General features: G+C 42.0%; 3 protein-coding genes across 4 annotated transcripts; 2 read left to right on the top strand and 1 right to left on the bottom strand.

Annotated features, from left to right (window-relative positions):
- The first annotated feature begins 8,527 nt into the window (after positions 1-8,527).
- Positions 8,528-20,075, top strand: LOC131696820 (uncharacterized). Its single transcript, XM_059015608.1, has 22 exons — positions 8,528-8,634; positions 8,898-8,953; positions 9,516-9,605; positions 9,859-9,983; positions 10,337-10,480; positions 11,153-11,230; positions 11,916-12,086; positions 12,775-12,871; positions 13,329-13,552; positions 14,115-14,268; positions 14,529-14,737; positions 15,029-15,146; positions 15,415-15,590; positions 15,990-16,107; positions 16,780-16,949; positions 17,181-17,278; positions 17,444-17,583; positions 17,953-18,000; positions 18,201-18,310; positions 18,484-18,571; positions 18,983-19,081; positions 19,943-20,075. Exons 1-22 carry the CDS (start codon positions 8,612-8,614, stop codon positions 20,035-20,037), a joined length of 2,631 nt encoding a protein of 876 aa, XP_058871591.1. The 5' UTR covers positions 8,528-8,611; the 3' UTR covers positions 20,038-20,075.
- Positions 20,076-25,859: 5,784 nt separating this feature from the next.
- LOC131722020 (zinc finger protein 626-like) lies at positions 25,860-40,578 on the bottom strand. The gene is made up of 3 exons (XM_059015572.1): positions 39,966-40,578; positions 28,536-28,856; positions 25,860-27,574 (listed from the first exon to the last, which is right to left on the bottom strand). Exons 1-3 carry the CDS (start codon positions 40,234-40,236, stop codon positions 26,571-26,573), a joined length of 1,596 nt encoding a protein of 531 aa, XP_058871555.1. The 5' UTR covers positions 40,237-40,578; the 3' UTR covers positions 25,860-26,570.
- Positions 40,579-42,182: 1,604 nt separating this feature from the next.
- On the top strand, positions 42,183-54,119 carry LOC131722025 (zinc finger protein 664-like). Of its 2 annotated transcripts, none has more exons than XM_059015587.1 (3): positions 42,183-42,307; positions 49,328-49,548; positions 49,996-54,119. In XM_059015587.1, exon 3 carries the CDS (start codon positions 50,031-50,033, stop codon positions 51,357-51,359), a length of 1,329 nt encoding a protein of 442 aa, XP_058871570.1. In that variant the 5' UTR covers positions 42,183-42,307; positions 49,328-49,548; positions 49,996-50,030; the 3' UTR covers positions 51,360-54,119. The 2 variants fall into 2 exon arrangements, with proteins under 2 accessions (XP_058871570.1, XP_058871571.1); XM_059015588.1 differs by lacking the exon at positions 42,183-42,307 and adding an exon at positions 49,071-49,241.
- The last annotated feature ends 17,970 nt before the right edge of the window (positions 54,120-72,089 follow it).

Raw genomic sequence — 72,089 nt, forward strand, 5'->3', positions numbered from 1 at the left:
TTATGCTAAAGTTATTTAAAACTGGATAGGAACAGGTCGACATGTTGGGCATGTTGTCCGTGTCCTCCTTTGTAAAAACCTGTGAAAAGTAATCATTCAATATATTTGCTATTTTTTTTTTCTTCGTCTGTGATTTTGCCGTTTGTGTCTCTTAGACATTTAACCTCCTCTCTTGCTGTTATAATATTGGAAAAACGTTTTGGAATTGGTTTTAGCCCCCTTAGCAATGCTTATTTCTGTCTCTCTCTTGGCCTTTCTAACTTCCTTTTTGACTTGTTCCTGTTTGCAGTTCCAAACAGGAGGAGTGGCAAACACTGTTGCAGCAGCAAAGGTCATTCAAAATGATCTCGACAGCATTCAGAACTGGGCAGACACATGGCAAATGACATTTAATAGAGGAAAGTGGAAGGTGCTGCACGCAGGCAATACATTTCTCCCCCCTTCCTTTCTATATTGGTTAATTGTGGGCTCTAGTTTTTTATTTAACATCACTGAGTCCCTTGTCCCTGTGGATTGCAACCACAATGTAGAAACATCTAGAGAATGGATGGGAATGGTTAATAAACATCACTGCTGTTTCTCTTAAAGCGTGTTTATTTATTTCTAATACTGGACCCTGTCTTAATACTGTATCACATTCTGAATATGAATATAGCTGAATTATTAATTGTAGGTAATACTTAGAATACCAGATACACATTTACCATTAAAATGCAATCCATGTGATTTCTTTACCAGTCGTTCATTATTTTGTGTATCAGCCTCCACACAAAGCCGAGCGCAGTGCGGTATACTGTAATGATGCTCCAGTCAGTCTGCCCGGACTGCACCTGAACCATCTTAAAAACACGAAGCCTCCAATAAGCTCATTTGTAAAAGTTAGTAAAGAATGGCGCTATATAATCTAAGGAAGCTGAATGTGAACTCCTAGCTGGAGCAACGAGAGAGGGAGAGAGGGGGCGGGGCAGAGAAGGAGGCGGAGACGCTGCTAGGCAACCGGCTCCTGAACATTCCACTCCGCTGAGCAGAGACCGTTAGGATTTAAAAATGCCAAAGTTCCGAGCGCCGTTAGTATGGGCTGCCAGAAATGAGGAGAAAATAAATACAGCTTTTTATAAATGTGTACATTCAGATATCATTTAGAAATCTAGTTACAAGATTTAACAGTTAGCTAAATATTTAAATACATCTTAACTCTCTTAACTAGATTTAAGTTAGTTTAAATATTTAAATCTCTTAGCTAGATTGAACATTTAGCTAAATATTTAAATGCATCTTAAATCTCTTAGCTAGATTTAACAGTTAGCTAAATAGTTAAATAAATCTTAAATCTCTTAAGTAGATTTAACATTTGTGTGTACGTGTGTGTGCATGTGTGTCAGTACCTGTGTATGAGTGTGTCTCAGTGTGTGTGTCTCAATGTGTGTGTGTGTCTCAGTGTGTGTGTCTGTGTCACTATCTGTGTGTGTGTCACTGTCTGTGTGTGCGTCTCGGTGTGTGTGTCTTAGTGTGTGTGTCTCAGTGTGTGTGTGTTTGTCAGTACCTGTGTGTGTGTGTGGGTCACTACCTGTGTGTGTGTGTGTGTGTGTGTGTCAGTACCTGTGTGTGTGTGCGTCTCAGTACCTGTGTGTGTGACAGTACCTGTGTGTTTGTGTCTCAGTGTGTGTGTCAGTACCTGTGTGTGTCAGTGTGTGTGTGTCAGCACCTGTGTGTGTGCGTGTCAGTACCTGTGTGTGTCTCAGTACCTGTGTGTGTGTGTGTGTCAGTACCTGTGTGTGTGTTTGTGTCAGTACCTGTGTGTGTGTGTGTGTGTGTCAGTACCTGTGTGTGTGTGTGTGTGTGTGTGTGTGTTTGTGTCAGTACCTGTGTGTGTGTGTGTGTGTGTTTGTGTCAGTACCTGTGTGTGTGTGTGTGTGTGTGTGTGCGTGCGTCAGTACCTGTGTGTCTCTGGGAGATATATTTTTTGTCTCAAGTCCCCTCCCGCGCTCCGTTCATAACTGATGTAAAACTAAAACAACTCCTCAGAACTATTCATGACGAGGGACATGTTAATAAAAACATAAACCATGGCGATTGTGTTGATAAAGATATCGCAGGAATAAGTCCAGGCAGCAGAACGCCAGGGAAAGCGACGCGTTGTGTTTTAAACCTGTCAGCGAGCCCGGCTCTGAAGAACAACAAAACACAAAACAAGAGACGCACATCGAGGGCCTGTCAAATTTGAAAATTCATTTATTACATTTCTCTTCATAGAATCCTCTGTAAGGTTAACATACAACCAGTCATATACAGAACAACGGATTTTGATAATTTACTCTAGTTATTGATAAAAAAAAAAAATTGTAATATTTGTAAAACTTCCATCCTTTCCACAAGTCTCAAAACACCTGAACCGTGCCGTCTGAAGATATCCCTGTGTCTCTATCAGATGAATCTATAACAGCACAGCAGCTCAAATTAAAATGTGCATCGCTGCCCGAACCCAGAGACTGTCTATAACATGTCTGCAAACCTCAAGCCTAGAGGCCGTCCCAAACTGCACAGAACCGCGGAAATCTGAAGAGAATCTGTAATCTGCAGAGGGATCATCTGACCTGTTTAGTATTTGAATGATAAAAATGGAAATCAAGTAAACATACTATCAAACTCTTTACAGGCGAAGCACTTCCAATGTAACATATCAGGCCTTTCTGTCAGTAAAATCTTTATACGCTGTCAAACAAAAACAAGACTTCTCATTGGGTCACGTTTTCAAACCCTCAACTCCAGCCTTTATGAACTCCTACTTCTTAAAAGGAGACACAACGTCTGTCGATTTCACAAAACTAGAAGCGAGCAGCTGAGTTCATGTATTCCAGGTCACTTTAGCGGTCCGTTTGTGATAATTCCGATGACGATGTCGCTGAGGAAGATGGAGGCTCCCTGGAGGAGTGCGAATTCCCAGGAATTCACTCCTCCACAGATTCGGACCGTCTCTACTCCAGACCGACTGGTTAATTGCAATCCCAAAACACCACTTCCGAGAGACTTCCTTAAAAACAAAGTGCTTGATTACTTTCCCATAAACTGATTTCCTCGTCAATTTCAAAGATCGCAGGTTAACCAGGAACTTAATACTGTATCACATTCTGAATATGAATATAGCTGAGTTATTAATTGTAGGTAATACTTAGAATACCAGATACACATTTAGCATTCAAAAGCAATCCATGTGATTTCTTTACCAGTCGTTCATTATTTTGTGTATCAGCCTCCACACAAAGCCGAGCGCAGTGCGGTATACTGTAATGATGCTGCAGTCAGTCTGCCCGGACTGCACCTGAACCATCTTAAAAACACGAAGCCTCCAATAAGCTCATTTGTAAAAGTTAGTAAAGAATGGCGCTATATAATCTAAGGAAGCTGAATGTGAACTCCTAGCTGGAGCAACGAGAGAGGGAGAGAGGGGGCGGGGCAGAGAAGGAGGCGGAGACGCTGCTAGGCAACCGGCTCCTGAACATTCCACTCCGCTGAGCAGAGACCGTTAGGATTTAAAAATGCCAAAGTTCCGAGCGGCGTCAGGCGCTTCGTTTAATTAACACACCGTTGCTGGCATTTTAATTTTGAAGATAACCATATTTTAAATACTCAAATAGCATTGTATTAAAAAAATACTTGCTTTGATCAACTAAAAGTTATGACCAGCAATTATAAGCGAGATTTAATATAAATGCTTGACGCGCACTGACATTTAGGGACACACACACACATAATAATAATAATAATAATAATAATATTTTGCTTAAATGTATTGTTGAATGTCTACAGATCTTTTTGTTCCTTCTTTCTTATATAACATGTGTGCAGTTTAATTCTTTTGCATTAACAAAATTAAAATGGTTAACGTTTTATTTATTTATGTATTTATTTTAGCTGTCTGCTCGCATGCTCCTCAGAAGGCGCTGCTTGCTGTTCATGGCGGCGCGCTGAGCTGCCTCTCCGCACACTGCGTGTCGTTTTGAAGCGCTGTGTTTAAGATATTTTCATGTTTGAACTCCTGGCTCTCTGTTAAAATGCAGTCTGTCCTGCCATCAGTTCCCCTGCATCCTGATAAAACGGGCACAACATGGATTTTTTTTTAACATTGTCAAACTTAAGCCAGGGGAAATCTTTTATCCACTGTTGGTTGAAGTTGTATTTTACAGAACTGTGAACACGCTGCAACTAACTCGAAGCTCCCTGTTCGCTTTCAATTTCTGAAACACCTGCATTGCTCATGTCCTGTAAAGACGCCGACATATCTGAATTTTTTATTTTCCTCATCTTGGTTTGACAAACTGTCTGGAAACGAGTAGCCATCGCACTGATAAATCAGTGAGACTGGCGGGTATGGGATTTGTAGTTTTTAATGTGTGATTAACAGTGGGCAGTGGACACCAATAAACTACATTCCCAGAGTGCATTACGATTGAGCTTAGAGTTTAGATCCGACTGTGAGGTTTTTTTAGTTTAGTTTTTTGTTTTTCTTTCCAGCTGAAAAAATAAATCACCTTTATTTTTTTTTATAGTCTACCTTTAGGAATTTCTAGTCGCCTACGTGCGCCTAAATTAAAATGTATTTTCGCACAAGCATTTTGTTCGTCTCAGACGCAGAAACTGTTGAGATTTCATCTGTGCTACTGGACGACACAGAAGACTCTGCCCATCAGTCGAAACAAACACTGTTGTGTGAGTATATGCTATGATTCGTCCCGACATCCACCGAAAATCTCTGCGATCCACGTACCGGCCACCACTGTATTAAACTAACATGTTATTTGATCTGAACACAGCTCCGTGACAAGCGGTCGCTGCTGCCCTCTGCTGTTTACAAGAGGTAGTACAGGTAGTGAAAATCAGCAATGACATTACTACTGTTATTAGTATTTATTTCTTAGCAGACATTCAGGTCGACTTACAGTTGTTACAAGTTATCACAGTACAAAGTATCACATTATAAAATATCACATTACAGAATATTATAATACAGATAAGAGCAGCTATGAAAGTACCATAAAATCAATTCAAATAAGAGCAAAATAATAAAGCACACAGTAAATTATAAGAGTGAATTCGACTAAGAGCAGCTAAACCTGATAGTAACTATTTGCTGATATGAGTCCAGTAAGAACAGACAGTAAGCATGATAAATACATGAGAATGATTTCAAATAAGAGCAATTACAGAAAACGTTATTATTTATACACAGAGTACTCTCCTGGCTATCCTGTAAATATTGTTTTTGCTGTATTTTGAGAATGTATCTGAAATGTCTATTTTTGCACAGGGGTTAAGGTTATCCGAGTCATTTCAAAGGGCAGCTGAGCTGATAGATAGATAACAAACAGTTCTAGTAAATGGCCACACGATGGCAGCATTGGATAAGTAATAGCGTGAACTGCGTTCTGCCCGTCTCCATGAAGTCCAGGTTTACAGCACAGGAAGCCCCGTGACCTGACACCTCTCCATAGAAGTTCAATTATTTATTCTTAAAACCAATACTATTTTAATCCACAACAGTGACTGATAAAACAGCCTTTGTACAGCAGTTGCCCTGCGGTGTGCAGGTCAGGGAGCTGTGTGGGTGCTGGAGTGCGCTGCAGAGCAGATTTCCACTCGATCACACAAGGGAATATAAAGGATGCCGTGTTCAGAGCTGACTCTGCGATTTAGTGTGGGGATATGTTGAAACCACTGAAGCTGAAGTAAAGAAAATGTACGTGATCTCTAACTCGCTGTTTGACAAATAATTCAAAAATAAAAGCGTGTGTGATGCTTATTTCCCTGCAAGCCCTTGTCTTTAACCACGGGAGCACACAGACTCTTACGGGGGTTTGAAACCGCACATCACTTTGCGCGGATCCTTACTCATGTCTGTCCCACAGGAGTTCCCTGGCTGTATTTTATGTGGCTGTTCTTTGATCTCATGCAGTGTTACAGGAGTGTGCAGAGCTGCTAGTCTGTGATGGTTGATTCTAGTGTGTGCAAAGCTGCTAGTCTGCAATGGTTGATTCTAGTGTGTGCAGAGCTGCTAGTCTGTGATGGTTGATTCTAGTGTGTGCAGAGCTGCTAGTCTGCAATGGTTGATTCTAGTGTGTGCAGAGCTGCTAGTCTGTGATGGTTGATTCTAGTGTGTTTAGAGCTGCTAGTCTGTTATGGTTGATTCTAGTGTGTGCAGAGCTGCTAGTCTGCGATGGTTGATTCTAGTGTGTGCAGAGCTGCTAGTTGGTTCTAGTGTGTGCAGAGCTGCTAGTCTGTGATGGTTGATTCTAGTGTGTGCAGAGCTGCTAGTCTGCGATGGTTGATTCTAGTGTGTGCAGAGCTGCTAGTTGGTTCTAGTGTGTGCAGAGCTGCTAGTCTGTGATGGTGGATTCTAGTGTGTGGAGACAATCCTGTTATTGTAACTGATTTGCCAGGACACTGACTGGGCCTGGTTTATGTTCTCCACTAGATGTCACTGTTTACTCAGCTTTCTGTATTTTAACATTCAGGATTCTTGAAATGAATATAGATTAATGGATGACCACAGGCACGAAATAGCGGAGGGGTGGGAAGTAAAGTTGATCCTCTCTTATATAATTAATTATAACTCTGTTACATGATTCAACTACAGCAGTGCAAGCTGATTCTTCAGCTCTGGTTTATAGTTATGTTTCATTTTATGAAAAAAATAATCAGGAGTGTTTTGCACACTTTCTGGTGCTGGGACTGTATCAGCCTATAGCGTTAATAACTAATACTACACTGTACGTTCTCTTTATTAGCTTGTTTTTCTCTTCATGTCTCAGATGACATCTGGATTCCAAGAGTGTGTGTGTGTGCATGAATGTGTATGTGCTTACCAGATCTCTGGGCTCCAGGCACACAAGTCTTACTGCAGGTATCCTCCAGGTGGGATCTGTAGGAGTCTCCAATGACCAGGCAGCTGCAGAGACAGGAACAGGAGTCATGGCAAGCCTGCATTGGAAGCACAGCGGAATGGGCAGCACTAGAGGACTAGCAGACCCCTCACCAGTCAGTGACCACGTCCCATTGCGGGCTGGAGTCCAGTTCAAGTGGTCAGTCTGGCTGTAGGGCTGCAGGAGCTCAACCTGCAGAAACACGGGCTCCAGCAGAGACTGGGACACAGGGAACGCAGAGTAGAACTGGGAGTACCTCACATCTAGAGGAGGAAAAAAAAAGCTTTGTAGGTCACTGCCATGCTTTTGAAGCACTTGAGTTCAGGACTCGCTTCATATGAAGGACAGAGGCTCATGGGAGTTGTAGTCTAATCTGTTGGATGGGCCAATGTGTTCAGCTTTGGGAGTTTAGAATGAAGACTACAGAGCGCATCGGCGTCCACGAGAAGCGCCGCGCACAGCAGTGCGAATCTGGAAGAGAGACTTCAGCGTTAGTATAGGCAGGTCCGTGTAACGAGCGCGCTGCTGGGTATGCGCTAATCGTGTGAGGGGAAAGGAACAATTAAAATTAACCCTTTAAGGTACAGGTTATTACTATCCCCCCCCCCCCCCCCCCCCCCCCCCCCCCCCCCCCCCCCCCCCCCCGAATTATACCAAATCATTATTACAACGAAGTGCACCAATTCAAACGTACGGACAGGTTGGATGCGGGCGTTTAAGTTTGTCAGTTTTTCTCCTCTCGAGTCACTCTCCAATATTAATTGGATACCGTTTGAACAACAAACAGCGAAGAAAAAAGTTAACTATTAGTTTGGTTAAGAAAGATACTATTAGGTTTTTAAAAGACATATTAACGTTTGAATGTTATCACCGTTGGAAAAGAATAAAGTTAAGCTTCTCAAACCAAGTGCTCGACACACACAAAAAAGAAACAAAAAGGTTTCTACTTCACACACACACACACACACACACACACACACACATATAGATATTATTATTATTATTATTTATTTCTTAGCAGACGCCCTTATCCAGGGCGACTTACAATCACAAGCAAATACAAATACATGCAAGTGTTACAATACAAGTCCAATACAATATATATATATATATATATATATACAATATATATATATATATATATATATATATATATATATATATATATATATATATATATATATATATATATATAGTATCTGTCCGCCACGCTGATTGCCCGAATAACCACGACACCTCAACACCACCGACATCGTTTAACCGGACCCGACCCGACTATATATACTGGAGACGCCGGGTCTCGGCAGCGATAGCAGGTGGGATTGATCAAGCAATTCCGACCCATTGCGCGCTCTGGAGGATCAATTGAGGAAATCGACCCGCATTGCGTCATTAATTAAATTAAACTCAGAAAACAAAATACTGCTAATGATGATGATGATGATGATAACTGGGGACTCCCGATCAGCAGTTAATCACGCGTGATTAAGACCACGTGTTGACTCTTCAGTTCAATCTCAGTCGGGTGCTGTGATCGGAAGCGGTGCGATTCTGAGGGCTTTATAAACCCCGGGGCGCGCCGTGTCCCAACAAGCGAGCGAGTGAACGCAGCGGTGTCTTTCTGTTGTAGATAAGCGAGGTTTTGTTAGTGATTGGTGATCTGTGGTGGACACGGTTGGAGAAATCGTATTGAGATGGGGTTCAGGTTGCTTTTAGGGTGAGTTTAATTTTTGTAAATTAGATTTTAAGATAGATATAGATATTGTCTCACTATTCGTGGACTGTGGTTATCACATTTTCAAGTAATTCCACCAACCCCTCTATCTGTGCACATTTAAAATAATTAACAATTTAGCATAGTCCTTGGTCTGTTTTAAGTTAATTTGAACTTTAGCATTCTACTTCAGTTAACTGGCTACTGCGGATGAGTGTGCCGGATGTCTAAGAATTCACATGTATATGTGATTATTATTGTTCCAGAGTTGCCTGGTTATGCGCGGTGTTGCCGGCTGGCTTGGTCGCTCAGGGCTTGTCGGGTAAGATCAATATTCACGCTGCAGAACAATCTCCAGTCTGCAGTGTAATATATCTGTATCACTTGGGTTCATGTGGTACTTGTGTGTCTTGGGTTCACAAACCCAATTCTACACTAATGTTGGGGTATTTAATGTTATCCAGTTGGGCTAGTCCAGGACTCCCGCTAACTGGAATCTGTGTATTATGTCTATCACAGTATTATCAGATATGTTTAATAAATTGATTGACCGTCCTTGTATACAGAATAAAAGGGTAATGGTTCTCGGGGCAGATCAGATAATTGACAGTCACTCGAGATGCTTAATGAAGAGAATTAATTGAACTGGGAACTCGCCCTTGATGATTTGGCATGTAACGTTTAGACTTCCTGAACGTTGTAGTTGGTTCAAGTTATGAGTATTCTATTAATCGATTGAATTGGCAGCTTTGGTTAGGCTTATGAAACGCTGTATAGCCAACTTACAAAACGTTTTATCTATTCTATTTAATATGGTGTGTGACTTTGTATTGCCGGTGTTCTTAAATAACGGAGCGGCTCTGTGCGTTCATTTCTGACTTCAGGTAACTTTGTGACCGAGTGCCGGGATCGGTACTTCTGGATGTCAACCAATGGCAAGTTTGCCGGCGGTAACTTTCGCTTTGACGTCATCGGTAAGTTGGGTCGGTTTAAGAAACGGCAGCTGTGCGGGCATTCGGGTTTTGAGTATAGGGTAAAATGTTGGGTCTCTTTTTTTGTTAATAAAAACCTTGTGGGGTATCAGAATTAAAGTAATTTAAAGGAAACTCTCATTGGCTGGTTAAGAGTGCCACAGATAAACGGAATCTCTGAAATGATTTCAATCCCTATGGGATTTGCTCGGTACCCCCGTTGCGATGTTCTCCCTCATTTCTATCCCCCCTCCAGATAGAAGCGGGGTTTACCCGCTGAATGACAGCTACGCAGCGGCGTGCGGGTTTACGTATTCCTTCAACCTTCCCGGAGACTTGATCTTCAGAGCGTCGTTCTTGGCCTGTCACGTGGAGAGCGTGGTGAGTACGTCACTGCAGTAAAAAAAAAAAAAACCCGCTTTACACTCTCGTACACCGCAACGGGGAACTGAAAAACATGCATCTATATAATCCTGTTCCCTTTATCAATTACAATGTTCATCAAGTCTGCAATCGGCAGGTAAACATCTCGCAATGGCAACGCATTCATTTGAAGTCGGTTTGGTGCATTAAGTTCCTTTCAATTGAAAGAGGTGAACTATCTCAAATGGTCTCCAATTCCTTTTATGGGTGCAAATGTCTTGTCATCCACCCTGTTTTTGGAAGTCCTAGCCCTGTATGCTGCTTGTGAAGAAGTCTCCAGTACCAACCGGTTCTTTCTCCGTTCTCTCTAGAATGACTTCTCCTATGCGCTCCAGTACCGCTTCGTGAGACTGGACTATCTGGGCAGAGAGACGGTCTACCCCTTCTCCCTGTCCTGCAGGACGGAGAGCCCCTGGAACCCCCGTGAGATCGTCTGTGAGGATAACTACATGGAGGTGAAGGGGACCCCCGAAACTAGGGTTCACAATTGAGCAATATATCTGCTCCTATTAATAGATCAATCACACCCTAGTGATTCAGGGATGGAAATGACTCCTATTGCATAGCAGTTTCACCCATTCCAGGTTTTATGATCAGCTTGATTTTACCCACAGTGTGTAGGTAACAACCTCGGGTGTCTTAATTGTAGTAAAACCAGGATTGGATCAAACTGCTTTGCATTGGGAGTCTTATTTTGCTCCCTGGGCAGCAGTGAAGTGGTGGTTAGGGCTCTGGACTCTTGACCGGAGGGTTGTGGGTTCAATCCCTAGTGGGGGACACTGCTGCTGTACCCTTGAGCAAGGTACTTTACCTAGTTTGCTCCAGTAAAAACCCAACTGTATAAATGGGTAAGTGTATATAAAAATAATGCGATATCTTGTAACAATTGTAAGTCGCCCTGGATAAGGGTGTCTGTTAAATTATTCTAACTAATGGAGTTACACTTCAGGGGTAAACGCGATTCCTGTTGCATAGCAGTTTCACTTCCGGTCCAGGTTTTACTGTGAGCTTGATTTTAGCCACAGTGTGCCTAGGTAACAAGCTTGTCACAAAACCAGGCACGTCTGTGCCTGCTATGCATGGGGAGTCTGGCTCCAATCCCTGCTGTTCAAACCTCCTGCCCCCAGGTGTCTGTCAGGAAGAATGTCCCGGTCATCGCTCAGGAAGGACTGGAGAAGGAGGACTGGGAAGCGGCTCTCTCCATAGTGAGTGAACTTTCAACTGGGATGGGGGGTGGGGGGGGGGTACAGGGCTTCCCAGGTCCTGGAGGACCCCTTGTGTCTGTTTAATTCTGCCTGAGCACTCAATTGAACTATTGGCTTAAGACTTCTTTAATTGTTCAGCATCTAAATGGCTGGCAGTGTATTCAACTTTTATTAGTAACTTAAGCTGAGGACAATTGCAGGTTTAAGCACGATTAGATGAGTGAAGGGTGTAAGCAATTGATAAACTGGTTGGAATGGGAATCTGCAGATGCAGGGGGTCCCCAGGATGGGGTGGGGGCGGGTGTAGAGCAGGGGTGTCAAACTGTTCCTGGACGGCCACAGTGTCTTCAACCCACAGCTCTGAAGCACTTGGTTTCATTTGATTAATCGGACACATTAACATCTCTCCCGGGCCTCTTTGTATAGGTAGTGTACCTCAAATTTTTTTTTTTTTGAAATCCACTAAGACAATGCAAAAATATTAACCCTATTCAATTGGCTCAAGTAAGTTCATTGAGAGAAGCTGGAATGGGCACTGTCCCTCGAGTGGAGTTTGCCTCTGGTGTAGAGGTTTCTTTCTGTAGTGCTTGCAGTGCCTCTTGTGGACACTCTCTGAACTGCACCTCTTGCAGCTTCCCGAATGGCTCTGGGTCTCAGCTGGCTTTTCGTTTGTGTTGCTCTGCAGGCCCAGGGAGCGGTGATTTCCGTGTGGCAGGTGGTGTTCCACAAGACCGGGATGCCCCCCAAAACCATGACCGCAGCGGACGCCCGTACCGCAGGATACCTCGTCAACTCCACGTCCAGCCGCGTCATTTTCAGGTCGCCCTACGGCATGCCCATGTCCGAGGTGCTGCTGGTGAGTTCTTAAAATACTGTGATCCCAAACCAGCTTCCATTATTTAATAGCGTCCTTTTGTGTGCGAGCGTCCGAGGGCTCTCCAGAAATACAGAGGCAAAAAATGGGATATTACGAGCTTGGCATTTTAATACTGATGGATTTAAAGTTAAATCTCTTGCAATCAACTTAATTTTCTGAATTTAATTTGACTATAGCTGCCTTCTCAATTTTGCATATGACTAGGAGTAAAATCTAGCCCAATTTAATCTTGTGAACAATTTAGATCTATGCAAGTGTTTTGTATTGCAGGATGTCATAATATTAGTCTAGGAATGACTTTAGCAGACTCCTTTTTATCCAAGGTGACTGACGGGTGTTAAAATGCAAGATTCATATTTGCACTTGCTGTAAACCACACTTCAAAATACTTGTAGGATGCTACAAGTGAAGATTACAGCAAGTTGTGTTATAGTGGTGCAATAATGCATCAGCTGAGGATCCAGTAATGTGGTGCTGAGGTCAGGAGAGTCCAGAGCAGGAGGGGCGGATCGGGAGATCTACAAGCGCAGTCTGAACAGGGGGGTCTTGAGGGGGCGGTGAGGCGCGGGGCTCGTCGCGGTCTCTGCTCCGGTGAGGTGCGGGGCTCGTTGTGGGCTCTGCTCCAGTGAGGCGCAGTCTCTGCTCCAACGCGCTTCTCTATCCTCAGGTGTCGGGGATCCCTGTGGAAGTCGTCAGAGCCACTGTGTTCTACAAGCAGAGGTGGATGCTGCTATTGGTGGACACTTCAGCTGCCTGCGCTAAGAGTGAGTCACCGAGGAGCACAGCAATCCTAGGAGGGCTAATGGTCTGGAAGCATTACCTGAGCTGGGAACTGAAGTGGAACAGTCTAGTGCATTGTACACTTGACTTTGCATTGGCTGCAATAGCAACACTTTGACACCTGGTGGCACTGTTATGTGGAACTCATTCTTCCACAACCTATTAACCCATTAAGTGCCATTGTCCTCCTTTTTGAGGATGGGGTGTAACTTTTCATATTTGAACATGTGACTGACATAGCTCCATGTTAAATCTCTACCCTAACATATTAAGTCTAGTGTCAAACTGCATAAATTCTCCAAAGTTTACTAGTTCTGGTTCTAGTGTTTGGAAGTGCTTAATCTTCCATGCATTAAGACCATAAACATCTTGTCATCTGACTTTTAAAGGGGGGGGAGAATAGTATACCATGGCAAAATGCCTCCCGTTATCTCTTTCCAGACCCCTCTGTTTTCGATGGCACCTACCTGAGCTGGGTCACCCCGAGGCTCATCACCCCGCTGGTCTTGCATCCCACCAAGTTCCTGGATAAACGGATCACAATGGGGGTGGAGGGGAGGGGCCTGGATGAGGTCGCTGCTACCAGCAGGGGGTACCAGCTGCTAGTCAACCGCACTGCAGTGGAAATCCGCATTCCCTTCGGAGCTGTGGGGGGGTATCGCAAGGTAAGATAGCCAGGGACCCTCTGGTTGGGTCTGTCTGTGGAGGCTTGGTGATTTTTAGAGAAGGGCTTTTTCCTGGCTTGGCCGCTGACCCTGAGCGAGTCACTTCACCTTGTGCTCCGTCCTTCGGATGAGACGTAAAACAAACGAGGCCCTATTGGAAGTGACTCTGCAGCAGTTGTGAGGCATAGTTCACACCCCTAGTCTCGTCAAGTTGCTTTAGAGAAGCATCTTGCTAAACAATTAAAAGCCCCTTTCTCCCTGGAGAAGGGGGTGTAGTGGCAGCAGTATTGCTTGTCACTTCTCCCTGTATCTGGGGGAAATCCCTTGTTAACTACTTGGCATAAGTTATTGCATATGAGAATCTGGGGATATAGGGGGAAGTCTTGTTTCTTAACAGATGCTTTTATCCAAGGCGACTTGGACTAGGGGGTGTGAACTATGCATCAGCTGCAGAGTCGCTTGCAACAACGTCTCCCCCGAAAGACTGAGCACAAGAAGTGACTTGCTCAGGGTCACAGTCAGATGTTGTACTGATTTTGCTTATCTAACTTTTTGTCTTTAGAGTCATGTGATTGATAACAAGTACAACCAGATGTATGAGATTGACCTTTTCCTGGAGCACCAATGGGCCGATGACCTGTGGGAGGTGACCCAGCACCGCTCCTTCAAGCCAGCCTGCTCCCCCTACCTCCCTGAGACCCCTTATGTGGTCAACAGTGAGTACTCTCCACAGCCCCGCACTGTTGGTGTAACCTTGGAGCATGCAATTTGGGGGTGAACAGGGTTAGAAATTAGTGCTGCTGCACCCAGTCCTGGGGTTCAGAGCTCCCCTCAATGAAGTCTGTTATTGAAATAATCAGGAGTTTGAGCAGGGTTACAAACTCGCACTAGCCCTGCTGCTGCACCCGGTCCTGGGGTTCAGAGCTCTGTTCAGTTATGTTTCTTGCTCTTCATCTCTCTCTATCCCTGTTCTCAGACACCGTCCCGAGTGAGAAGGGCTTCACGGTGACCCTTGGTAACTTCAAGCCGGACGTCGAGCTGAAGAACTTGACCCTCAACGGGGTTCCCCTGACCCTTCCTGAGGCCCAGAACAGAGGCGTGAAGATCAGCGAGGTCCAGCATCCCAACGGCACCAAGGACTTCGTCCTGAAGGTCCCCTTCAACAACCTGCTGGTCTCTGCAGAGGTGAGGATTAACCCCACTTGAATAAGGAGGTACCAAACCATTGAACACAACCATACCATTGGAAAAAGCCTCCTGTTCACTGTGAAAGATGGCTTAACTTGTATACACGTGACCATGATGTGTCACAGGGGCAGACTCTAGAACAAACCTGCAACATGAATTATACAGGAAACCTAATTGCACATGGACTGTATCATGCACTGCCTTGGAGAATGGCCTGTCTGCAGCAGGTGACAGTCCAGGATTTGGGGGGTGGTTCTGTCTAACCTTTGACCCAATTTTCTCCTGCAGTACATTGGGGCTCTCATCAGGAGGTACACCTTGAACATCAACTACACCTTGAACATTGTCCCCCAGAATGAGCCATATTTTCACCCGGCCGCTATTGTGTGCGATGTGAAGGATGTTGGTAAGTAAACTGGGGGGGGGGGGTCTTCCTTGACTAGTTAGATCTGTAAGAGCTTTGCCAGGTTCCCCAACTTGCAACAACCCCATATCTGACATGGGCTACATTGTGGCATCGATTTTTCTGTCTTCAGCATTGTACCACCGATCTTGAATTGTATATCGCCAACTGTTTTTTTTCAGAGCCAGTTGGACACAGAATATGCCAAACTACAAAGTGGAGATTTTGTAAGCAACATTTGTTGACCGACCTACCAATCCCTTCCCTCTAGATCTTCCTGATGTCAAAAGCTTTTGTACGAACCGCAGCGTGGTCTTCGAAGTGACCCCGGGCAACATGGACTCCAGCTGGGAGCTGTGCATTGGGAGCCGCCCTCTACCCTACACCATCGCTGAGCCCAAGATCACCATCGAGTTGCCACTCTTTAGCATTGGCTACATCTATGAGGTGAGGATCTCCCAGGGGTTTAACAATGAATCCAGGGCTAACACTGTTTGGTCAACTGGTAGCCTCTATCAAGGGACTTTTATGCCCAGCCATGCTAAGAGAATTGACCGTTGGGTTGGGTAGTTTGAAATTTAGCTGCCATTAATCTTGCTACACTCTGTAGGACTCGGATTTGTTACCAATTGAAATTCTCATACCAATGCAGGCTTTCCTGGAGGTAAATCTAAGTGAAGAATCTTGGTGTTTTATAATACATTTTGAACACTACTCCTAGATGCACACCAAACTCTGAGGCAGCATGCTTGGTTTCAGATATCAAACTCCCCATGCTTGTTCTCTTAAAGTATGTTGCTCCAAGGGTACTGCCAGCCTTGACGTGTCCCTTGCTTCCTCCCTCAGGACATCTCTTTGAGGGGCCTCACCGTTCGAGTGGAGCTGAACATGAGGAACGTCAAGACCTTGCAGGTCGAGAAGCAGTTTGTGCAACGCTGCCCAATCCCAACCAGGGAGCTGCTGGGTGAGGAGGACTCCTTCACTGTGGTGGATGCCTCGCAGTGTCCTGGCCACGCTTCTCACCAGAACTAGCCACTCCAAGGATCCTATTGCCACACATTCTGAGCCCGTGGGACTTCCATTCTTTGAATGTCCTTCAGATTTTTGAAGTGGTCACCAGTTTATGGCTGATCTAGTTGCAGAGTTCAGGGTCTTGAGTTTTCATGTCTGTTAGGAATCCTAGCTCTGATTTGAGGACTGTATTTCAGTGGCCTTTTGTTTGAGCCAACTTAATTGACAAATTGAATTCACTTGTTGCTGTAAATATTTAGTTAATTGCAATCTTGATCAATGTGTTGGAATTCCTTAAGGGAACCCTGCTTTGAACTTGCATGAGTCCTAGCAAAAAAAGTTGCACTGTAGTCCATCTGGCTGCACGGAAGTTAAAAGCAGGGTTCCCTTAAGGAATTCCAACACATTGATCAAGATTGCAATTAACTAAATATTTACAGTGGCAACAAGTGAAGAGCTAGCTTGAGGTGGGGTTAGGACAAGGAGTTGAGGAGAATGACACGGCTGTAGTCCAGCTTGAAGTGTAGACCTCTGACTTGCAGGATCTGGTGATGTTATTGGGGTAGCATGGTGTTGCCTTGATTCAGTCTGGTCTCTAATTCATTCTTCTCCTCCCCCACCACAGTGTGCTTTCCTAACGGAGTGGTGACAGTGGTGGCTGTGACCATGGAGCCCATACCAGTAGTGGATCCCAGCAAGACCACCCTGCTGGACAAGACCTGCAAACCCAAAGAGTTTGACTCGACCAGGGCTCTCTTCACCTTTGGGGTGAACACCTGTGGGACCAGGAGCCAGGTGAGCTGGGGCTTCCTGCGTGGTGCTGTGGGTCAAGGCAATGGTCCTTCATACAGGTCTGGCACTGGTAGACCTGCACTGGATCATTTGGTTGTTTTTTTAGCATTGTTTTATCCAAAGCAACTGGGGAGTAGTTGACTATGCATTAACTGTCTGGTAGTCTTTAGATTTTGCTATTGGGAGGTCAGCTTTGTATTACCAGCATGCTGTTCTGGCTTCTGTGTTTTTCAGATTGTGGGTAACTACCTGATCTACGAGAACGAGGTGCTGTATACCAGAGCGCTTTTCCCACCCAATGCTCCAGTCATCACCAGAGACTCTGAATACAGGTGAGCACAGGGAGTCTCCCGGTTCACAGGAAACTGTGGTGATGTCATAGGCTGTGACATCACACAGCCCATTTGCCCTGAACCGGACTACCCAGCTGGACCATGCAATCTGTTTTACACACGACTCCAGCCCCTGATCTAAACCCGTGTGTCGTTACCTCGTAGGCTGACGATCCGCTGTCGTTACCCCCTCAACGGCACCCTGACACTGGCTGCTGAAAGGAATGCGGTCCCTGCTCCAGCCCCCTACTCTGTGCAGGGGCTTGGGTCCCTGCACGTCCGGTCTTATGACCCTATGAGCAGAGGTACAGAGTATCTAGCAAGCTGAACCAGGCTTGTCTCCTGGGACTAAAGGATATAAAATCTCTTCAACAGTTTGCTTTGATCCATTGTTTGTGCTGCGTTTAGGAACCTGCCAGCTGGTTAACTTTGCTTATGGTAAATGACTGAACACTCTGTGTAGAGAGAGATGACTTCAAGGTCTTCATTGAACATTGGCTGCATCAAAAATCACTAAATGTTCTACTTGGCATTTACTGTTTCAGCTGAGCATTTTAAATGGAACATTTTAGAGATTTGTCCATTTTGAAATGGATGTGCTTTTAATGTTGTATGGTAGCCCTCTCTGTCTTAAGCCTTTTAGCATTTTACCAAATCCTTATTTTGTTTTGCAGCCAAGAGTCCCAGAGATGTTCTGAATCTGAAGGCTCGGCTAGCCAGGGGTGAGTTGAACTCTGTCTTCACTTCCACTTGTCAAATTCTGCTCTGTAGTCTTCATTCTAAACTCCCAGAGCTGGTCACATTGGCCCACTGTCCAGATTAGACTACAACTCCCATGAGCCCCTGTCCTTGCTATGAAGGGAGTCCTGAACTCCAGTGCTTCAAAAGCACGGCAGTGACTACAATTTTTTCTCCCATCTAGATGTGAGCTACTCCCAGTTCTACTCTGCGTTCCCTGTGTCCCAGTCTCTGCTGGAGCCCGTGTTTCTGCAGGTTGAGCAGTCTAGCAAGGACTCTGCCTTCTGGAGACAGGTTAGTGCCCCCTCTCTGACTTGAACCTGGGATGATTCACTCCATGCAAAGTGCTTCAGTAGGAATGCTTTTATTAAACTTCAATAGGAAAGAGGGATTGATGCACTACTGACTTCAGCCACAGTGTGGCAGTGTTCTCCTGTTTAACGAGAGCTGCTTCTGTCCCTCCCCAGGTGTATTTCCATTGCATGGCTGTGGTTTGTGATCCCAACCTGGAGGATACCTGCAATAAGACTTGTGTGCCTGGAGCCCAGAGATCTGGTGAGCATCTGGAGATCAGTCTTGTAATACAAGCAAGCATGACCAGCTGCAGTACAGCATCGACGCTGCTGTATTGAAGCTGCTATCCATTGAGTGAAGGGAATACAAAGCCTAATCTATTTAAGATTTGAATATCCTGATGGGTCCTTCCTGTGTAATATATACAATTCTCTATTTGAGTGTTTGTAAGAGGAGATTTTTTCTTGTGCTGGTAATGCTCTCTCTGCATTGAGTGAGTTTATAATGATGCCTTTTCATGCAATATCTGTTGCAATAATTTAATCCAAACTATTAAACCTGAACATTTCATTTCAATAAAATTAATCCAAAGAAATCTGTCAAACCTCAGAGCTGACAATAGTCCTTTTATCTGTACCCTGCAGAGTTGTTTCAATTTTGTCTTTCTCTCAGCCCGTAGTGTGGATCGATACAGCCAGATCAGAGGCTACATTTCTGCTGGGCCGGTCCAATTGGTACCAGAAGGACAAGTCTTGGACCTTCAAACAGCAGGTGAGACCTTGAGAGTTCTGTTGAATATCCTGGTCATTGAATTCTAACCCTCCTCATCTGATGCTCTGGCTCTGGAGGGGATGCAAACTAAAACCTCTCAATATATAGGAGGCTTGCTGCTCCAGAGCTTAAAGAAAGGGGGTCTATTAGCAGGAGGTTCAAATCCCGGCTCAGCCACTGACTCGCTGTGTGTGACCGTGAATAAGTCACTTTACCTCCTTGTGCTCCATCCTTCGGATGAGACGCCAAACAAACAAGGTCCTATTGGAAGTGACTCTGCAGCAGTTGTGATGCAGAGTTCACATCCCTAGTCTAAGTCGCTTTGGCGAAGTGTCTGCTAATCCACTAACTTCCAGTGTTTGCAGTAATAAACCACTAGATGGTGCTAAAGGAGCACTAAGCTTTTGATGGGGTGTATGTGGTTCTTTTTTTTTTACTAGAAGCATGATCAGACTGTATCGGTAACCGGCTCAGATATGTGTCTTATTAAAATATTAGTGAAAACAGGAATAGACAACTATCCAACTGGTCTTATTTCCATTCCTGGGATGCTAAATCGTTATCCTATAGCCTGTATGAAATATCAGTTCTGATAATTGCCCTTCAGAACTGGATGCAGCAATTTGTAGCCAAAACTAATTATTTAAATTGAGGACTTTCCTCACGCCCCCCAAACAAATCATGCAAATCCATAAATTTTATTAAGATGGTGTTCAAATGTTATTTACTCTTTTATTGTTTAGGACCTCCATTCTAACTTGTAGAATTTCTTGAAGTTGCTAGGCAACGCTTACAGTAATTGGAGGTGTATTGTGGCTCCCCCGGGTCCTAGTGCTCACCCCGTCATGTTTTGAATTTCAGGTGACTCCCCCTTGGTTCCGGCACTGGGCGTGGCGTCCGCTCTCCTCGGAGTTCTGTTCGTCATTCTTGTTGCTGTCGGATTCAGGAGATGTTAAACTTGCTGTCTACCACAATAAAGATTTTTGCATCTCGATTCTTGTGTGTCCTCCCATTGCTTTCTTGTACCCTGAAGGTACACCAGGAATCCAGCGCTGCTTGCTGTTCAAACAGTCTTTTAAGATAGTGTTTGGCTTTCATTCCAATTGAGCTCTTCATTACTTGACTACACCCTTAATTGAAATTATTTGCTTGCTTAAATCCCTGCAGATTCTAAGTTATCTAGAAAAATCTTAAATCATATATATAATTATAGCTCTGAAGTCTAGTAAGCGAATTTAGTTCAGTTGCGTAATTCGGCGCTCTGTTAGAAAGAAGTGACAGATTGAGGGGTCTCCCAGGACCGGGATTTGGGGAACCCTTTTTTTGAAAGGGGTAAAAGCTGCTAGCGTCTGGTCTCAATTCAAACCGATGCGTACAGCTCTTGAGTGAATGGGTACCTGGTCAGAAACTCCACGCTATCGCTGTCAAACGTGACGCGTCCAGGTAAGGGAATGGCACGCAGAATTAAATCTCCTGCATTCTGTAAGCAAAGTGCTAAAGACTGACTTGCAGAAAGTGAATTTGCAAGGGAGGTCCGTCTCTGCGCTCCTCCTGTTCATGGTACCTGCGCTTGGTCGGGTCACGCAGTGACGTCAGTGTAGGCGTGGCTAGGTGGGTGTCCGTTCTATACGCTCGTCCCGTATACTGTATTTAAACTACCAGTTAGTGTAAAGTAGATGTTTTTGGGTATCTATGGCTAAAATGCAGTAACACAGCGTTCACAAAACTTCCTGTTTTAATAATTGGGGTTAAGTCTTGGCTTTGCATCTTCAGATATCATGGTAGAAATCTCTCTCTCTCTCTCTCTCTCTCTCTCTTTCTCTCTTTTTTATATATATATATATATATATATGAATGAAAATAGTTGATAGGTACACGGTGTTGAAGGGATTTAAAATATATTTCTACTTTTGTGTTAGAGCCGCACCTTGCCTCTCGCCTGTAAAGTTTTCTCTGTATTTGAAGGGTAATCAGGTTAGCTGGCGCATCGCGTCCACCCCTCGCCTCTCCGTGCAGTTCAAGAGGGCTGAGGCGCCGTTTCATTACAATCCAGGGACCCTGCTGCTCCGATTGTGAGGGAGCGTTTCATTACAATCCAGGGACCCCGCTGCTCCGATTGTGAGGGAGCGTTTCATTACAATCCAGGGACCCTGCTGCTCCGATTGTGAGGGAGCGTTTCATTACAATCCAGGGACCCCGCTGCTCTGATTGTGAGGGAGCGTTTCATTACAATCCAGGGACCCTGCTGCTCCGATTGTGAGGGAGCGTTTCATTACAATCCAGGGACCCCGCTGCTCTGATTGTGAGGGAGCGTTTCATTACAATCCAGGGACCCCGCTGCTCCGATTGTGAGGGCGTGTTTCATTACAATCCAGGGATCCCGCTGCTCCGATTGCGAGGGAGCGTTTCATTACAATCCAGGGACCCTGCTGCTCCGATTGTGAGGGAGCGTTTCATTACAATCCAGGGACCCCGCTGCTCCGATTGCGAGGGAGCGTTTCATTACAATCCAGGGACCCCGCTGCTCCGATTGCGAGGGAGCGTTTCATTACAATCCAGGGACCCTGCTGCTCCGATTGTGAGGGCGCGTTTCATTACAATCCAGGGACCCCCGCTGCTCCGATTGTGAGGGCGTGTTTCATTACAATCCAGGGACCCCGCTGCTCCGATTGCGAGGGAGCGTTTCATTACAATCCAGGGACCCTGCTGCTCCGATTGTGAGGGCGCGTTTCATGGCTGTTTCTTCCGCTGCAGCACCGTGGTGTGTACACGCTGTTGACATGCATCGTGTGTAGCCGTGGCAATGGGTGCACAGCCACAAAATAAATAAAAAGATATATGTATTTTGCATGACGTTTTTGACAAGTTAGCCCCTCAGTGCGCGAAAAGATGACTGTTATTTTTCTATATAGGTGAGAGTCACTGGAGAGGAGTGACGTTAGCCTATTACGTAACAAATCATAAAAGATTATTTTTTTTTTAATTCGTTAGAACCATACCCTGTGACGTCACGTGTGTCCGGGGGGGGGGGGGGGGGGGGGGGCGTGTCTGACGCCGTGGATTGACATACGGGGGCGGAGTGACGGAGCGGCGCGGTGTGTGTTTCATTGTATCTGAATTAAGAAAAACCCCAAATATCGCGGGAAGTCCGACAGCTGATGTTGGGTTAAGAAGCGAAGAACCGCAATGAGCACCGCCCATGTAAGTGATGAGATAAACGGGGCATCGATACCCTTAAAACAGATTGAAATTTAAACTGGTCTTGTACAATATATATATATACACACACACTACCGGTCAAAAGTTTTAGAAAACAAATTACGCAGTTTAATGTCTCAATGTACTCTGAAATTAAAGCATAGAACAAATAAACAATTGGAGATAAAAAAGAAATCATGGAATCGTTTTGTTTAACAAAATTTAATCTAAATTTTTGACTCGTCAAAGTAGCCACCTTTTGCAGATATAACAGCCGAACACACTCGTGGCATTCTTTCTACAATGGAAATCAAATATTGTTCGGAAAGTTCTTCCCAACACTGTTGCAGAAGTTTCCACAAATGTGTTGCACTTGTAGGTTGCTTTGCTTTCACCCTTCTGTCCAGTTCATCCCAAACCAGCTCGATGGGGTTTAAGTCTGGAGACTGTTCTGGCCATTCCATGATTTGAAGCCTACCGTCTTGTTCTTTTCTTCTAAGGTAGTTCTGACATAGCCTGGAGGTATGTTTTGGGTCATTATCTTGCTGTAGGATGAACCCCTGACCAACTAGGCATATACCAGAGGGTATTGCATGGCGCTGCAAAATGCTGTGGTAGCCGTTTTGGTTTAGGGTGCCACTCACTCTGTGCAAGTCGCCGACTCTGGATCCAGCAAAACAGCCCCAGACCATCACGCTTCCTCCTCCATGTTTGACAGTTGGTGTCACACACAGAGGAACCATCCTTTCGCCTACTCGACGGCATACAAAAACCCTGCGTGATGAACCCAAGATTTCAAATTTTGATTCATCGGTCCATAAGACCTTCTTCCAGTCTTCTGTAGTCCACTGGCGGTGTTTCATGGCCCAGGCAAGCCTCTTTTTCTTATTTTGCCATCTTAGCAATGGCTTTCTTACTGCCACTCGACCTGTCAAACTTGCAGCTCGAAGTCTTCTCTTCACAGTTGAAACTGAGACTTGCTTACTTCGACCAGTGTTAAGCTGTGCTTGAAGCTGTTGTCCTGTGAGCCGCCTATCACGCAAGCTGTTGACTCTCAGAAACTTGTCTTCTGATTCTGTTGTGGCTTTGGGTCTGCCAGACCTCTTCCTGTCAGAGTTTCCTCCAGTTTCCAAGTGCCTTTTGATGGTGTAGGAAACTGTACTCACTGACACCTTGGCTTTTTTTGCAATTTCTCTAAAGGAAAGACCTACACTTTTAAGGGTTATAATGGTCTGTCTGTCTTCCTTTGTTAATTGCCTTTTTCTCGCCATTATGAGAGCAATATACTACTTCCTGCAGTACAACACTGCCCAAATAATGCTTAAGAGGGTGTAGTAACACAGTCTGTTCCAACACTGCTTTTATACAGACAGAGGGTTTGTTAGTAATCAACAAAAGTTGGGACACCTGTAGGAATTGTTAGCATCATCTTTCAAGGCTTAATTTACTTCCATTGCTGCAGAATAGCTGTAAGTTGTTAACCCATTACTTGTTCCCTGAAAAAGGCCTTTTTGTATAACTCTGAAATGTACATTATTTTTCAATTTTTGGTAACCTAAACTTTTTTTTTTAACCTCTGGCAGTTTACCGCTTACCTTTGTACCATTTCAGGTTATTCACTGGACTTGAACTGCTTAAATTTCAATAAAAACTGGAAAAATGGGGGTGTTCTAAAACTTTTACATGTAGGCCTACACTAAGAGGTCAGACTGAACCTCACCTTGCACTGTTTGATAAATCTTTGCCTTATCTACAAAAAACAAACCCAGAGAGAGAGAGAGAGAGAGAGAGAGAGAGAGAGAGAGAGAGAGAGAGAGAGAGAGAGAGAGAGAGAGAGAGAGAGAGAGAGAGAGAGAGAGAGAGAGAGAGAGAGAGAGAGAGAGAGAGAGAGAGAGAGAGAGAGAGAGAGAAGCAAAAATCTGAAACTTCTAAAACTTAAACTCTCCAAAAAATGACAGTAGGTGAAACTTCGGGATGAATGTCAGATTATTTGGTAGGTTCGATTTGTCTTCTTAATGCAAAACACCAGCGTTAGGACAGACGCACAGACACTGCAATAGGATTTCAAATCCGTGTCCGCTGTTATGAAGTATGTCGGGTTGCGTGTAGCGGTTGAAACCAGAGTTCTCGCCGTTTGTTTCACGCGGTAACTGTCCTGGAAAAAGGGAAGAAAAAAGAAGTGTTTTTTTTTTGTTTTGTTTTTTTTAAATGAAGATGGTCAGTAAAGCAATGGGATCAGCGCGGTTTTATAAATTCTTCATCCCGGTGGCTGTGTTCGCTGTTCTACTCTACCTGGCAAGCCTCAGATTGCGTAAGTATGAACCTTTAATATTAATATTATTATTGTTATTGTTGTTATTATTTTTATTTTTATTTTCTTTAACGCGTTAACACACAAATTGGCTAAATTCTTAAGTTCTCAAAAGCTGTTCATTATTAGGAAGCTCTGTGGTCCAGTGGTTAAAAAAAAGGACTTGTAACCAGGAGGTCCCCGGTTCAAATCCCGGCTGACTCACTGTGTGTGTGTGACCCTGAGCCAGTCACTTCACCTCCTTGTGCTCCGTCTTTCGGGTGAGACGTTGTTGTACGTGTTGTAGGTAGTTCACACACCCAGATTTCTGTAAGTCGTCTTGGATAAAGGTGTCAGCTAAATAATAATAATAATATATCAAGTTGTCATTAGCACGTTTTTTTTTCTTTCCAGAAACGCAGAATTTGTGTTAGCAGATTTGGTATCCTTGACTTTATTAGGCTGTAAATCTGGTGCAGAGGTTGTGCATGCTCTCCAGATGAATGCTGCTGGCATTGCTTTGTAACAGCATTGCGTGTCTCTGCTTTCAGCCTCTTCCACAGATAGTGGTGAAGCGCACAGCACTTATGGAAATCTGTTAAAGAGAATGTAGTTCTGGGATTTTAAAATGGCATCAGAACTACATTTCCCAGTGCCTAGTGCTCCTAATGAAGCCAGCAATGACAACCATCTGGGTCAATTGCGATGAACTTGTGGATTCAGCACAGAGCTGCATACTAAGCTGTGGAGCAGCTAATCATAATCTACTTCAAACAAAAGATGGAGGCATTGTTGTTAAAAGTCCCATTTCCAAGTATTGAAAATGCCTGCTCTGTCTTCCATTCCTGATTCTGCAGTTTATAAATCCTCCATCCCTGATTCTAACTTCCATGCAGGCGTGTGAGATTGCTGTTTAAAATCTCACAACCTTGCAATCTAAAACACTACAAATAATAACGACTTGAAACTACAGATCATAAAATATCTAACGAGAGTGCATTTCCCAAAATCATAAAAAATAAAAAGTTATAACAAACTTGTAACAGCGGGGAACATTTTACAGGAAAGCGATGAACTGAAACGGGCTTCAAAGCAACATCAAGTTAAACATGTAAAAACTATTTGTATAAACCAGAGAGCTATAGAATACTTAATGACAAAATATATGCCTGATTGCACATGGATTGCTTGTATGAGCAGACAGCAGTTTAAAAAGCTGCTCCAGTCATGGTATATCTAAGAAATGCAGAAACAAGGACGTCTACGGTATTTATTACTGGATTTTTAAAATGAAATCCTTGATTGAAGACACTGAACAACATTTAAAACAGCATTTAAAACAGGCAGCAAAACATTTTTAATATAGATTTTATTTGCTTTAGTAGTCTCGTTATCAATCAACAAATTGATATTAAAAACACAGAACCTGCGTTTGTTAATAGAGTACCCGAAAGAGAGTGAGAGGGCAGTATTAAACACATCCTGAGCAGAAATCATCTCGTTAAGAAGCAATGCTATGCAGCCCATTACGTTCCTAAAAGCTCTCTGGTGCCCCCTGCTGGAAACAGTACTGCTTTACACTGCAAGCTGCCCGCATGATAACTGCAGTACACTGTGCTGTGTCTTGAGGTGCCGCAGATTCACCGTGGTATCGGGGGAAGGTTCCACAGAACCCACTGCAAGAGGCTGAGCAACGCAAGAGAAAGGAAAGAGAAACGTGCATTCATAATAACACATCTATTTAATATATTACTAATGTGAGGTAACACAATCCGAATGCTCAACAAGACGATGAATACAAGACGTACTCGTTCATATTTGAGTCTGTGAGCTTTTGATCTGAACAGATTGTGATGAGGGGTGACCCTGTTTATCAAGCAGGTTTATTCTTTTGTTTTCAGAAAATATTTCTGTATTCAGTCTGCAATTCTGAGAATGTTCTCGAGTTCTGAGAGCCTGCAACTGACTTCACTTCTTCACACACTAAGTGCAGGGAGAGGATTACACACCTGTGTGAATTGTATGGTGTCTTTTAAGGTCTCGTAACTGTCTGAATCTCTTCCCACAAACATCACAGTGATGAGGTTTCTCTCCTGTGTGAATGACTTTGTGTTTTTTAAGGTTTCCTATGTGAATGAATGTCTTCCCACACTCAGTGCAGTGATGAGGTTTCTCTCCTGTGTGAATGCTCTGGTGTCTTTTAAGGTCTCCTAACTGTATGAATCTCTTATCACAAACATCACAGTGATGAGGTTTCTCTCCTGTGTGAATGGCTTTGTGTTTTTTAAGGTTTCCTATGTGACTGAATGTCTTCCCACACTCAGTGCAGTGATGAGGTTTCTCTCCTGTGTGAATGCGCTGGTGGATTTTAAGGTCTCCTAACTGTCTGAATCTCTTCCCACAAACATCACAGTGATGAGGTTTCACTCCTGTGTGAATGGCTTTGTGTTTTTTAAGGTTTCCTATGAGACTGAATCTCTTCCCACAAACATCACAGTGATAAGGTTTCTCTCCTATGTTAATGCGCTGGTGTGAATGAAGATTTCCTAACTGTGTGAAACTCTTATCACTGGTCTGTATGTGGGAAGGTTTCTCTCCTGTGTGAATGCGCTGGTGTCTTTTAAGCAGTGATATATGATTGAAACTCTTCCCACAATCAGCCCAGGAACACGTAGTGCCTCCTGTGGGATTTCCCTTGTGAGTTTCAGGAGCGTCTAATTGACAGGAACTCCTCCCACCTTTAATAGAATGAGGTAAGGTCTTCACGTTGCCCTGGGTTTCTGAATTGTTAAAACATGCAGAATGTGCCGTCTCTGTACTCTCCACAGTAAGTGGGTGTCTGTCTTGTAAAGAAGGGATTGTAACTGAGTGAGTTCTCAATGTCTTCACATACTCTTCTTGGGGTGTCGTTTCTCTGTGTTTCTTGCACTGTGGTTCGCCTCTAGTAGAGTTTTTGCACTGGGGTGATAGAGTGGAGTCGTGTTCTCCTTCATCTACTTTAGAAGCTAAAGAAAGAAAGAGAAGAGAGACAAAGGTTATTGTACAGCATTCTTCCACATGTACTGTTCTGCAGGGCTTCATGTCATAAACATGACAATAATAACACAGCAATGCTTACTGTGAGACGCACAAGAGTGAAATGAACCGCTGAGAGCAAACATTACAGTCCCTGGGATAGTTGTAGTGAGATGAGTGTTTAAAAATGATATTGTATTTGAATAAAGTGTAAGAAATAAAATAAGACTGATGAGTCATACAATACGGGGTTCACTCTCATTGTGGCGATGCTGCTGCATACTCTCCACAGAAATGCTCTACTGAAATGTTTCTTCTGGTGACGCTAAGCAACCCGACTGGATCTGACATCACCCAGTGATGGGACATGTGATCCCTGCAGCTCCGTAAAGCTGTGGGAGCAGCACAACTGCAAACAGTCTATCAGAAATGGGGAAAGGCACAGATCTAACACAGGGGTGTCCAAAGCTGGCCCTTCCACTCCTGCTCTTTGTTCCAACCCTGTTCTGAGTTGTTTAATTGAACCAATTAAAGCTCCATCCAGGCACAGGAGCAGCACTTTATAGAAGTGAACCTGTTCAATGAGGAGTGGAATGGACTCCAGGAGCGTGATTGGACAGCGCTGATCTCACAGCATTCTAAAGAGGCGTGGCAGCGGCTGCACATCTAACGTGATTGGACAGCGCTGATCTCACAGCATTCTAAAGAGGCGTGGCAGTGGCTGCACATCTAGCGTTATTGGACAGCGCTGATCTCACAGCATTCTAAAGAGGCGTGGCAGTGGCTGCACATCTAGCAGGTGCCTCAGGAGCAAGCACAGTGATGTCCTTGTTGACATAGTGGATGGGCAGTTCCCCTTGGTTAATATATTAATCTCAAGCACACTTCTGGTGTTCAGTACCAGGTTCTGGATCAATAGGCAGCTCAATGCTGCTTGTTTTGTAGGATTACCTCCAAATCCCAGATCACATCCAGATGGAGAATCATCACACAGGTTGGATCCCAGCTTGTTGTTCTCCTCAAGTGTACAGACATTATTTTCAGTAGGAAGTTCCTCTGGGATGGAGACACATTCCTGTTCTATGAATTCCTCTTTAATAGGAACACACTCCTGTTCAGGGACGTCTTCATCTTTAACACATGGCAGCTCTGTAACCTGTATTAGACTTGCACACCACTCCTGCTCAAAGGACTCCTCTTGTGTGTAAACTGCTTCTATCTTTGGCCCTTCCTGTGCTTCAGATTCGGGGATAGCGTGGCTCTCTATGGGATCTGTGGGAAACAAAATTGTATAAAATTACAACTCTTACTTACTAGCTAGGCTCCTCTACAAAGCCAGCCCCTTGTCAGAATGACTGAATAGATTCAATTCTTTTAGTCTGTCTGCATACGCCTTTTAAACCCGGGATAATTCTGGTTGCTCTTCTTTGCACTCTTTCTAGAGCAGCAGTATCCTTTTTGTAACGCGGTGACCAGAACTGAACAGAATATTCTAGATGTGGTCTTGCTAATGCATTGTAAAGTTTTAACATTACTTCCCTTGATTTAAATTCAACACTTTTCACAATATATCCGAGCATCTTGTTGGGCAGCAGTGTGGCGTAGTGGTTAGGGCTCTGGACTCTTGACCGGAGGGTTGTGGGTTCAATCCCTATGGGACATTGGGTATGGGACACTGCTGCTGTACCCTTGAGCAAGGTACTTTACCTAAATTGCTCCAGTAAAAACCCAACTGTATAAAAGGGTAATTGTATGTAAAAATAATGTGATATCTTGTAATAATTGTAAGTCGCCCTGGATAAGGGCGTCTGCTAAGAAATAAATAATAATAATAATAATAATAATAATAATAATAGCTTCCCCACATTGTCTAGATGAAGCCAGCGGGTCTAAGAGGAGCTATTTCTCTTATTTTATTGATTTATTTTTAATTAAGAGTGTTACTTTACCCTTTTTTAACTCACAAATTAAAACACATTGTCCCTCGCAGCAGGAAACCGCACAACAGCTGAGGACAACAGAGGCAAGTCTCAGCAAAGTGTCTGAGGAATGTCTTTCTGTGAACTCATACTGTATTGTGATAATGGCTGGGATGGAAACTGTCAACACAGAATACAAGTTTCAATGTGTCAAATACAACGAGCAGACAAGGGGCTGCAGCAGGAGAGCTGCTTATTCTCAAAGCACCTTCATGGAAACAAGTGATTTACACAATTCTGACTCTTCAAAGTGCAGCAATATGTTTTTTTGTACAAACTCCACCTGTGTAATAATCATTAATAACAACATTGGAAGCTTACTTGTGCAACGCCATGTGAACTGTATATATACATTCAATCACATCCCTTCTATTCTGTTATACCCTGTATTAGTAAGTGTCTGGCTTTGAAACAATATGAGCGTTCGTTTCCTAATTCTGTTATACCCTGTATTAGTAAGTGTCTGGATTTTAAACAATATGAGCGATCGTTTCCTAATTCTGTTTACCATCAGCTGAACAATGTACTTTATTTACTTATTTTATGATTAGAATTCTAACAAACAAACTGCAGCTTCACGCTGTTTTGAGCAAATGATAGATTTTAATAATAGAATAGACACTGTTATAGTATAATATATACTGCACCACTATCCATTCTTAATACACACTGTTATAGTATAATATATACTGCACCACTATCCATTCTTAATAATACACACTGTTATAGGATAATATATACTGCACCACTATCCATTCTTAATAATACACACTGTTATAGTATAATATATACTGCATCACTATCCATTCTTAATAATACACACTGTTATAGTATAATATATACTGCACCACTATCCATTCTTAATAATACACACTGTTATAGTATAATATATACTGCACCACTATCCATTCTTAATAATACACACTGTTATAGTATAATATATACTGCACCACTATCCATTCTTAATAATACACACTGTTATAGTATAATATATACTGCACCACTATCCATTCTTAATACACGCTGTTATAGTATAATATATACTGCACCACTATCCATTCTTAATACACACTGTTATAGTATAATATATACTGCACCACTATCCATTCTTAATAATACACACTGTTATAGTATAATATATACTGTACCACTATCCATTCTTAATAATACACACTGTTATAGTATAATATATACTGCACCACTATCCATTCTTAATAATACACACTGTTATAGCATAATATATACTGCACCACTATCCATTCTTAATAATACACACTGTTATAGTATAATATATACTGCACCACTATCCATTCTTAATAATACACACTGTTATAGTATAATATATACTGCACCACTATCCATTCTTAATAATACACACTGTTATAGTATAATATATACTGCACCACTATCCATTCTTAATACACACTGTTATAGTATAATATATACTGCACCACTATCCATTCTTAATAATACACACTGTTATAGTATAATATATACTGCACCACTATCCATTCTTAATAATACACACTGTTATAGTATAATATATACTGCACCACTATCCATTCTTAATAATACACACTGTTATAGTATAATATATACTGCACCACTATCCATTCTTAATAATACACACTGTTATAGTATAATATATACTGCACCACTATCCATTCTTAATAATACACACTGTTATAGTATAATATATACTGCACCACTATCCATTCTTAATAATACACACTGTTATAGTATAATATATACTGCACCACTATCCATTCTTAATAATACACACTGTTATAGTATAATATATACTGCACCACTATCCATTCTTAATAATACACACTGTTATAGTATAATATATACTGCACCACTATCCATTCTTAATAATACACACTGTTATAGTATAATATATACTGCACCACTATCTATTCTTAATAATACACACTGTTATAGTATAATATATACTGCACCACTATCCATTTTTAATACACACTGTTATAGTATAATATATACTGCACCACTATCCATTCTTAATAATACACACTGTTATAGTATAATATATACTGCACCACTATCTATTCTTAATAATACACACTGTTATAGTATAATATATACTGCACCACTATCCATTCTTAATAATACACACTGTTATAGTATAATATATACTGCACCACTATCCATTCTTAATAATACACACTGTTATAGTATAATATATACTGCACCACTATCCATTCTTAATAATACACACTGTTATAGTATAATATATACTGCACCACTATCCATTCTTAATAATACACACTGTTATAGTATAATATATACTGCACCACTATCCATTCTTAATAATACACACTGTTATAGTATAATATATACTGCACCACTATCCATTCTTAATAATACACACTGTTATAGTATAATATATACTGCATCACTATCCATTCTTAATAATACACACTGTTATAGTATAATATATACTGCACCACTATCCATTCTTAATAATACACACTGTTATAGTATAATATATACTGCACCACTATCCATTCTTAATACACACTGTTATAGTATAATATATACTGCACCACTATCCATTCTTAATAATACACACTGTTATAGTATAATATATACTGCACCACTATCCATTCTTAATACACACTGTTATAGTATAATATATACTGCACCACTATCCATTCTTAATAATACACACTGTTATAGTATAATATATACTGCACCACTATCCATTCTTAATAATACACACTGTTATAGTATAATATATACTGCACCACTATCCATTCTTAATACACACTGTTATAGTATAATATATACTGCACCACTATCCATTCTTAATAATACACACTGTTATAGTATAATATATACTGCACCACTATCCATTCTTAATAATACACACTGTTATAGTATAATATATACTGCACCACTATCCATTCTTAATAATACACACTGTTATAGTATAATATATACTGCACCACTATCCATTCTTAATACACATTGTTATAGTATAATATATACTGCACCACTATCCATTCTTAATAATACACACTGTTATAGTATAATATATACTGCACCACTATCCATTCTTAATACACACTGTTATAGTATAATATATACTGCACCACTATCCATTCTTAATAATACACACTGTTATAGTATAATATATACTGTACCACTATCCATTCTTAACAATACACACTGTTATAGCATAATATATACTGCACCACTATCCATTTTTAATACACACTGTTATAGTATAATATATACTGCACCACTATCCATTCTTAATAATACACACTGTTATAGTATAATATATACTGCACCACTATCTATTCTTAATAATACACACTGTTATAGTATAATATATACTGCACCACTATCCATTCTTAATAATACACACTGTTATAGTATAATATATACTGCACCACTATCCATTCTTAATAATACACACTGTTATAGTATAATATATACTGCACCACTATCCATTCTTAATAATACACACTGTTATAGTATAATATATACTGCACCACTATCCATTCTTAATAATACACACTGTTATAGTATAATATATACTGCACCACTATCCATTCTTAATAATACACACTGTTATAGTATAATATATACTGCACCACTATCCATTCTTAATAATACACACTGTTATAGTATAATATATACTGCACCACTATCCATTCTTAATAATACACACTGTTATAGTATAATATATACTGCACCACTATCCATTCTTAATAATACACACTGTTATGGTATAATATATACTGCAGCACTATCCATTCTTAATAATACACACTGTTATAGTATAATATATACTGTACCACTATCCATTCTTAATACACACTGTTATAGTATAATATATACTGCACCACTATCCATTCTTAATACACACTGTTATAGTATAATATATACTGCACCAATATCCATTCTTAATAATACACACTGTTATAGTATAATATATACTGCATCACTATCCATTCTTAATAATACACACTGTTATAGTATAATATATACTGCACCACTATCCATTCTTAATAATACACACTGTTATAGTATAATATATACTGCACCACTATCCATTCTTAATACACACTGTTATAGTATAATATATACTGCACCACTATCCATTCTTAATAATACACACTGTAATAGTATAATATATACTGCACCACTATCCATTCTTAATAATACACACTGTTATAGTATAATATATACTGCACCACTATCCATTCTTAATAATACACACTGTTATAGTATAATATATACTGCACCACTATCCATTCTTAATAATACACACTGTTATAGTATAATATATACTGCACCACTATCCATTCTTAATAATACACACTGTTATAGTATAATATATACTGCACCACTATCCATTCTTAATAATACACACTGTTATAGTATAATATATACTGTACCACTATCCATTCTTAATAATACACACTGTTATAGTATAATATATACTGCACCACTATCCATTCTTAATACACACTGTTATAGTATAATATATACTGCACCACTATCCATTCTTAATAATACACACTGTTATAGTATAATATATACTGCACCACTATCCATTCTTAATACACACTGTTATAGTATAATATATACTGCACCGCTATCCATTCTTAATACACACTGTTATAGTATAATATATACTGCACTGCTATCCATTCTTAATAATACACACTGTTATAGTATAATATATACTGCACCACTATCCATTCTTAATACACACTGTTATAGTATAATATATACTGCACCACTATCCATTCTTAATAATACACACTGTTATAGTATAATATATACTGCACCACTATCCATTCTTAATAATACACACTGTTATAGTATAATATATACTGCACCACTATCCATTCTTAATACACACTGTTATAGTATAATATATACTGCACCACTATCCATTCTTAATAATACACACTGTTATAGTATAATATATACTGCACCACTATCCATTCTTAATACACACTGTTATAGTATAATATATACTGCACCACTATCCATTCTTAATAATACACACTGTTATAGTATAATATATACTGCACCACTATCCATTCTTAATACACACTGTTATAGTATAATATATACTGTACCACTATCCATTCTTAATACACACTGTTATAGTATAATATATACTGCACCACTATCCATTCTTAATACACACTGTTATAGTATAATATATACTGCACCAATATCCATTCTTAATAATACACACTGTTATAGTATAATATATACTGCACCACTATCCATTCTGAATAATACACACTGTTATAGTATAATATATACTGCATCACTATCCATTCTTAATAATACACACTGTTATAGTATAATATATACTGCACCACTATCCATTCTTAATAATACACACTGTTATAGTATAATATATACTGCACCACTATCCATTCTTAATAATACACACTGTAATAGTATAATATATACTGCACCACTATCCATTCTTAATAATACACACTGTTATAGTATAATATATACTGCACCACTATCCATTCTTAATAATACACACTGTTATAGTATAATATATACTGCACCACTATCCATTCTTAATAATACACACTGTTATAGTATAATATATACTGCACCACTATCCATTCTTAATAATACACACTGTTATAGTATAATATATACTGCACCACTATCCATTCTTAATAATACACACTGTTATAGTATAATATATACTGTACCACTATCCATTCTTAATAATACACACTGTTATAGTATAATATATACTGCACCACTATCCATTCTTAATACACACTGTTATAGTATAATATATACTGCACCACTATCCATTCTTAATAATACACACTGTTATAGTATAATATATACTGCACCACTATCCATTCTTAATAATACACACTGTAATAGTATAATATATACTGCACCACTATCCATTCTTAATAATACACACTGTTATAGTATAATATATACTGCACCACTATCCATTCTTAATAATACACACTGTTATAGTATAATATATACTGCACCACTATCCATTCTTAATAATACACACTGTTATAGTATAATATATACTGCACCACTATCCATTCTTAATAATACACACTGTTATAGTATAATATATACTGCACCACTATCCATTCTTAATAATACACACTGTTATAGTATAATATATACTGTACCACTATCCATTCTTAATAATACACACTGTTATAGTATAATATATACTGCACCACTATCCATTCTTAATACACACTGTTATAGTATAATATATACTGCACCACTATCCATTCTTAATAATACACACTGTTATAGTATAATATATACTGTACCACTATCCATTCTTAATACACACTGTTATAGTATAATATATACTGCACCGCTATCCATTCTTAATACACACTGTTATAGTATAATATATACTGCACTGCTATCCATTCTTAATAATACACACTGTTATAGTATAATATATACTGCACCACTATCCATTCTTAATACACACTGTTATAGTATAATATATACTGCACCACTATCCATTCTTAATAATACACACTGTTATAGTATAATATATACTGCACCACTATCCATTCTTAATAATACACACTGTTATAGTATAATATATACTGCACCACTATCCATTCTTAATACACACTGTTATAGTATAATATATACTGCACCACTATCCATTCTTAATAATACACACTGTTATAGTATAATATATACTGCACCACTATCCATTCTTAATACACACTGTTATAGTATAATATATACTGCACCACTATCCATTCTTAATAATACACACTGTTATAGTATAATATATACTGCACCACTATCCATTCTTAATACACACTGTTATAGTATAATATATACTGCACCACTATCCATTCTTAATAATACACACTGTTATAGTATAATATATACTGCACCACTATCCATTCTTAATAATACACACTGTTATAGTATAATATATACTGCACCACTATCCATTCTTAATAATACACACTGTTATAGTATAATATATACTGCACCACTATCCATTCTTAATACACACTGTTATAGTATAATATATACTGTACCACTATCCATTCTTAATACACACTGTTATAGTATAATATATACTGCACCACTATCCATTCTTAATACACACTGTTATAGTATAATATATACTGCACCACTATCCATTCTGAATAATACACACTGTTATAGTATAATATATACTGCACCACTATCCATTCTGAATAATACACACTGTTATAGTATAATATATACTGCACCACTATCCATTCTTAATAATACACACTGTTATAGTATAATATATACTGCACCACTATCCATTCTTAATAATACACACTGTTATAGTATAATATATACTGCACCACTATCCATTCTTAATAATACACACTGTTATAGTATAATATATACTGCACCGCTATCCATTCTTAATAATACACACTGTTATAGTATAATATATACTGCACCGCTATCCATTCTTAATAATACACACTGTTATAGTATAATATATACTGCACCGCTATCCATTCTTAATAATACACACTGTTATAGTATAATATATACTGCACCACTATCCATTCTTAATAATACACACTGTTATAGTATAATATATACTGCACCACTATCCATTCTTAATACACACTGTTATAGTATAATATATACTGCACCACTATCCATTCTTAATAATACACACTGTTATAGTATAATATATACTGCACCACTATCCATTCTTAATAATACACACTGTTATAGTATAATATATACTGCACCACTATCCATTCTTAATAATACACACTGTTATAGTATAATATATACTGTACCACTATCCATTCTTAATAATACACACTGTTATAGTATAATATATACTGCACCACTATCCATTCTTAATACACACTGTTATAGTATAATATATACTGTACCACTATCCATTCTTAATAATACACACTGTTATAGTATAATATATACTGCACCACTATCCATTCTTAATAATACACACTGTTATAGTATAATATATACTGTACCACTATCCATTCTTAATACACACTGTTATAGTATAATATATACACCACCACTATCCATTCTTAATACACACTGTTATAGTATAATATATACTGCACCACTATCCATTCTTAATAATACACACTGTTATAGTATAATATATACTGCACCACTATCCATTCTTAATACACACTGTTATAGTATAATATATACTGCACCACTATCCATTCTTAATAATACACACTGTTATAGTATAATATATACTGCACCACTATCCATTCTTAATAATACACACTGTTATAGTATAATATATACTGCACCACTATCCATTCTTAATAATACACACTGTTATAGTATAATATATACTGCACCACTATCCATTCTTAATAATACACACTGTTATAGTATAATATATACTGCACCACTATCCATTCTTAATAATACACACTGTTATAGTATAATATATACTGCACCACTATCCATTCTTAATAATACACACTGTTATAGTATAATATATACTGCACCACTATCCATTCTTAATAATACACACTGTTATAGTATAATATATACTGCACCACTATCCATTCTTAATAATCCACACTGTTATAGTATAATATATACTGCAGCACTATCCATTCTTAATAATACACACTGTTATAGTATAATATATACTGCACCACTATCCATTCTTAATAATACACACTGTTATAGTATAATATATAGTGCACCGCTATCCATTCTTAATAATACACACTGTTATAGTATAATATATACTGCATCACTATCCATTCTTAATACACACTGTTATAGTATAATATATACTGCAACACTATCCATTCTTAATAATACACACTGTTATAGTATAATATATACTGCACCACTATCCATTCTTAATAATACACACTGTTATAGTATAATATATACTGCACCACTATCCATTCTTAATAATACACACTGTTATAGTATAATATATACTGCACCACTATCCATTCTTAATACACACTGTTATAGTATAATATATACTGCACCACTATCCATTCTTAATAATACACACTGTTATAGTATAATATATAGTGCACCGCTATCCATTCTTAATAATACACACTGTTATAGTATAATATATACTGCACCACTATCCATTCTTAATACACACTGTTATAGTATAATATATACTGCATCACTATCCATTCTTAATAATACACACTGTTATAGTATAATATATACAGTTACATGAAATAAAAGCGAATCTAAAACCACGCCGACATCACCACGAGGGACATCACAGCGAGTGCACATAACAGCACTATGACATCACCATGAGGGAATTTACAGCGACAGCACATAACAGTACTATGACATCATCACGAGGGACATTACAGCGACGCAGTCAGAGTGGGCTTCACCACAGATTTTCTGATTGCAGACGACTAAAGTTTTTTTTTCACTGTTCCCATACAGCTCCATCATAACTAGACTGGTAAATACGATCAGTAAAACCTCCATTCAATAAAAGCCTGTTTCCACGAGCATTTTTTTATGTAGTTGGGCTGCATATTTTTTTCACTTGTTGCAGAATGATATTCAGCACGTGTTTTGATTATATATAATGTATATGATTACCTCTCCATAGGACATCTAGGATTAGGCTAGGACTATATAAAGAAGGACAGGACAGAATCCCATGATGCAGTTCGGCACTCAATTACAGGCGCCATTTGTGGCGCCCACTCAGCACTGAATACATTGCGATGATGCTGTGGTGCAGCCCCCGGATATAGCGGTATTATTTATAATAACAATACAAAATATCGTTAATATAAAGTGTCTGGCTCGTATTTATGCTTGATTATGTCAAGAAACATTTTGCCAGGACGAGCCTGAATAAGTTAAAAGCATTGCGAGCGCGCTATTATTTCTAGTACTGCTGTTAATCAGGGTCTGTACACTGTGTCTAATAAAAGGCTCTATTAAAAGACCCTCACAAATACATCACAGAGATATTTACATTCTCAAGCTCTGCAACATGGTCTGTGACTGTCTCAGCGGGACTCTAAACACTTTACCAGAAGGACACCGTGTAAGTCTCTCCAATTACAGACTGGTTAAGACTTACCAATATAGTAGTTTCTTAGTTTCTAGAATACCTATTTAAATATGAATTAGACTAGGTTAGATGCACTACGTTCTTATAATCTATAAAATAACACAATGCCTCAATTAGACTGCTTATAACCAATATTAGGACAGAGCTGTGCTATTAACAGCGCTTATAATAATCAAACACTTTAAAACGCGTCTGAAGAGAGATTCGACCCAAGATCTTTCCAGTAGAAGGTGATTTGAGGTGTTGGATTGACCGAGCAATACCACCCAATAAAACCCATCTTACCTTGAAATATGAAAGGCTGTTTAATGTCTGCATGTGCAGCGTTTATACACCCTCGCACGGCTTTCAGCTCGCTCTCTGATATTTCCAATCTCAGCTTCAGAGTTTCATTCTCTCTCTTCACTGCAGACATGTCCTCTTGTAATTCAGTGAATTTGCTGCAGACAGCTTCAGTAATCGCGCACACGACGCTGTCTGCAGCCGCTTTCACTGCGAGCTCGACGGTGGAGGCGAGCTCGTCTTGAAACAACGACACGGAGACACTGACGTCCATCTTCACTGGTTTAGTTTGAGACTGCTCTAGCGGAATCCTCTTTGCATTCAGAAACACCGCCTTCGGTTTGTATTTAGTAAGATATATGTGTTTTTATCGTAGCCTTCCCATTCAAATACATGCATCACACACAGACTTTGCACGCAGTAGCAACCCTTTCTATTCCAGGTACCAAGTCTGAGCACATTCTGCGGAAAACGTGTCCAGATTCAGATCCAGGTCACGCATCCACGGGTTTAAAAGTCTGCAGAGCCGCGCAGCTTCTCAAGAGGTCCTGCGCAGGAGCAGCCGCGGCGCAAAACAAGAGACGAGCGCTGGCTGATAAAGAAGTGTGTAGCAAACAGATCCAATCCTCACTGCATGTGCTACTGCCACCTAGTCAGGGGGTGTGAATCACCTTCGAATAATGTCATTAATGATCTTATAAATGATTTGTAATACAAATTAAAATGATTTGACTCTTTCTCCACACAGTTATTATACTTTTCAAATATTCCGATATTTATTCTAAAGGTTTAAACATGTAAAAAAACAATGCTAAACTGATTTATGAGTTTCTCTGACATATTATCTGGGCAGCAGTGTGGAGTAGTGGTTAGGACTCTTGATTCTTGACCAGAGGATTGTGGGTTCAATCCCAGGTGGGGACACCACTGCTGTACCCATAAACAAGGTGCTTTACCTAGATTGCTCCAGTAAAAACCCAACTGTATAAATGGGTAAGTGTATGTAAAAATAATGTGATATCTTGTAACACTTGTAAATTGCCCTGGATAAGAGTGTCTATGAAGACATTAATAATATCTGATTTCATTATTCATTCAATACATTTAGTTTATTAGCCTGCTCTGTCACTCCACTGGGTAGTTATTCATATAATAAAAAGCATTTCATTCAAAGAGCTTTAGTTTTCTAACGCCTCTCAGGTTTTTCTTGTGGAATGGGACGCTTTTTAATCACAATAAGACACCTCAGGACATCTTTTCAAAGCTTTTACGCCAGTCTTTAATTATCTCCTATTTATTTTAAAGAGGTAAACCACCTGTTCATTTTACAAAGCTAGAGCCACACAGCTGAGTAATACACTGTATTTCAAGCCCTCTTCAGCACTCTCAGTGTGTTTAGTTTTTCATGTTGTAACATTAACATGATGTCTTGTCCTTTTTTAAATCAATAGCAGTTAATTAAAGCCTGGAGGAAGCGCTTTGATAATGCGTCCCCTCGAGTCTCACAGAGCAGCGCACTCCTTGGCGTGTCTCATTGCTGGTGACTCTTCTGCTGCTGTGGACGCGGCTCTGTTGCCTGGTTTAGTTCGCAGCGCAGTCTGAGGAAGATTCTAAATCTGTGCCGCTGGACAGCAGGGAGGAATACTGTCCTGGATAAAGAATAGGAGACAACCATACAGTTTAAGAGAAACTAAATAAAAGCATGGGGTAGAAATAGCAGAGGTTACTGCCTGGAAGTTTACTCGTAAAGAATGACCTTTCTGCGACCCTGTGCTGTATTTACCAAAAACAAGTTCACACGCCCTGAACCTGCAAGACTAGCGAAGAGAAAGCTATGAAACTGCGAGCATGCCTGCGCCATTGTGGATCTGTTTGTGACAACGACGCTCAACTTGAATTAACCTGATATACTTCTAAAAACATTATCAGGGGTATCGCGTTAGTGTTTAAACATCTTGTTCTGAAGAAAAGGACGGGAAATAACAATATCTGTACAAAACACAGATTACATATCCGCGAAAAACTCTCTGCATCGACGCTGCTGCCTCCAGTCACAGCGTCCCGGTTCATAAAAGGCTGTACCAACTCCGGCATGGGGAGGGGGTTACTTGAATTAAAATTGTATTCACTGGAAAAAACTACAGCTACAAACAGCTCGTTTACGGTGTTACAATTGAAAATGATGTTTATTTTTAATTAAAAGGTCTCCGATATCACGATTCCCTTTGCGGTCCATATTAGATGAATTGTTAAACCGCGCTGATCGGTTTGTATTTTGTGATTGGTATATTCCTCGTCCTGTGGCAGACAGACCCGTTCAGACACTGAGGGAGAGCAGAGAGGAGGTGAGAGAGTCTGCATGGAGCTCTACAATGTGTTTATAAACTACAGAGCGCTGTTATATTGTATTATTTTGAAAGGTCCGGGTTGTAGTGTGGTAGGAGCGCGTTGTTTTATCCGTTCAGACACTGAGGGAGAGCAGAGAGGAGGTGAGAGAGTCTGCAGGGAGCTCTACAATGTGTTTATAAACTACAGAGCGCTGTTATATTGTATTATTTTGAAAGGTCCGGGTTGTAGTGTGGTAGGAGCGCGTTGTTTTACCCGTTCAGACACTGAGGGAGAGCAGAGAGGAGGTGAGAGAGTCTGCATGGAGCTCTACAATGTGTTTATAAACTACAGAGCGCTGTTATATTGTATTATTTTGAAAGGTCCGGGTTGTAGTGTGGTAGGAGCGCGTTGTTTTATCCGTTCAGACACTGAGGGAGAGCAGAGAGGAGGTGACAGAGTCTGCATGGAGCTCTACAATGTGTTTATAAACTACAGAGCGCTGTTATATTGTATTATTTTGAAAGGTCCGGGTTGTAGTGTGGTAGGAGCGCGTTGTTTTATCCGTTCAGACACTGAGGGAGAGCAGAGAGGAGGTGAGAGAGTCTGCAGGGAGCTCTACAATGTGTTTATAAACTACAGAGCGCTGTTATATTGTATTATTTTGAAAGGTCCGGGTTGTAGTGTGGTAGGAGCGCGTTGTTTTACCCGTTCAGACACTGAGGGAGAGCAGAGAGGAGGTGAGAGAGTCTGCATGGAGCTCTACAATGTGTTTATAAACTACAGAGCGCTGTTATATTGTATTATTTTGAAAGGTCCGGGTTGTAGTGTGGTAGGAGCGCGTTGTTTTATCCGTTCAGACACTGAGGGAGAGCAGAGAGGAGGTGACAGAGTCTGCATGGAGCTCTACAATGTGTTTATAAACTACAGAGCGCTGTTATATTGTATTATTTTGAAAGGTCCGGGTTGTAGTGTGGTAGGAGCGCGTTGTTTTATCCGTTCAGACACTGAGGGAGAGCAGAGAGGAGGTGAGAGAGTCTGCATGGAGCTCTACAATGTGTTTATAAACTACAGAGCGCTGTTATATTGTATTATTTTGAAAGGTCCGGGTTGTAGTGTGGTAGGAGCGCGTTGTTTTATCCGTTCAGACACTGAGGGAGAGCAGAGAGGAGGTGAGAGAGTCTGCATGGAGCTCTACAATGTGTTTATAAACTACAGAGCGCTGTTATATTGTATTATTTTGAAAGGTCCGGGTTGTAGTGTGGTAGGAGCGCGTTGTTTTATCCGTTCAGACACTGAGGGAGAGCAGAGAGGAGGTGAGAGAGTCTGCATGGAGCTCTACAATGTGTTTATAAACTACAGAGCGCTGTTATATTGTATTATTTTGAAAGGTCCGGGTTGTAGTGTGGTAGGAGCGCGTTGTTTTATCCGTTCAGACACTGAGGGAGAGCAGAGAGGAGGTGAGAGAGTCTGCATGGAGCTCTACAATGTGTTTATAAACTACAGAGCGCTGTTATATTGTATTATTTTGAAAGGTCCGGGTTGTAGTGTGGTAGGAGCGCGTTGTTTTATCCGTTCAGACACTGAGGGAGAGCAGAGAGGAGGTGAGAGAGTCTGCATGGAGCTCTACAATGTGTTTATAAACTACAGAGCGCTGTTATATTGTATTATTTTGAAAGGTCCGGGTTGTAGTGTGGTAGGAGCGCGTTGTTTTATCCGTTCAGACACTGAGGGAGAGCAGAGAGGAGGTGAGAGAGTCTGCATGGAGCTCTACAATGTGTTTATAAACTACAGAGCGCTGTTATATTGTATTATTTTGAAAGGTCCGGGTTGTAGTGTGGTAGGAGCGCGTTGTTTTATCCGTTCAGACACTGAGGGAGAGCAGAGAGGAGGTGAGAGAGTCTGCATGGAGCTCTACAATGTGTTTATAAACTACAGAGCGCTGTTATATTGTATTATTTTGAAAGGTCCGGGTTGTAGTGTGGTAGGAGCGCGTTGTTTTATCCGTTCAGACACTGAGGGAGAGCAGAGAGGAGGTGAGAGAGTCTGCATGGAGCTCTACAATGTGTTTATAAACTACAGAGCGCTGTTATATTGTATTATTTTGAAAGGTCCGGGTTGTAGTGTGGTAGGAGCGCGTTGTTTTATCCGTTCAGACACTGAGGGAGAGCAGAGAGGAGGTGAGAGAGTCTGCATGGAGCTCTACAATGTGTTTATAAACTACAGAGCGCTGTTATATTGTATTATTTTGAAAGGTCCGGGTTGTAGTGTGGTAGGAGCGCGTTGTTTTATCCGTTCAGACACTGAGGGAGAGCAGAGAGGAGGTGAGAGAGTCTGCATGGAGCTCTACAATGTGTTTATAAACTACAGAGCGCTGTTATATTGTATTATTTTGAAAGGTCCGGGTTGTAGTGTGGTAGGAGCGCGTTGTTTTATCCGTTCAGACACTGAGGGAGAGCAGAGAGGAGGTGAGAGAGTCTGCATGGAGCTCTACAATGTGTTTATAAACTACAGAGCGCTGTTATATTGTATTATTTTGAAAGGTCCGGGTTGTAGTGTGGTAGGAGCGCGTTGTTTTATCCGTTCAGACACTGAGGGAGAGCAGAGAGGAGGTGAGAGAGTCTGCATGGAGCTCTACAATGTGTTTATAAACTACAGAGCGCTGTTATATTGTATTATTTTGAAAGGTCCGGGTTGTAGTGTGGTAGGAGCGCGTTGTTTTATCCGTTCAGACACTGAGGGAGAGCAGAGAGGAGGTGAGAGAGTCTGCATGGAGCTCTACAATGTGTTTATAAACTACAGAGCGCTGTTATATTGTATTATTTTGAAAGGTCCGGGTTGTAGTGTGGTAGGAGCGCGTTGTTTTATCCGTTCAGACACTGAGGGAGAGCAGAGAGGAGGTGAGAGAGTCTGCATGGAGCTCTACAATGTGTTTATAAACTACAGAGCGCTGTTATATTGTATTATTTTGAAAGGTCCGGGTTGTAGTGTGGTAGGAGCGCGTTGTTTTATCCGTTCAGACACTGAGGGAGAGCAGAGAGGAGGTGAGAGAGTCTGCATGGAGCTCTACAATGTGTTTATAAACTACAGAGCGCTGTTATATTGTATTATTTTGAAAGGTCCGGGTTGTAGTGTGGTAGGAGCGCGTTGTTTTTGTGTGTGTGTGTGTGTTGTATTTGTGAAGCGGCGTGTCTGTGTCAGCGCGTTTGTTTTTATTCACATCCCCCCAGTTGCAGTCTCGTGCCGCGGCATTCACACAGTGACGTAATTATAATAAACAAAGACATTCCCGCGTTTATCAAAAACTTTTCATTCAGTTTCCACCGTGTTTCACTCACAATACAGCCACCCAAAAATATACCTCTCTATCTTTATATCACGAAGAAAAGTGATTGGCAAACTGAAGCACTTTGAACAATTAGCTGATTATTAAAATAATATGTTTTTAGTTGATTAATTATTTGCTTCATTGAGTATTTCTAGTGACTGATGAGTATCCTGTTACCGATTCTCATTGGATACAGAGCTGACGAGTATCCTGTTAGTTACTGATTCTCCTCGGATACAGAGCTGATGAGTATCCTGTTAGTTACTGATTCTCCTTGGATACAGAGCTGATGAGTATCCTGTTAGTTACTGATTCTCCTTGGATACAGAGCTGACGAGTATCCTGTTAGTTACTGATTCTCCTTGGATACAGAGCTGATGAGTATCCTGTTAGTTACTGATTCTCCTTGGATACAGAGCTGATGAGTATCCTGTTAGTTACTGATTCTCGGATACAGAGCTGATGAGTATCCTGTTAGTTACTGATTCTCCTTGGATACAGAGCTGATGGGTATCCTGTTAGTTACTGATTCTCATTGGATACAGAGCTGATGAGTATCCTGTTAGTTACTGATTCTCCTCGGATACAGAGCTGATGAGTATCCTGTTAGTTACTGATTCTCCTTGGATACAGAGCTGATGAGTATCCTGTTAGTTACTGATTCTCCTTGGATACAGAGCTGATGAGTGTCCTGTTAGTTACTGATTCTCCTCGGATACAGAGCTGATGAGTATCCTGTTAGTTACTGATTCTCCTTGGATACAGAGCTGATGAGTATCCTGTTAGTTACCGATTCTCCTTGGATACAGAGCTGATGAGTATCCTGTTAGTTACTGATTCTCCTTGGATACAGAGCTGATGAGTATCCTGTTAGTTACTGATTCTCCTTGGATACAGAGCTGATGGGTATCCTGTTAGTTACTGATTCTCCTCGGATACAGAGCTGATGAGTATCCTGTTAGTTACCGATTCTCCTTGGATACAGAGCTGATGAGTATCCTGTTAGTTACTGATTCTCCTCGGATACAGAGCTGATGAGTATCCTGTTAGTTACTGATTCTCCTTGGATACAGAGCTGATGAGTATCCTGTTAGTTACCGGTTCTCCTCGGATACAGAGCTGATGAGTATCCTGTTAGTTACTGATTCTCATTGAATACAGAGCTGATGAGTATCCTGTTAGTTACTGATTTTTCCTTGGATACAGAGCTGATGAGTATCCTGTTAGTTACTGATTTTTCCTTGGATACAGAGCTGATGAGTATCCTGTTAGTTACTGATTCTCCTTGGATACAGAGCTGATGAGTATCCTGTTAGTTACTGATTTTCCTCGGATACAGAGCTGATGAGTATCCTGTTAGTTACTGATTCTCCTCGGATACAGAGCTGATGAGTGTCCTGTTAGTTACTGATTCTCCTTGGAAACAGAGCTGATGAGTATCCTGTTAGTTACTGATTCTACTTGGAAACAGAGCTGATGAGTATCCTGTTAGTTACTGATTCTCCTTGGATACAGAGCTGATGAGTATCCTGTTAGTTACTGATTCTCCTTGGATACAGAGCTGATGAGTATCCTGTTAGTTACTGATTCTCGGATACAGAGCTGATGAGTATCCTGTTAGTTACTGATTCTCCTCGGATACAGAGCTGATGAGTATCCTGTTAGTTACTGATTCTCCTTGGATACAGAGCTGATGAGTATCCTGTTAGTTACTGATTCTCGGATACAGAGCTGATGAGTATCCTGTTAGTTACTGATTCTCCTTGGATACAGAGCTGATGAGTATCCTGTTAGTTACTGATTCTCCTTGGATACAGAGCTGATGAGTATCCTGTTAGTTACTGATTCTCCTTGGATACAGAGCTGATGAGTATCCTGTTAGTTACTGATTCTCCTTGGATACAGAGCTGACGAGTATCCTGTTACTTACTGATTCTCCTTGGATACAGAGCTGATGAGTATCCTGTTAGTTACTGATTCTCCTCGGATACAGAGCTGATGAGTATCCTGTTAGTTACCGATTCTCCTTGGATACAGAGCTGATGAGTATCCTGTTAGTTACCGGTTCTCCTCGGATACAGAGCTGATGAGTATCCTGTTACTTACTGATTCTCCTTGGATACAGAGCTGATGAGTATCCTGTTAGTTACTGATTCTCATTGGATAGAGCTGATGGGTATCCTGTTAGTTACTGATTCTCCTCGGATACAGAGCTGATGAGTATCCTGTTAGTTACCGATTCTCCTTGGATACAGAGCTGATGAGGATCCTGTTAGTTACTGATTCTCCTCGGATACAGAGCTGATGAGTATCCTGTTAGTTACTGATTCTCCTTGGATACAGAGCTGATGAGTATCCTGTTAGTTACCGGTTCTCCTCGGATACAGAGCTGATGAGTATCCTGTTAGTTACTGATTCTCCTTGGATACAGAGCTGACGAGTATCCTGTTACTTACTGATTCTCCTTGGATACAGAGCTGATGAGTATCCTATTAGTTATTGATTCTCCTCGGATACAGAGCTGATGAGTATCCTGTTAGTTACTGATTCTCATTGGATACAGAGCTGATGAGTATCCTGTTAGTTACCGGTTCTCCTTGGATACAGAGCTGACGAGTATCCTGTTACTTACTGATTCTCCTTGGATACAGAGCTGATGAGTATCCTATTAGTTATTGATTCTCCTCGGATACAGAGCTGATGAGTATCCTGTTACTTACTGATTCTCCTTGGATACAGAGCTGATGAGTATCCTGTTACTTACTGATTCTCCTTGGATACAGAGCTGATGAGTATCCTATTAGTTACCGATTCTCCTCGGATACAGAGCTCATGAGTATCCTGTTAGTTAATGATTCTCCTTGGATATGAGCTGTTTGCTTATTTTTAATTCTCTCTCCTCTCTCTCTCTCTGAAAAATAACATTATATCGACCCAGTTTAGTTTCAGTGTACCTAATGTTTTTATTTTACTGCAATTGTGCTGAGCATAATTTGAATAGAAGTCTAACTAGACTACTGCCCACCTTAACGTGTGGGTCCAGTTATGTCCAAAAACAGCCTACATAAGAATTTAAATGACAATACCCACTGATATATAATACTGTTATGTGAGTTTGTAATTTACAAAATAAAACAGAACAGCACAGAAATCTAATAGCCGTGTTATTAATGTGCAAGAATATACTGGATTGCTGGACTGCATGTGAATTAAATATAAAATCCAGAATATTTAAATGAAAAGCCACGTTTGTGTGTAAACTAATCTTTCTATCCTTCTTAATATGTTATAGAAATATAATTTTAATGAAGTGTATCTTTGTTGCCTTCACCAGTTTTATTCTGCTGTTATAAATTAAAACACAAAGGGAGACCTACATTCCAAAGTGGTTTTTAATATTGCTACGTGAAAAATGTGTTTTTATAGTAACCTCATATTTTTATTTCGATGCAGGATATCTGGTACTACACGAGGTTAGAATAAATATCAGTTTACAAGCCTTGCTTTCAGACAGTGTTGCACTTCCTTGGTCACGTGGGGATGGAATTGTCCCCTCCCCTTGAATGGCTTCTTTCACAGTAGCTTAAACTGTGTTCCTGTGATCTCATAGTGCTGTATACATCTGTGTAAGTGAACCGAAATGAATAATATATGAATTATAAAAACACCCCTGTTCTCCTTGAACTAAACTAACATTTCAACACATTTTCAGATGTGGAGTGGCTGCTAACGGCTCTCACCTGAAGAGAAGAAAGGACACATTCACTGCAACTCTCCCATCAGAGGAAAGTGGCGACTCCCTCTAGAAGAGAACAGAGAGGTTCACAGCATGTAGCTGACACCCAGGGAGGGGCTGACGTGTTGGGGGTGTGTTCTCGTGCCTGGAACTGCGAGAGGGGTTTAAATCTGCAGATCCCACTGACAATACCTGAAGTAAGTTTCTCTCTCTTTTTATTCATCTTTTAAATCCGCTTGATCCGCGTCAGGATTGTAGTTGTATGGAATGCTTTGTTTATTATTGTGAATAGATGTTTCACATGTATTAGTAACAGTAAATATGTCAAAGGTGTTGTAAGATCTTAGTTTGTGACACAAGCAAGTTTGATTTGTGGCCTGTAACAGTTGTCAATTAACAGTTTTATTCCTGATGCACCTCTAGATGTTCGTTTTAGGGCTCTGTTAACAGAACAATTCTGACCATTTCAAAGTTAGGTTCATTACATTAAATGCATTATTACATGTCACAAGCACCAATGACATTTACAAATATTTATCCTCCTCGGTTTGGAGTTGTTTGGTTGAAAGCATAAAATGCTTTCTTGATACAGAAGGTGATATAGAGAACAGATCGTAATACTTCATTTCATTTTCTGTTTTCAGGACTGCCTTATCTTGGTGAAAGCCAAGGAACAAAGATGGAGTCTGTTTACATTAAACAGGAGGATGTTCTGGAATTGGTACCTATCTGCATTAAACAGGAGATGCCTGAACTGGAGCCTGTCCACATTAAAGAAGAGACTGAACTGGAGCCTGTCCACATTAAAGAAGAGACTGAACTGGAGCCTGTCCACATTAAAGAAGAGACTGAACTGGAGCCTGTCCACATGAAACAAGAGGCTGAACTGGAGCCTGTCCACATGAAACAAGAGACTGAACTGGAGCCTGTCCACATTAAAGAAGAGACTGAACTGGAGCCTGTCCACATTAAAGAAGAGACTGAACTGGAGCCTGTCCACATTAAAGAAGAGACTGAACTGGAGCCTGTCCACATGAAACAAGAGACTGAACTGGAGCCTGTCCACATTAAAGAAGAGACTGAACTGGAGCCTGTCCACATTAAAGAAGAGACTGAACTGGAGCCTGTCCACATTAAAGAAGAGACTGAACTGGAGCCTGTCCACATTAAAGAAGAGACTGAACTGCAATCTGTTCACATTAAAGAGGAGTCTATTGACTTGTTGTTTAAGGATTCAGAAAACATGTCCAAGCCAAAGAGATCACATCAATGTAGTGAATGTGGTAAGCGCTTCAGTCAGTTAGGAGACCTAAAAAGACACCAACAAATTCACACTGGAGAAAAGCCGTATCACTGTTTTGATTGTGGGAAGAGATTCAGTCAGTTAGGAAGCCTAAAAACACACCAGCAAATTCACACTGGAGAGAAGCCATATCACTGTAGTGAATGTGGAAAGAGCTTCAGAGAGTCTGGAACACGAAACAGACACCAAAGAATTCACACAGGAGAGAAGCTGTATCACTGCGCTGACTGTGGGGAGAGTTTCAGAGAATCTGGAACACTAAACAGACATCAACGAATTCACACTGGAGAGAAGCCATATTACTGTACAGTATGTGGGAAGAGTTTCAGAGAATCAGGAAACCTAAAAACACACCAGCGAATTCACACAGGAGAGAAGCCATATCACTGCCTGCACTGTGGGGAGAGTTTCAGTGAGTCAGGAAACCTAAAAACACACCAGCGAATTCACACAGGAGAGAAGCCATATCACTGCCTGCACTGTGGGGAGAGTTTCAGTGAGTCAGGAAACCTAAAAACACACCAGCGAATTCACACTGGAGAGAAGCCATACCACTGTACTGACTGTGGGAAGAGATTCAATCAGTTAGGAAACTTAAAAGCACACCAGCGAATTCACACTGGAGAGAAGCCGTATCACTGTACAAATTGTGACGAGATATTTGCTTTCTCCAGTCAAGTGAAAAAGCATCAATGCCAGTTTTGAAAATACAGATGAAAGTCAGTGCGTTTACATGGCCAGTAATATTCCACGAGTACTGGGAATATGAAGAGGAATCTTCCACCTCTGCGTATTTGGAATATTGGAGGTGGCATATTCCACTAGTATGCAGAATACTAGTGGAATATAAAGCCATGTAAACAGCGTATTCTGACTATGAAGCATAACCCACAACAGACACGCACAATAACAAATACTCAAGTAAACATGACAGCACATCCGAGAAAACGCAGCTACTTGTGGTCTGAGGAGACATCACATTTATTAAGGATTTAAAAGTCGTAAAACAGCTTGATGGCGGAAACAGAGAAGTGTTTAAAAGAAAAAATCATGAAGCGGATTTGCGAGAACTGGATCCAGTTTGTCACCATTTGTCATGTAAAGTTTTGAAAGCACAGTACTATAAAGAAAAAAAACAAGTGGGGCAAATTTATCATTTTTTCCTCAGTTCAGCGTTATGAATGACTGTGACAGATCAAATGGTGCTTGGTGTTAGATCTCCCTCTCGTCCTGTGAGGGCACTGTGTAATGGGAACAGAGTACCCTTAACTAAATGGCACGACAATGTATTCCGTAGGGTAGGTGGAAGTTGGTCATTTAGGAAAGGGGCGCAGCTATGGTATCCAAACTCAGTGACCCAGACGGTAAACGGTGTGGCATCTGAGGATTGGAGGACCGGATACGCTCGTTAACCTAGGGGTCATGAGCGAGGATATAAATAGGGGACTTAGCATACGTGATCTGTTCCTTGGTAAATGGTTAGTGTTGAAAACCTACAAGGAGTCTGTGTGCTGTATCATGAACCGTGAGTTTTGTCTTGTGTGTGTTAGTGTTTTGTTAACTGTCTAACTTTTTTAATAGACTACAAGTTGCACAATCCGGAGCTGTAGCAGAAGCCAGCATAAACCCGGACATCACTTTCACCCCTGCATTTCACAGAGAACTGTATTACACCACTTGCACATATTCACTATCACTAAAAACTGTGTTTGTGTTTTGTGTTTAGTGTTGGTGTGTAAAACTGGACTTTTGGTTACGGGTCAAACCCGGGGAATTACAAATACCGAGTGATACACGTCACTGTATCACTATAACATTATTATTTACAGGTGTTTACCATAAGGCTCTGGACATTGCTAATTAAATCAATAAACACCCTTGCACCTGGAAATCATTGTCTGTCTGTTTTGAATCAGCTCTGCACTGCACTCACCTTTATTCACTTACCACTTTGTCAAAAATTATCAGTTTATAAAATTAACAGAATTGAAATATACAAACTAAATACTGGACAAGTGGTTTATCTTTACCAGCGCTGAATAAATCCTGTGGTACCAACAGTGTCTTTCAAAAGGTAAAAACAGACGGTTTTGAATGCCTTGACACCACTGAGAGAGGACAGGACACCTCTTAAATCCAGCTGACATAGTCGAAACAGCGGACCAATTGAGAACACTGGGCCATCTCGGAACGACAATAACCAATGGGAAACATCCCACGTGGACTTGGGCACAGCCCAAAATAAACAAACTATCCAATCACAAGGGTGAATAGAGGATTACAAAAGAAGCAGCTCAACTTTCAAACAGTACTCCCGACACGAAACCCAAGGCTTTTGTCACATAAACAAGTCTCTGAACTTTGACAATCTGAAGACCAGACTGTGACTGGCTTGAACAGAGATACCGTTTTCGGAAAATCTGATACGAGATAAATACTCTAGTGTTTGACTTGGTGTGGGAGTCTGCTGTGTAAGACATCTAAAATCCTAAAAGTACTTGTAATCAAATCACTAACTTAGCCCTGCGATCAACGGAGAAAGAGTTGGATGAACATTTGAAGTCGACAGAGATTGAAATACATTCAGTCTGTTGAGCTAGCAGTGCCGGAGTTTGCGCTGGAATATCTCAGACGTAACCGGATGAAGAGCGCACATCTTGTGGAGGAATTGCTGTTTCAGTGGAATACCTCAATAATTAATGACTCTTGTGTTTGCAAAAACATTTTGTTTCGTACCCTGAAGTGGAGACGAAACGTGAGGAAAACAGAAACCGGAATCTGAACTTTCCCTTCGTCTACAGGAGCGCTTTTGAATGCCTGTTTTGTTGAAGACATGGATCAACTGAAGGAGGAGCAAAAATCTGTTAAGTATAGTGTTTTATCCTGTTATGAACTTGAGAATACGCCAACTTTAAAGTAAAATTAATGTTTTGGTTTGAGGTAGAATGTAAGAAAAGCATTATTGCTTTCAATTCATGCTTTTTTTAATGAACAGTATAGTAATTGTGTGTGATTTATACACATTGATGTGGGTATTACAAGGCAAATATCATTCTGCGTTTAAGTTAGAATCCAAATTTAGCTGTCTTGATAATACATAATTCTCGATATGGTGTCTGGACGCAAGGAGCGTCTTTATCTTGCAAGAGTGAAAATTGCCTCCTGAACCAAAACATGTGTATGAGACTAATTTAACAATGCTTTGATTATAAAATATTAACAAAAGTAAATATTTGTGTTACTAACAATACCCCTGTTAAGACTAACCTTTGTCTTAAATAGCCCATAGATTGCTTTAAATCACTAATCAACTATTGGGAGTGGAGTGTTTAAATTTTCTTTTCTGTGCTGTTTGGTTTAGTTAATTCTTCCTTTCTGTATTACTTTAGTTTAGTTGTTGCACCTTTAATTTCTCCTTTAATCAGTTTTATTTATAATAAAACTATTCCTTTATATTCACTAGAAGCATGGTCCATTCTGATTATTTCAGGAGAGTTATTTTAAGGTTGGGGTAGAGAGAGGGAGGGAGGGGAGGGGTTAGGAGAGTTATTTTAAGGTTGGGGGGGAGAGAGGGAGGAGAGGGGTTAGGAGAGTTATTTTAAGGTTGGGGTGGAGGGAGGGGAGGGGTTAGGAGAGTTATTTTAAGGTTGGGGTGGAGGGATGGGAGGGGTTAGGAGAGTTATTTTAAGGTTGGGGTGGAGGGAGGGGAGGGGTTAGGAGAGTTATTTTAAGGTTGGGGTGGAGGGAGGGTGGGGAGGGGTTAGGAGAGTTATTTTAAGGTTGGGGTGGAGGGAGGGAGGGGTTAGGAGAGTTATTTTAAGGTTGGGGTGGAGGGAGGGGTTAGGGGAGTTATTTTAAGGTTGGGGTGGAGGGAGGGAGGGGAGGGGTTAGGAGAGTTATTTTAAGGTTGGGGTGGAGGGAGGGGAGGGGTTAGGGGAGTTATTTTAAGGTTGGGGTGGAGGGAGGGGAGGGGTTAGGGGAGTTATTTTAAGGTTGGGGTGGAGGGATGGAGGGGAGGGGTTAGGAGAGTTATTTTAAGGTTGGGGTGGAGGGAGGGAGGGGAGGGGTTAGGATAGTTATTTTAAGGTTGGGAGGGAGGGGAGGGGTTAGGAGAGTTATTTTAAGGTTGGGAGGGAGGGGAGGGGTTAGGAGAGTTATTTTAAGGTTGGGGTGGAGGGAGGGGAGGGGTTAGGAGAGTTATTTTAAGGTTGGGGTGGAGGGAGGGAGGGGAGGGGTTAGGAGAGTTATTTTAAGGTTGGGGTGGAGGGAGGGAGGGGAGGGGTTAGGAGAGTTATTTTAAGGTTGGGGTGGAGGGAGGGGAGGGGTTAGGAGAGTTATTTTAAGGTTGGGGTGGAGGGAGGGAGGGGAGGGGTTAGGAGAGTTATTTTAAGGTTGGGGTGGAGGGAGGGAGGGGTTAGGAGAGTTATTTTAAGGTTGGGGTGGAGGGAGGGAGGGGAGGGGTTAGGAGAGTTATTTTAAGGTTGGGGTGGAGGGAGGGGAGGGGTTAGGAGAGTTATTTTAAGGTTGGGGTGGAGGGAGGGAGTGGAGGGGTTAGGAGAGTTATTTTAAGGTTGGGGTGGAGGGAGGGAGGGGAGGGATTAGGAGAGTTATTTTAAGGTTGGGGTGGAGGGAGGGGAGGTGTTAGGGGAGTTATTTTAAGGTTGGGGTGGAGGGAGGGAGGGGAGGGGTTAGGAGAGTTATTTTAAGGTTGGGGTGGAGGGAGGGGAGGGGTTAGGAGAGTTATTTTAAGGTTGGGGTGGAGGGAGGGAGGGGAGGGGTTAGGAGAGTTATTTTAAGGTTGGGGTGTTGGGAGGGAGGGGAGGGGTTAGGAGAGTTATTTTAAGGTTGGGGTGTAGGGAGGGAGGGGAGGGGTTAGGAGAGTTATTTTAAGGTTGGGGTGGAGGGAGGGGTTAGGAGAGTTATTTTAAGGTTGGGGTGGAGGGAGGGAGGGGAGGGGTTAGGAGAGTTATTTTAAGGTTGGGGTGGAGGGAGGGGTTAGGAGAGTTATTTTAAGGTTGGGGTGGAGGGAGGGAGGGGAGGGGTTAGGAGAGTTATTTTAAGGTTGGGGTGTAGGGAGGGAGGGGAGGGGTTAGGAGAGTTATTTTAAGGTTGGGGTGGAGGGAGGGGTTAGGAGAGTTATTTTAAGGTTGGGGTGTAGGGAGGGAGGGGAGGGGTTAGGAGAGTTATTTTAAGGTTGGGGTGGAGGGAGGGAGGGGAGGGGTTAGGAGAGTTATTTTAAGGTTGGTTGGGAGGGAGGGAGGGGAGGGGTTAGGAGAGTTATTTTAAGGTTGTGGTGGAGGGAGGGGATGGGTTAGGAGAGTTATTTTAAGGTTGGGGTGGAGGGAGGGAGGGGAGGGGTTAGGAGAGTTATTTTAAGGTTGGGGTGGAGGGAGGGAGGGGTTAGGAGAGTTATTTTAAGGTTGGGAGGGAGGGGAGGGGTTAGGAGAGTTATTTTAAGGTTGGGGTGGAGGGAGGGGAGGGGTTAGGAGAGTTATTTTAAGGTTGGGGTGGAGGGAGGGAGGGGAGGGGTTAGGAGAGTTATTTTAAGGTTGGGGTGGAGGGAGGGAGGGGAGGGGTTAGGAGAGTTATTTTAAGGTTGGGGTGGAGGGAGGGGAGGGGTTAGGAGAGTTATTTTAAGGTTGGGGTGGAGGGAGGGAGGGGAGGGGTTAGGAGAGTTATTTTAAGGTTGGGGTGGAGGGAGGGAGGGGTTAGGAGAGTTATTTTAAGGTTGGGGTGGAGGGAGGGAGGGGAGGGGTTAGGAGAGTTATTTTAAGGTTGGGGTGGAGGGAGGGGAGGGGTTAGGAGAGTTATTTTAAGGTTGGGGTGGAGGGAGGGAGTGGAGGGGTTAGGAGAGTTATTTTAAGGTTGGGGTGGAGGGAGGGAGGGGAGGGATTAGGAGAGTTATTTTAAGGTTGGGGTGGAGGGAGGGGAGGTGTTAGGGGAGTTATTTTAAGGTTGGGGTGGAGGGAGGGAGGGGAGGGGTTAGGAGAGTTATTTTAAGGTTGGGAGGGAGGGAGGGGAGGGGTTAGGAGAGTTATTTTAAGGTTGGGGTGGAGGGAGGGAGGGGAGGGGTTAGGAGAGTTATTTTAAGGTTGGGGTGTAGGGAGGGAGGGGAGGGGTTAGGAGAGTTATTTTAAGGTTGGGGTGTAGGGAGGGAGGGGAGGGGTTAGGAGAGTTATTTTAAGGTTGGGGTGGAGGGAGGGGTTAGGAGAGTTATTTTAAGGTTGGGGTGGAGGGAGGGAGGGGAGGGGTTAGGAGAGTTATTTTAAGGTTGGGGTGGAGGGAGGGGTTAGGAGAGTTATTTTAAGGTTGGGGTGGAGGGAGGGAGGGGAGGGGTTAGGAGAGTTATTTTAAGGTTGGGGTGTAGGGAGGGAGGGGAGGGGTTAGGAGAGTTATTTTAAGGTTGGGGTGGAGGGAGGGGTTAGGAGAGTTATTTTAAGGTTGGGGTGTAGGGAGGGAGGGGAGGGGTTAGGAGAGTTATTTTAAGGTTGGGGTGGAGGGAGGGAGGGGAGGGGTTAGGAGAGTTATTTTAAGGTTGGTTGGGAGGGAGGGAGGGGAGGGGTTAGGAGAGTTATTTTAAGGTTGTGGTGGAGGGAGGGGAGGGGTTAGGAGAGTTATTTTAAGGTTGGGGTGGAGGGAGGGGAGGGGTTAGGAGAGTTATTTTAAGGTTGGGGTGGAGGGAGGGAGGGGTAAGGAGAGTTATTTTAAGGTTGGGGGGGAGGGAGGGAGGGAGGGGAGGGGTTAGGAGAGTTATTTTAAGGTTGGGGTGGAGGGAGGGGAGGGTTTAGGAGAGTTATTTTAAGGTTGGGGTGGAGGGAGGGAGTGGAGGGGTTAGGAGAGTTAATTTAAGGTTGGGGTGGAGGGAGGGAGGGGAGGGATTAGGAGAGTTATTTTAAGGTTGGGGTGGAGGGAGGGGAGGTGTTAGGGGAGTTATTTTAAGGTTGGGGTGGAGGGAGGGGAGGGGTTAGGAGAGTTATTTTAAGGTTGGGGTGTAGGGAGGGAGGGGAGGGGTTAGGAGAGTTATTTTAAGGTTGGGGTGGAGGGAGGGGAGGGGTTAGGGGAGTTATTTTAAGGTTGGGGTGGAGGGAGGGGAGGGGTTAGGAGAGTTATTTTAAGGTTGGGGTGGAGGGAGGGAGGGAGGGGAGGGGTTAGGAGAGTTATTTTAAGGTTGGGAGGGAGGGAGGGGAGGGGTTAGGAGAGTTATTTTAAGGTTGGGGTGGAGGGAGGGAGGGGAGGGGTTAGGAGAGTTATTTTAAGGTTGGGGTGGAGGGAGGGAGGGGAGGGGTTAGGAGAGTTATTTTAAGGTTGGGGTGTAGGGAGGGAGGGGAGGGGTTAGGAGAGTTATTTTAAGGTTGGGGTGGAGGGAGGGGTTAGGAGAGTTATTTTAAGGTTGGGGTGGAGGGAGGGAGGGGAGGGGTTAGGAGAGTTATTTTAAGGTTGGGGTGGAGGGAGGGAGGGGAGGGGTTAGGAGAGTTATTTTAAGGTTGGGAGGGAGGGAGGGGAGGGGTTAGGAGAGTTATTTTAAGGTTGTGGTGGAGGGAGGGAGGGGAGGGGTTAGGAGAGTTATTTTAAGGTTGTGGTGGAGGGAGGGAGGGAGGGGAGGGGTTAGGAGAGTTATTTTAAGGTTGGGGTGTAGGGAGGGAGGGGAGGGGATAGAGTTATTTTAAGGTTGGGGTGGAGGGAGGGGTTAGGAGAGTTATTTTAAGGTTGGGGTGTAGGGAGGGAGGGGAGGGATTAGGAGAGTTATTTTAAGGTTGGGGTGGAGGGAGGGGAGGGGTTAGGAGAGTTTTTTTAAGGTTGGGGTGGAGGGAGGGGAGGGGTTAGGAGAGTTATTTTAAGGTTGGGGTGTAGGGAGGGAGGGGAGGGGTTAGGGCAGTTATTTTAAGGTTGGGGTGGAGGGAGGGGAGGGGTTAGGAGAGTTATTTTAAGGTTGGGGTGGAGGGAGGGGAGGGGTTAGGGGAGTTATTTTAAGGTTGGGGTGGAGGGATGGAGGGGAGGGGTTAGGAGAGTTATTTTAAGGTTGGGGTGGAGGGAGGGAGGGGAGGGGTTAGGATAGTTATTTTAAGGTTGGGAGGGAGGGGAGGGGTTAGGAGAGTTATTTTAAGGTTGGGAGGGAGGGGAGGGGTTAGGAGAGTTATTTTAAGGTTGGGGTGGAGGGAGGGGAGGGGTTAGGAGAGTTATTTTAAGGTTGGGGTGGAGGGAGGGAGGGGAGGGGTTAGGAGAGTTATTTTAAGGTTGGGGTGGAGGGAGGGAGGGGAGGGGTTAGGAGAGTTATTTTAAGGTTGGGGTGGAGGGAGGGGAGGGGTTAGGAGAGTTATTTTAAGGTTGGGGTGGAGGGAGGGAGGGGAGGGGTTTGGAGAGTTATTTTAAGGTTGGGGTGGAGGGAGGGAGGGGTTAGGAGAGTTATTTTAAGGTTGGGGTGGAGGGAGGGAGGGGAGGGGTTAGGAGAGTTATTTTAAGGTTGGGGTGGAGGGAGGGAGGGGTTAGGAGAGTTATTTTAAGGTTGGGGTGGAGGGAGGGAGTGGAGGGGTTAGGAGAGTTATTTTAAGGTTGGGGTGGAGGGAGGGAGGGGAGGGGTTAGGAGAGTTATTTTAAGGTTGGGGTGGAGGGAGGGGAGGTGTTAGGGGAGTTATTTTAAGGTTGGGGTGGAGGGAGGGAGGGGAGGGGTTAGGAGAGTTATTTTAAGGTTGGGGTGTAGGGAGGGAGGGGAGGGGTTAGGAGAGTTATTTTAAGGTTGGGGTGTAGGGAGGGAGGGGAGGGGTTAGGAGAGTTATTTTAAGGTTGGGGTGGAGGGAGGGGAGGGGTTAGGTGAGTTATTTTAAGGTTGGGGTGGAGGGAGGGAGGGGAGGGGTTAGGGGAGTTATTTTAAGGTTGGGGTGGAGGGAGGGGAGGGGTTAGGAGAGTTATTTTAAGGTTGGGGTGGAGGGAGGGAGGGAGGGGAGGGGTTAGGAGAGTTATTTTAAGGTTGGGAGGGAGGGAGGGAGGGGAGGGGTTAGGAGAGTTATTTTAAGGTTGGGGTGGAGGGAGGGAGGGGAGGGGTTAGGAGAGTTATTTTAAGGTTTGGGTGTAGGGAGGTAGGGGAGGGGTTAGGAGAGTTATTTTAAGGTTGGGGTGTAGGGAGGGAGGGGAGGGGTTAGGAGAGTTATTTTAAGGTTGGGGTGGAGGGAGGGGTTAGGAGAGTTATTTTAAGGTTGGGGTGGAGGGAGGGAGGGGAGGGGTTAGGAGAGTTATTTTAAGGTTGGGGTGGAGGGAGGGGTTAGGAGAGTTATTTTAAGGTTGGGGTGGAGGGAGGGAGGGGAGGGGTTAGGAGAGTTATTTTAAGGTTGGGGTGTAGGGAGGGAGGGGAGGGGTTAGGAGAGTTATTTTAAGGTTGGGGTGGAGGGAGGGGTTAGGAGAGTTATTTTAAGGTTGGGGTGTAGGGAGGGAGGGGAGGGGTTAGGAGAGTTATTTTAAGGTTGGGGTGGAGGGAGGGAGGGGAGGGGTTAGGAGAGTTATTTTAAGGTTGTGGTGGAGGGAGGGAGGGGAGGGGTTAGGAGAGTTATTTTAAGGTTGTGGTGGAGGGAGGGAGGGGAGGGGTTAGGAGAGTTATTTTAAGGTTGGGGTGTAGGGAGGGAGGGGAGGGGTTAGGAGAGTTATTTTAAGGTTGGGGTGGAGGGAGGGGTTAGGAGAGTTATTTTAAGGTTGGGGTGTAGGGAGGGAGGGGAGGGATTAGGAGAGTTATTTTAAGGTTGGGGTGGAGGGAGGGGAGGGGTTAGGAGAGTTTTTTTAAGGTTGGGGTGGAGGGAGGGGAGGGGTTAGGAGAGTTATTTTAAGGTTGGGGTGTATGGAGGGAGGGGAGGGGTTAGGGCAGTTATTTTAAGGTTGGGGTGGAGGGAGGGGAGGGGTTAGGAGAGTTATTTTAAGGTTGGGAGGGAGGGGAGGGGTTAGGAGAGTTATTTTAAGGTTGGGGTGGAGGGAGGGAGGGGAGGGGTTAGGAGAGTTATTTTAAGGTTGGGAGGGAGGGGAGGGGTTAGGAGAGTTATTTTAAGGTTGGGGTGGAGGGAGGGGAGGGGAGGGGTTAGGAGAGTTATTTTAAGGTTGGGGTGGAGGGAGGGGAGGGGTTAGGAGAATTATTTTAAGGTTGGGGTGGAGGGAGGGGAGGTGTTAGGGGAGTTATTTTAAGGTTGGGGTGGAGGGAGGGAGGGGAGGGGTTAGGAGAGTTATTTTAAGGTTGGGGTGGAGGGAGGGGAGGGGTTAGGGGAGTTATTTTAAGGTTGGGGTGGAGGGAGGGAGGGGAGGGGTTAGGAGAGTTATTTTAAGGTTGGGAGGGAGGGAGGGGAGGGGTTAGGAGAGTTATTTTAAGGTTGTGGTGGAGGGAGGGAGGGGAGGGGTTAGGAGAGTTATTTTAAGGTTGGGGTGTAGGGAGGGAGGGGAGGGGTTAGGAGAGTTATTTTAAGGTTGGGGTGGAGGGAGGGGTTAGGAGAGTTATTTTAAGGTTGGGGTGTAGGGAGGGAGGGGAGGGATTAGGAGAGTTATTTTAAGGTTGGGGTGGAGGGAGGGGAGGGGTTAGGAGAGTTTTTTTAAGGTTGGGGTGGAGGGAGGGGAGGGGTTAGGAGAGTTATTTTAAGGTTGGGGTGTAGGGAGGGAGGGGAGGGGTTAGGAGAGTTATTTTAAGGTTGGGGTGGAGGGAGGGGAGGGGTTAGGGGAGTTATTTTAAGGTTGGGGTGGAGGGAGGGGAGGGGTTAGGAGAGTTATTTTAAGGTTGGGGTGGAGGGAGGGAGGGGAGGGGTTAGGAGAGTTATTTTAAGGTTGGGAGGGAGGGAGGGGAGGGGTTAGGAGAGTTATTTTAAGGTTGTGGTGGAGGGAGGGAGGGGAGGGGTTAGGAGAGTTATTTTAAGGTTGGGGTGTAGGGAGGGAGGGGAGGGGTTAGGAGAGTTTTTTTAAGGTTGGGGTGGAGGGAGGGGTTAGGAGAGTTATTTTAAGGTTGGGGTGTAGGGAGGGAGGGGAGGGATTAGGAGAGTTATTTTAAGGTTGGGGTGGAGGGAGGGGAGGGGTTAGGAGAGTTATTTTAAGGTTGGGAGGGAGGGGAGGGGTTAGGAGAGTTATTTTAAGGTTGGGGTGGAGGGAGGGAGGGGAGGGGTTAGGAGAGTTATTTTAAGGTTGGGAGGGAGGGGAGGGGTTAGGAGAGTTATTTTAAGGTTGGGGTGGAGGGATGGAGGGGTTAGGAGAGTTATTTTAAGGTTGGGTGGAGGGAGGGGAGGGGTTAGGGGAGTTATTTTAAGGTTGGGGTGGAGGGAGGGGTTAGGAGAGTTATTTTAACGTTGGGGTGGAGGGAGGGAGCGGAGGGGTTAGGAGAGTGCAATGAATTCTCATCCTTAGAATTCTCATCCTTAGCAGTTTAATTTCTATGCACTTTAGAATTTGGTCTTCCATATTATTTTAATTTCTTCTTCTAAATCCACACTTTAAAATTATGATTTTATTTTAATTAACTGTCTTACCGATCTTACCTGAATCTGCTGAATTCAGATTTTAATTCATCCTTTTTCACAATATGTTTTTATTAGAGATGTATTATTTATTTATTCTGTGTTGTCAGTGCAGGACAAGAAACCGGAATAAGATATTTACTCCCTGTTATGCTGTTTGACCAATTAAAAAAAATAAGACATAAAAGCCTGGTTATTGATTTAGATGCAACAAGAAACAATACTGCTGTGTTTAATTTATGCACAGAATGGAATTGTTATGGAAACCGAGTCGTGAGGAAAATTGAAGCCGGCGCTTGACAAGCGTTTGCCCTCTGCTGTTTACAATGGGTAGTACAGGTAGTGAAATTCAGCAATTATTTTTATTAGTAGTATTTTTAATTATTTCTTAGCCGACGTCCTTATCCAGGTCGACTTACAATTGTTACAAGTTATCACAGTACAAAGGTATCACATTACAGGTTATCCATCCATTATCTGTAACAGTTTAATCCTGTAGAGGGCTGCAGTGAGCCAGAGCCTAACCCGACAGACACAGGGGCACCAGTCCAACGCAGAGCAACTAAGGGGCAATTTAGAGAGGCCAATCCACCTAGCCAGCATGTCTTTGGACTGTGGGAGGAAACCGGAGTACCCGGAGAAAAGCCACGCGAACACGGGGAGAACATGCAAACTCCACACGCCTGATGAACTTAGCAGCGCTAACCACCAAGGCACCGTGCCAGGACCCTGGAGCTGTGAGCAGCACTAACCACCACGCCACCGTGCCAGGACCCTGGAGCTGTGAGGTTATGAGCAGCGCTAACCACCACACCACTGTGCCAGGACCCTGGAGCTGTGAGGCTGTGTGCAGTGCTAACCACCACGCCACCATACCGCCCCTCATTACAGGTTATCACATTATAAAATTTCACATTACAGGATCTCAGATAAGAGCAGCTATGAAAGTACCATAAGATCAATTCAAGTAAGAGCAAAATAAAGCACACAGTAAATTGTAAGAGTGAATTTGTCAAAGAGCAGTTATAAATTATAGTAAGAACACAGTAAGAACATGTAGTAAACATGATATATGGATGAGAATAATTTCAATTAAGAGCAAATACAGAAAACTTATTTATACTCAGTACTCTCCTGGTTATACCGTAAATATTGTTTTTGCTGTATTTTAAGAATGTATCTGAATGTCTATTTTTGCACAGGGGTTGAGGTTCATTCGAGTCATTTCAAAAGGGCAACTGAGCTGTGTTCAGATAAATAAAAAAAAAAAAAAAACATTAGAACAAACAGTTCTAGTAAATGGCCACACGATGGCAGCATTGGATAAGGAATAATTAGAGCTACGTTCTGCCTGTCTTCATAAAGTTCAATGCTTGCTCTGCCCATTGTAACCCGCTCGACAGAGGCGCGCCGCATTAATGACCTGGGTGTGTGTCTCAGTGTGGAACTGCTGGATCTCATTAAATATGATGGTTTGTTTAGAAGGAGGTATTTCCTTTTGTTTTGCAGATTACGTCGCACAGAGCTTCTGAAAGCAGGTGAATGCACACGGTTTATTGTTTAATAGTATTTGTGTTTGAATTCCGCATTGTCAATGATGTGTTTCTGGTATTTAACACAATGACTGCCCGTGCCCGCTTGTCTTTCTATTGAGAGGAATGGTAGTTTCTCTTACAAGTTAGACAAACTTGTCAGGAACTGCCGAGACTCTCTATACAGCTCCAAGAGTTTAGCTGTTTTCACCATGTTGCAGCGGCAAAACTAAATCACTTAGAATTACCATCTGTACTAGTACCGAAAGTCTGAATCTTTCTTACATCAAATATGAAAAAAAACCTAAATACCTCTTATACACAATGAGATATATGTCGTCAAACTAAGATAAAATTGTTATTCTCCTTCCTCTTCCGTTTCTTACTTTTTAATAGTGTGTAGCAATTTTTCAAACAGAAAAGCTAAATAACTGGACATCTACCAATCATGTGGTTTCACATGTTGGTCAACATCAAAATAAACCAGGGAACGCAAGCAGTCTGATATCCACACCATTTATATTAAACCATTTATTTATGTTTTAAAACAGCACATATCACACAAAATAAATACCGTTGTTTGAACTTGCAACATGAGGTCCTTGAAGAGCACACAGCCTTAGCCCGCTGCGCCACTGCACAGTTGTTGAAATGCATTCATTTTTTTAAGCTTACATTCATGTCTGACCAGCTTTCGCTGAAAACCTGAAGGTTCTGCTCGATTCTTGAAATGTTCCATTTCCTGTTTGAAAATATCCAGTTTCCTGTTTGTTTGGTAGATACCATAGAATGGAACTGTACACAAGAGTGGCATGTAGCTTCCTTGTCTAAGGCTGTGTTCATGAATACATCACCACTTCCTGGGCGGTTGAAGGACTCCACTTCATCTAGTGCCTCACAACGCACCCAAGGCGTGGTGATATTACCTCATGATAACACACACACACACCCTGTCGTGTATTACTGCTTCATTAATGCAGTCATTAGGTTTAGATGTCACATTACTTTGTTGTCACTGTATTGATTTAGATATTCAGGTTGGATAGCTCGGGATCCTTATTGAGAAGCCAGCGGAACTCCAGCGTTTCTCCGACCCAGCGAAGGAAGCGTTTGTCCCGGATAACCCCTCCCGTGATGAGCGGCGCTGCCATGACAACCTATGACATCACCCGCACGGCTCGGTATACTTCAGAACACGTTGAGTCATTTTTTTTGTAATACAGTATTAACACTTTATTGTTTTCACAAAATAACATAAATAAGATTATCAGATCACCTGCTAGTGTGTACTAAACAAAACATCTATAATTCTGATTATTTATCAAAATAATCTCACAGCTAATTCTTTACAAATGAATCATTTCTATATTTCTCGAGTGCTAAGTAATGTGGTGTTACAGTTTTTTAACATATGAATAGATTTTAGAAATCATCTATGCTAGTCTGCCCCTCAAACAGTTTTAAATATAATTCAGATTTAAATGACAGTTAGTATATAAATCCATTTCTAAAACGGGTCGCATTTCGTAATTTAATTATGTACGAGCTACACAAACGTATTTTTGTTGCATGTCGTTATTAATGTATTTATTTATTTATTTGGTTAAACTGTAATCCAGCCTTACATTTTAACTTCTTGAAGTTACCACAGCGTGTCTATGTATGAATTACTGACGAGTAATATTGAGATTTGATTACACTAGCAGATCAACTGAGAATGTATGGATGTTATTTTGTGAAAACAATACAATATTTAAAAAAAAATACTACAACATTTTATAAATAAATAAATTATACACCAAACTGTAGCACATTCGTTTAGTTTTAATAGCATAACAAATATACTTATTATAAATACGTACCTATTTTATTTGTTGGAAAACTGTCTGGAACTGAAGTAAAGTATTTTTTAATACAGTGCTATTTGGGTGTTAAAATGTATGTCAGCAACGGTGTGTTAATTAAACGAAGCGCCTGACGCCGCTCGGAACTTTGGCATTTTTAAATCCTAACGGTCTCTGCTCAGCGGAGTGGAATGTTCAGGAGCCGGTTGCCTAGCAGCGTCTCCGCCTCCTTCTCTGCCCCGCCCCCTCTCTCCCTCTCTCGTTGCTCCAGCTAGGAGTTCACATTCAGCTTCCTTAGATTATATAGCGCCATTCTTTACTAACTTTTACAAATGAGCTTATTGGAGGCTTCGTGTTTTTAAGATGGTTCAGGTGCAGTCCGGGCAGACTGACTGCAGCATCATTACAGTATACCGCACTGCGCTCGGCTTTGTGTGGAGGCTGATACACAAAATAATGAACGACTGGTAAAGAAATCACATGGATTGCTTTTTAATGGTAAATGTGTATCTGGTATTCTAAGTATTATCTACAATTAATAACTCAGCTATATTCATATTCAGAATGTGATACAGTATTAAGTTCCTGGTTAACCTGCGATCTTTGAAATTGACGAGGAAATCAGTTTATGGGAAAGTAATCAAGCACTTTGTTTTGAAGGAAGTCTCTCGGAAGTGGTGTTTTGGGATTGCAATTAACCAGTCGGTCTGGAGTAGAGACGGTCCGAATCTGTGGAGGAGTGAATTCCTGGGAATTCACACTCCTCCAGGGAGCCTCCATCTTCCTCAGCGACATCGTCATCGGAATTATCACAAACGGACCGCTAAAGTGACCTGGAATACATGAACTCAGCTGCTCGCTTCTAGTTTTGTGAAATCGACAGACGTTGTGTCTCCTTTTAAGAAGTAGGAGTTCATAAAGGCTGGAGTTGAGGGTTTGAAAACGTGACCCAATGAGAAGTCTTGTTTTTGTTTGACAGCGTATAAAGATTTTACTGACAAAAAGGCCTGATATGTTACATTGGAAGTGCTTCGCCTGTAAAGAGTTTGATAGTATGTTTACTTGATTTCCATTTTTATCATTCAAATACTAAACAGGTAAGATGCTCCCTCTGCAGATTACAGATTCTCTTCAGATTTCCGCGGTTCTGTGCAGTTTGGGACGGCCTCTAGGCTTGAGGTTTGCAGACATGTGATAGACAGTCTCTGGGTTCGGGCAGCGATGCACATTTTAATTTGAGCTGCTGTGCTGTTATAGATTCATCTGATAGAGACACAGGGATATCTTCAGACGGCACGGTTCAGGTGTTTTGAGACTTGTGGAAAGGATGGAAGTTTTACAAATATTACAATTTTTTTTTAAATTAATAACTAGAGTAAATTATCAAAAGCTATTGTTCTGTATTATTATTATTATTTATTTCTTAGCAGACGGCCTTATCCAGGGTGACTTAAAATCGTAAGCAAATACATTTCAAATATCACAGTACAAGTAATAATACAATTAAGAGCAGAGAAATACAATGACTTTGGTTCAAGCAAATACAAGTGTGACAAACCACAATTCAATAATACAGCAGATAATAGTGATAGTTACATCAGGATATGATTAAATAGTGATAGTTACATCAGGATATGATTAAGTACAAAATACTACAGGTTAAACACTTGGCAGATTACAGTATTCTGAAGTACAGGATTAAATGCAGTAAAATAGGGGGCAGATAAGAGCAAAATAAAGCATATTTACATGAAGGGTGATAGTGTCCCAGGATACAAACAGAGGAGTTCTACAGGTGCTGTTTGAAGAGGTGAGTCTTAAGGAGGCGCCGGAATGTGGTCAGGGACTGGGCAGTCCTGACATCTGTAGGAAGGTCATTCCACCACTGCGGAGCGAGGGTGGAGAAGGAGCGGGCTCTGGAGGCAGGGGAGCGTAGCGGAGGTAGAGCCAGTCTTCTAGTGCAGGCGGAGCGGAGAGGTCGAGTGGGGGTGTAGGGAGAGATAGTTGTTTTAAAATATTTTAAAACAACTAGCCCTGCACAAGACCCTTTGCGTTCCCACCACCACATTAAAAAGAACAACTCCCGTCCTGCACACGGAGCCGATGTGCTTCTGTGGTGTAATGATTGTGTATCCAGGTGCTGTCAAACACTTCCTTTCACACAATGATTTGAACTTTCACATTTCATATTTTACCACACCAAAAAGCTGAAAAAGGCATCGCAATTTTATGTATTTTTTAAACACTTTAAAAAACTTTAAAAGAACCCTAAAGTTGCACAATATATACCACAGTATGAATTATTATATTAAGATCTATAATTTGCTTAAAACCGCGTGTTGCAGCCGTTTGTTAGAAAAATGGTATCGTGTAAAATAAATAAAGTACTTTCTTCAGCTGGTGGTAAACACAATTAGAGAATGGTCGGTTATATTGATTAAAATACAAATATATTGACCAATACAGGCTATTAGTTAAGAACAGAGATGAGTGGTTTATTTTTGGCATGGGACATACCAATCCTTCCCCGGGGCCCATGACGGCTCTCGACGGCCATGCATGCACGCCACACTAAAATAATGACAGCATATAAAACAGGAGAGTCCCTACTGCAGGACCGGGAGAGCAATTCACTAGAACAACGGACATTAATGATACAGCCTGAAAACAGCCGACACCGACCCGAAACCCCGACACGCTATGACCCGGGCTGGAAGTAAAACTCACGGTCCAAATACAGCCCTCCCGGTACGCTAGACTACAGTCATGGAAGCTCTCCCTGCGCTCTCAGGACGAGCAGAAGAGAAATCAAAACACATCAAACCATCCTCGAGACAAATATCATGCAAAACACACATGCAAAACAACAATAATAATAATAATAATAATAATAATAATAATAATAATAATAATAATAATAATAATAATAATAATAATAATAATGACCCTACTACACACATGCGTACCGTTTGAAATATTTAAATAATAAAAATGATAACACTTAAAATAAAAACAATATAACAACAAGCCCTTTTTGTACATGGATTTGATTTGTTTTTCGTTTCCACGTGTCTGCAGTTCTCCCACGCCGTTATAGTGCAGGCTGACTATGACCCTTTCATTGCACAAATAGAAACTAGTTTCAAGTTACACCGTTATTTCGTTTTCCTTTTTAACGACTTAAAAAAATGTGTAATGTTGACTAATTATTTTGTTTGTTTTATGTTTTAATACACTAAAAAACAAAGTTATGGTAATTTTCACCAAAACATAATTTTTTCAGTTTTCTAATTGTGAACGGAAAAATGAAAACATGAGACCATATCTGATTTTTTTAAAGTTTTCAGCACATTGCATATTGTGTTCATATATTAGGACATGAGTGTGGTGTGTGTATAGCAGAAAGTGGGAGTGTGGGGTCACCCTCCTCTCACAGCGTCGTGCTCCCCCCCCTTAACCGCTCTTCTTAATCCTTTTTCTTTATTGCAACATCAAGGGCCGCTGCCCCGAAGGTGGCTAACATCCCGCAAACTGGCCCAGCCAACATCCCGCCAACCGGCCCAGCCAACACCCCGCCAACTGGCCCAGCCAACACCTCGCCAACCGGCCCAGCCAACATCTCTCCAACCGGCCCAGCCAACATCTCGCCAACCGGCCCAGCCAACATCTCGCCAACCGGCCCAGCCAACACCTCGCCAACCGGCCCAGCCAACACCCCGCCAACCGGCCCAGCCAACAATTTGCCAACCGGCCCAGCCAACACCTCGCCAACTGGCCCAGCCAACATCTCGCCAACTGGCCCAGCCAACACCTCGCCAACCGGCCCAGCCAACAATTTGCCAACCGGCCCAGCCAACACCTCGCCAACCGGCCCAGCCAACACCCCGCCAACCGGCCCAGCCAACATCTCGCCAACCGGCCCAGCCAACACCTTGCCAACCGGCCCAGCCAACACCTCGCCAACCGGCCCAGCCAACACCTTGCCAACCGGCCCAGCCAACACCTCGCCAACCGGCCCAGCCAACACCCCGCCAACTGGCCCAGCCAACACCTTGCCAACCGGCCCAGCCAACACCTCGCCAACCGGCCCAGCCAACACCTCGCCAACTGGCCCAGCCAACACCTCACCAACCTGCCCAGCCAACACCTCGCCAACCGGCCCAGCCAACATCATGCCAACCGGCCCCCCCACCACTCCAGCCAGCCCTCTGGCTACCGCGATGCCACTCTTGGTCACCTCTGGCCCGTTTCCCTTCGCGGCATACACGACGCCTCGGGTGGCGTTGTAAGCCAAGTTGACTCCTGGGATGAAGTTGATGATCTTTTGCGCCTGCTGCTCGATGCGGTCCGATTCTGAGTTGCTCATGGCCGAGTTATTCTTTATCTAAAAACAAAACTTAACTTTTTATTTTTGTGATTTGATTTGATTTATTTGCGTCTGCCCTTTTTAAAATGTCCTTGCAATGCCACTGAAACTATCTGGCAAATAAATCAATCTTTTTTAAAACGTGCTTTAAAGAGGGGTTGTATGATAACTGTACAAGTGGCAGCCCAGCCCAGAACAGAAACAGCAAATTAGAGAGAGTGTTAGTGATTGCAGAAAAAGAAATCCATACAAAAAGACTTCAAATACACTAATAGGTCAAAAACACAGAAGCATTTATCATTATTAGTATTAGAATTCAAAGTGTTTGCATGGTAACTAAGCACCAATACTACATCGCTTATTCATGTCAATTTATTTCATTTTCATGGTAAGTCATGCAGAGAGCTCACAATTGAAGTGATCTTAGTAAATGTACCAAAATCAATGGTTTAAGTAATATTTAAGATTATTATATGAGTAACATTTACTGGACCATTCTTTATGAGACATAATAATAATTAGGCTAAACAAATGAGAGGATTTTAATAATATATTTGATTTAATTATATATATATATATATATATATATATAATTTTATTTTTACCTGGAATCTACAGTAAACAGTGTAGCCTGGAGCAGGTGTGGGTTTGGTTCTGAGCTGGTTCGGTCCGGTCGTGTGCAAGTGTTCAGAGACCCAGGAGAAGAGATACGTCTGCTGGCTGGTGTAAGGACTCGACTCACTTTTATAGCAATCTGCCGCTACTTTCACTTTCACCTTGACGAACCTCCCCCTCCCCCTCTGCATATGCTGTATATCTTACGGGGGTTAAAGTTATCATCTCTTAAGGACTATTATTGCAAACTGCAAAACAATGCAGCAGTGTGGAGTAGTGGTTAGAGCTCTGGACTCTTGACTGGAGGGTCGTGGGTTCAATCCCAGGTGGGGGACACTGCTGCTGTACCCTTGAGCAAGGTACTTTACCTAGATTGCTCCAGTAAAAACCCAACTGTATAAATGGGGAATTGTATATAAATAAATAAAAAAGTGTATAATGTGATAACTTGTAACAATTGTAAGTTGCCCTAGATAAGGCCGTCTGCTAAGAAATAAATAAGAATAATAATAATGCAGGAGCGCCTTTGTACTCTTCTTCACTACGAATGGAGGAGAAGAAGAAATATATTCAAGATTCAAGGAAATGCATGCACATGGATTAGGGAGTGGTTAACATGTAGAAAACAGAAAGTACTGATTAGAGGAGAAACCTCAAAATGGAGCGAGGTAACCAGTGGTGTACCACAGGGATCAGTATTAGGTCCTCTGCTATTCCTAATCTACATTAATGATTTCGATTCTGGTATAGTAAGCAAACTCGTTAAATTTACAGATGACACAAAAACAGGAGGAGTGGCAGACACTGTTGAAGCAGCAAAGGTCATTCAAAATGATCTCGACAGCATTCACAACTGGGCAGACACATGGCAAATGAAAGTGTAAAGTACTGCACGCAGACAATAAAAATGTGCATTATAAATATCATATGGGAGATACTGAAATTGAAGAAGGAATCTAGGAAAAAGACCTAGGAGTTTAAGTTGACTTAGAAATGTCTTCATCTAGACAATGTGGGGAAGCTATAAAAAGGCCAACAAGATGCTCGGATATATTGTGAGAAGTGTTGAATTTAAATCAAGGGAAGTAATGTTAAAACTTTACAATGCATTAGTAAGACCTCACCTAGAATATTGTGTTCAGTTCTGCTCACCTCGTTACAAAAAGGATATTGCTGCTCTAGAAAGATTGCAAAGAAGAGCAACCAGAATTATCCCAGGTTTAAAAGGCATGTCGTATGCAGACAGGCTAAAAGAATTGAATCTATTCAGTCTTGAACAAAGAAGACTATGCAGTGATCTGATTGTAGCATTCAAAATCCTAAAAGGTACAGACAATGTCAACCCAGGGGACTTTTTTTACCTGAAAAAAGAAAAAAAGGAGATTAGATAAAGGGGCATTCAGAACAGAAAATAGGAGGCACTTTTTTACACAGAGAATTGTGAGGGTCTGGAACCAACTCCCCAGTAATGTTGTTGAAGCTGACACCCTGGGATCCTTCAAGAAGCTGCTTGATGAGATTCTGGGATCAATAAGCTACTAACAACCAAACGAACAAGATGTGCTGAATGGGGCCTCCTCTCGTTTGTAAACATTCTTATGTTCTAATAC

The sequence above is a fragment of the Acipenser ruthenus genome, chromosome 50 (genome assembly GCF_902713425.1).
Source record: "Acipenser ruthenus chromosome 50, fAciRut3.2 maternal haplotype, whole genome shotgun sequence".
Classification (NCBI taxonomy): Eukaryota; Metazoa; Chordata; class Actinopteri; order Acipenseriformes; family Acipenseridae; genus Acipenser; species Acipenser ruthenus.

Excerpts from the sequence above, each read along its gene's own strand:
- LOC131696820 (XM_059015608.1), top strand. The coding sequence starts at position 8,612 with ATGGGGTTCAGGTTGCTTTTAGG. Across the intron at positions 10,481-11,152 it reads GTGAGGATAACTACATGGAG|GTGTCTGTCAGGAAGAATGT; the intron begins GTGAAGGGGACC and ends TCCTGCCCCCAG. Across the intron at positions 16,108-16,779 it reads CCCAACCAGGGAGCTGCTGG|TGTGCTTTCCTAACGGAGTG; the intron begins GTGAGGAGGACT and ends CCCCCACCACAG.
- LOC131722020 (XM_059015572.1), bottom strand. The coding sequence starts at position 40,236 with ATGGACGTCAGTGTCTCCGTGTCGTTGTTTCAAGACGAGCTCGCCTCC. Across the intron at positions 28,857-39,965 it reads ACAGCCTTTCATATTTCAAG|ATCCCATAGAGAGCCACGCT; the intron begins GTAAGATGGGTT and ends TGTTTCCCACAG. Across the intron at positions 27,575-28,535 it reads ATGTGATCTGGGATTTGGAG|CTTCTAAAGTAGATGAAGGA; the intron begins GTAATCCTACAA and ends TTCTTTCTTTAG.
- LOC131722025 (XM_059015587.1), top strand. The coding sequence starts at position 50,031 with ATGGAGTCTGTTTACATTAAACAGGAGGATGTTCTGGAATTGGTACCT.